Genomic DNA, 71848 nt, shown 5'->3' with positions numbered 1-71848 from the left:
AGAGGGTGAGAGAGAAGGACGGGTCACAGAGGAAAAATGAAATTAAGCGATTTGAGATAGCGAGAGTAAGAGGAAATAAATGAGCAAGAAAGAAAGAAAAGGAAAGAAAAAAGGGAAAGAGCGTTAGAAATATGCAAAAGAGAAAAAAGAGCAAGAGAAAAAGAGAAAGAGAGAGAGAGAGAGAGAGAGAGAGAGAGTGGTTAAGAAAGTCATCTGAATGCAGTGTCCGTGCTCTCCATTGATCCAAGCCCAGCCAGAGAAAGCAAAATGTTTGGCTTATTTTAGCCAATTAGCTGTGAGAGAGCCCATTGTGTGAGCACTATTGAGCGGTGCTCTGCTGAAAGTGCTTATTGTTGGCACGCTCAATGAAGGATCAATGGCATGCCTGTGATCAGATTAGCCAGGTAATCGATGCAGTGCACTAATATATTAACAGGGTAATTACCACTCTCTCTGAGGGAGAGGGACACACACCTCACACTTACTGTTACACTGTAGACAGTGCAATCAACACTCTCTGCTTAATGTCAGCACATCAGTATTACTGCTGCTGCTGGATAAATTCTACATGAAATCACGCTACCAGCACAACCCCCCACCAACTACCACCACCACCACCCCCAAACATACACACACACATACAATAGTTTCACTATACACATACTTACATAGACATAATCATAAATATAGGTAATTAACAATGCACCTAAACCTAACCTTAAACCCAGCAACCAAATTTGGTTTCACCAATTTCACCAAATCTCAACTGACCTGAGAACTGAGTGTGTTTTCTGGAATTCTGTCCTGACATACATAACATAATCATGCATGCACACACACACACACACACACACACGCACCATACACACCGTGAGGGGTGTTGCCTGTTTTTTGTCGCCATTTGCTACAGTATATTTTTAAGAAGATCAGCGATCAACTACAGGAGCTATAGTGTGGTCAGGTACTTGTGTTGCATGATTAGTTCTGAATCCCAATCGCTCTAAATCACTAAAACAATCTAATAAATATATCTGAACATCTGTCTATATTAAAGGAATACTGACTTGGGGCATATAGTGTATGTGGTAGCCATTTATGCCTTAAAAATTCAGCGTGACCAAAAATTAGCCTTGACTCATCTTCTGCCCTCTCTAAAATTCATAACATTTAAACAGTTAACAGCAAAAAAAACAGCTGGCTTTTGAATGCAGAAGTCAAATTCTGCCCAAACATAATTTAATTACCCAGCACATAGCATAATTCTGCATAGTCCATAGCATTTTTAGAGAGTATTCCAAGACCCTTGATGGCTGTGGAAAAAATCTCCTGAATGCACCTGTGAGCATGTGACACATTACTCATGACCTCTAAGAGGTGGCAAAAGTAAAATGTAAAAGTAAACATCAGGATTTCAAGATTGAATTCCACCTCAAACCAGCCTCACAGGCTCTGGGCAGAGATTTGTCACCTCCGCCTGTCAATCCCCCCTTTTCCTATATGTCACTGACATTCGTACACATTTTTGTTTGCTATTGATAATGTGGGCTTTCCCTGTTTAACAGGTTTCTTTCCTTTATGGATTTCTTTTACCAATGACAAAGCTGATTGTATGAAAACAGACAACCACATTGAACCAAGCAAAACAAACAAATTACAGTCACAAATTTAGATCATATATAATTATTTGGCACATCATGTCAATCTATATTTGGTTGATATTATAAGTGGAAATATGTTGATGTATCCTGTGTGAAATAGTGGGGTATTTTGTATTCATTTTGTAGGTTTCTTTCTAATATGTTTAACACAGGAATAAAGTGTGCAATGTATTTTGAATAAAACTGCATATTAAATGTTTCCTATACAACATAATCACCTATGTGAGATATTGTCATCATGATTTTACATACTACCCAGCAGGTTGGAATTCTTAAGGGTGAACTGAACTAAAACATAAAAGTCATTAACATAAAATCAGGAAATGTTTCTGAAATATAAAAAAGCCTATTTTAATCATAAAGTAATGGTATGTATTGATTATGAGGGGCTATACACACGCGAACATTTAAAATGATACACTAAACTGTCTAATCAATTTTCAGTTATTCCTCTTTTTATTATTCCTACTTATTTTATTTAATTAAAAATGATTTATATTAACATTAAAAATACTTAATAATAATGAGAGTTTTTAAAACTCTGTGTTTGTTAAGTGTTTGTTAAAGAATCCCAAAAAACATGTATAAGTATTAAATAAATAGTTATATTCCCTTTAATTTACATTTTAATTGTTGCTCTGTTTTGTGATATTTTGGCATGAAGAAGCAGAACTAACCTTGCATGGAATCTATCATGGATCTCATGTTTTCAGTTTTCACCAGTTCATTTAGATGGGATTCAACACTAAGAGGAACTGATTGAGCTCTTAGGCTTTTAGTGAAGCAAAGCATTCTCAAATACTATCACGTTTTAGAACTTCAGCACTTCTGTTAACTCTTTAAAGGGACTTTGCTCCTTTGAAGAGCTGTGTCTTTTCTGTGGGGGTGGAGACTAGCTTAGCTGAGCTGCTTTGTATTCGCTCTGGGCCTTGTGCCTTTGGCCACCATATGGGGGAGAAAAAACAGCCATATAAGTACTTAAGCAAAGTTTATATTTGTCCAGGAATTTTCAGGCTTTGCTTTACTTTAGTGGAAAAACAATAACCAAGCAGACGGGATGCTACCATTATAAGCACTTATGCAAAGTTCATATTAGCAATGGAAATTTTAACCTTGGCATGTCCACGAAGCTGTAGGCCTACATAATGCTTGATGGTTTAGAAATCAGCATTCCACCCTTGCATATACAGCACCCATCCACCCCCCTGCTTTGTGCTTCTGTGCTTCAACATTTGGAAACTTGTGTGATGCAGAGCTGGAGAAAATCTAAACCACAATGACTGTTTTCATCTATTCTCCAGGCTTTTCTTGGTTGCTACTTTTTTAAGTCCCAGTGAAAACCAGTCAACATTTTAGAGCATCTACAGTTGAAAAGAATAAAAATGTGGCCACCTCCTGTCAAATTACATATTCCTATACACATTCCTTAGATTATATATACACTTTAGCATATTTCAGTGCATGTAATCAGTTAATAGTCTGAAGTTATAATAATGGGAAAAAATATCAAATGTGTCCTGTGCAAAAGTTGTTTTTTTTCCCCCAAAATTTAAATTCAGGGCTATACTCCTTATGCTAAAAATTCTATATTAACTTCATGTCTCCTGACCAGGTGTATTCAGATATTTCCCTATAAAAAAAGAAATAAAAAAGCCACATATGAGTTTTCTTTTTTCTTTTTTTTAAATAAACTGATATTGATACAGCCCGTGAGTAGTGACTGTCATAGCCACTTATTCATTATCCATTGTTCAGGCAGTGGATCTGCGCTAAGCTAGTGTTCTGCTATGGATTTATTTGCAGAATGGCTCTGGTTTGTTTCTATCTCCACTTGGCACAACAACCACAAGAGCCGTTCAAAGCATAGTGGTAGAACTAAAGCGTTTGTCTTGATTTTGCATTTGGAGGAGAGCAGTATTCTCTGGTGGTTTTAATAATGAGGATGATACTGACAGTGATGATTGAATTCAGTGGTACACCACAGTGTTTGTCATGTTGTAATGCAGATGGTTGGCAGTATATAGCCACATTTTGGAAATATTATCTAATTCCAGCTTCACCAAAAGCAAATCTATATTCACAAAAACATCTCACATGGATCACTGCCAAACTCCAGTTCCTATTTTCATAAACACTCTTTATAATAAAAAAAACGATCCCTTAACTTTCAATTTTTGCTTAACACTAAAGCATTTTTTCTTGCTTGTTTTATTCTTCCTTTAATAGGTGACTGTGCAAAACAATAAAGCAGCTGCGAAAACTGTTTAAAAGAAATTATGACAGCAATAAGCATGTTTTTGCTTGTAAGATTAGCTAGTACTAGAATGTCTTGGTTTCAAAAACGGATAAGAAAGAAAAAAATGCTAAATATCAACGCTGAAGGAAGACAGGTTTGATTTTTGACTTCTCATTGATCTCAAGCTGCTGCACTTATTTATTTACTTCCATCACACTCACATACATAATATGCATACATTATTTCATTATATATATTTATTTTAATAAGTGTTATTAACCAGCAAAACAAAAAATGCTTGCTGACAAGATAAATGACATTCTGTGGGTTTCTTTTTCTCATTCTCATTGTTTGCACATTATTGAACTTTTTTAACTTTTTATTTTTTTTTTTTACAGAAAATTACATTTTAAAATCACATGACAGGGAATAATAGTTGACATACAAACAAAAAAACTAATAAAAAACATTTTATTTTAAATGGATATTTATTAATTGATAAATCTGTTTATTTAAAGATTAAGAAAGTGTTTCACTATTTACTGATATATTTATTTCTTCAGAACTGATTGATATCTGATGAAAATCTTTCTTTCTCTAATGAGAAAACTGTATGTCAAATTGTCTTAAAACAACAGTAAAATGCTACTTGTCATTTTTCAATGCAGTTCTTACATGGAATGCATGTAATACATAAGAATAAAGGGGAGTCACTCAGCATTTTGATCCTTATTCTCTCAAAGTATATGAATGTCTGTTCTGAATTAACAGGCACATCTTAATGTGTAATAAAGACATAATAGGTATGATTTCTGTGTTGTTGTATTTATTTATTTATGAACTTGATTTTTCCAAAACATTTGATCTTGGATCAGTGTGAGATTCTTTTTAATGATTCCCATTTTGATTCACTTAGATTGAATATTTTTAGTTCATTGAGGCTTAAACCAATTAGGCACCCACTTACATCATTATGTTGCTTTGATAAGGGTGCCAATGTAAACATGTGCTCTTTCTGAATCCCCAGATCTTATTTGAAAGCAGATATTTAAGACGGTTCAAAATTGACAATTGTTTGTGTAATTAATATGCCATCACATTTATTCATAAAAGGAGCATTAAAAATGATCTAATCTTTTTATCGTATCTTTTATGTATACGTTCATGGAAGTGGGCATCTGTCCGTGAGTCTCTGTGAGGGGCACCACAGCAGCATTAAGAGGGGGATCCTGCCTTTTCATGTCAGTGTGCAAATTCTCACAGACGTATTCCTTTCACACTACGATCGCCTAATTCTCTACTATTATGTTCTCCAACATTAATGAGAGAAAAAAGAGCACATTATGGGCATTGATGCTCTTCAAACGAATGCTTGTTTTCTGTGTTCTGAACCATCTGTCTGGCACCAGACACACAGAGCCATGGCCATGGCCACCCTCCTTTGCAGATCCATCTATTCATGGGGCTTAACCAGGCGTGTGATGGGCCCAGAATACCAACTACTGGGGGCTTCAGCGATCTTCCTGCAAAGCGAGGGTCCTGCGTGGCTCATCCTTACAAGCCTGCCCAGGGAGGGACACCGAAACACGTTGCCACGGCGACACAGGAGGTCAGAGGGCTCGCGTGAGAGGTGAATGGGACACAAAGGGACGAGTGAGGGTCCATCTGGACGAGTGACCTGACATAATTAGATATTAATCCTGCACCAAAGTGTTGCAGGGAGTTTGTGTGTAGGTGTGTGTGTGTGTGTGTGTGTGTGTGCGTTTGTGTGTGAGCATGAGTGTGTGAGCGTGAGTGTATGTGTGTGGTTTGATTGGGGGGGAGTGCTGGACGGATAGTGAGGGGGCTGGCTTAGAAAGAGAGAAAGAGAGAGTGTCAGCCCTAAACACTAAGCTGATTAGCCAGGCATGTGTTTGCTGTTGGGCTGAGGTGGGCTGAGGGCAGCGAGCCATTGGATGAGTGTGTGAAGTGTTGGGGGGGGCAGTGTCTTTGGTATCATCTGTCTACTTGTTTCAATTGACATTTGTTAAAGAGAAGGACTGAAGAGATGAACAAGGAAGAATAGAGGGATGGAGGGATGACAGAAAAAGGAGTGGCACTCTGAAATGCCAGGTCAGACAGATGGTGGTATGTAGCTGAGTGGTGGGATGCCAGCCTTGCACACAGCTGTCAATCAACCACACTGTCCTTTAAACAGGTACAAGTCTTAAGAGTAGCTGCTCTGCCTACCATCTGTGTCCCTCATTCTGTTCACTCATTTTGGTTATAATGCCTTAAACATTCACACTGAAAAAGTGCCTTGAATGTACATGATTTAAATCTGCCAAAGAATGTCATCATGAATATATAGTTATATCAACACAGGTCTGCAGATCATCATTGTGGCATCAAAGCCAAATGGGAACTTGTATTTTTAGGAGATATATTTTTTTCATCCCATTTTTCCATAACAATCATTAGATGTGGTCAATTCCCCCATTGATATTGTGTACTACCAGAAAACACACACAATGCTGCTAACCAGTGAGGGTAAGACAAGCAAATGCGTCCTCTAAGATATGTGAAGCCAGCCAAAGCCATGCCATTCATGCAACAAAACTCAGCAGCTCAAAGCACTAGAGGAGAACGTCAACTTCCCAGAGCATGCCATGTCAGTCATCAGACACACACACTTGCTAGTACTGCGCTTGTGTGACAAGTGATGAGGGAGCCATCCTGCCCACCCCACCCAGACCACAAAGCCAACTCAGCTCTGTTGGACGTCCGGCCTCAAATGGGTAAGGCAACAACACCAGAGATCAAACTTAGGACCATCTAATTATAAAACCAATGCTGATACCACTACTTAGACCACGTATTTTTAATTCATTATTTTTCTAAATACATGACCCCCCCCCTGCTCTGTAACCTCTCCCCTTTGCCACAGGTAGTTGTCTCTGAAGCAAGTTTACCTATACAATTACGCTGAGAACAAAGAACAGAGATGGAGTTGGGTTGTCTATTGTGAGCTATCATTGACACTGAGTTTATTAATGCCATGGCAACTCATTTCTAGAAGCTAACTACAATGAACTGCTTCTAGTCTCATCATCCAATTTGCTGAAGTAATGTTTGGCTAGAACATATGGTGCCTCTATGGCCACTAACTGTGATCAGTCAACTGAGTAAAGCTTCAATACTTAGAAACCATACTTATATATCGTTGCTGTCCAATTAAAAACATGCATCCCCAAAGTAACAACTTTACAGGAGAAGGAAGAAACCTTCTTAACTTTCAATGGAAGTCTATGTAAAAACATTTTATTCTGAGTAATTCTGGAGCATTTGTATTAGTAGTTTATAATATTGCGTAATTATAAAATTAACAACCATATCGCTGTACAATTAACAAAAACTGTCATGGTATATTTATGGTTATTCAAACTGAGAAAGTATTTTGAAAAGTAGTGAAAGTATGTTATTCTCCTTCAGAACTGTGACTAGAGGAAAACTACAATGTCAAATGCTGTTGATAAATTAAATATTAATCAGTTCCAAAATCAATAATACAATTATTAAAACCTATAAACAATATTTAATTTTTATGTAATGATAGTAGGAATCAATTATATGATTATATGAAATCAATGCATCAATACAATATCACACACACACACAAACACACACACTTTTAGAGCTATTTATATATTAAAAAATTTTAGAGCTATTTATATATTAAAAAAACTTTCAAACTCAGCTGTGACTGGTGGAAATAAAGATGTTTATATTTAAAATGATACTGTACCTTTCCTATAATTTGATTTATAAATACGATTACTAGGAGAGAACTAATCACCTATGAAGAAACATCTATGCACAAATAAATAAATAACTACATACATAGATACATACATTTTAGACATTTCTCGTTTATAAAGAAAAAACAGTCATGATACACTTATTTTCAGCTGGAGTTTTGAGTCAGAAATGTAGAATAAGAGGATGTCAAAGAGAGTTTTAGCACTAAATAAGGAGCCAAGCACGTGAAGAGACAGAGCTGGTTGTGGGGGTGTGGAGTGTGTGTGGGGGGGTGTGGGGGTCTTGTTTGCTGGTGTGCTTGCTGGTGCCTCATGTAGTGAAAAGAGGTTTAATTTTCATGAGGAAAACAGCCACAGGCATCAGTGGTGAACAATAGCGAGCTTGTGCAGAGAGCAAGAGTGGACTTAAGCACTCTCAGCTGTGCTCACAGTGTCAACCTGTTTACCTGCACATTCACACTCACAGCCAGAGTGCTAGGAGCCTCTGTGTATTTACCTTAGAGATAGGTGTGAAATTTCAGCCCTACTTGTAACTAAGTGTAAACGTTGTACTTATCAGAGACGTCGATTTTTAGGGGGTTGTTTTTCCTACAAATGAGGCTGAGTGGAGAGGTGAGCGATGATAGGTAGTGAAGCCTGTCTAAGCGAGTGTTGTGAGTTACTTAGAATGTGCATATTTAAGTCATACATAAGCAAGAGAGAACAATGACTTGTCGAATATCTGTTACATGCTGTGAAAAAAAACCCCAGAGCAAATTCAACTAGTTTCTCTACAAAAATTATACCTAATATTTTGTGGTTTGGAACAGCTGCCCGTGAGCTTAGGCTTGAAGTTGTTCAGCACTGAGATGTGCAGCAGTGAAACAGCATTATCTCGGATGAGAGCAACATTCAAGCCCTTTAGGATGAGCATTTGTGATTAACAACTAATCAACATCAGGACCTCACAAATATTCCTGTGTCAGAATGTAATCAAGTCTTCGCAGTAATGTTCCAACATTTACTCTAAAGCCTACTCCGGGGTGCATAAATGTTTTTTACAGCAAAGAGGCATCGACACACTACTAATTAACTAACTTTCAATTAAAGAGATATTTTGGATGAGCAGGTGTCCACTTACACCATGAGCCAAAATGTTACTAACAGAATTTAAGACACTATTAGCTAAGCACATTTTCAATACATGCAAAAGAACGAACGAACGAACACACACACACACACACACACACACACACACACAGACGTTCAAACAGTTGTCTCTATCATCAAGATTCAAGATAAAATAAATTATCAATGAACCCGCACAGAATGTAGAAAATAAATCACTAAGTACTGCATTAACTAAAACCAAGGCTATATTACAGTGAAGTTAATATGAAGTTGCTGAATTTGTTTTTATAAAAAGTCTATATGTTTACAATTTTAATAAGGAAGATATTTACAACACTCATGATGGTGGTTAACAATTGTTAAACGTAGAAAGATTTATAGTGCAAATTATCTGGGTTTTTTTTAAACAAAATTACTATATTATTATACTATCTTGTTTGTATAAACAAAGCACCAGATCACATAATGCAGCTTTAATCTAGTCTAAATCTAATCTAATCTAGAATGAGTAATCTCTACACATTAATACTTAAATGAATAAATTAATAAGCCAAAATGGAAACTGAATAAACTTTTGACAGTAATTGCATATTGTGAACTTACGGAATTCAAATATAACCTCACATTGCCCTACAGACCTATTGTTTTATTTTATCCTTACATTTCCACATGAGACTAAGCTGTGACTTACTGTAACTCCATGTTGATTACATTTGTAATGTGTATACATAATGTTAATTGTGTTGTAACTTGTTGTGATCAAACACACAAGCAAATTCCAATAAGTGCTAAAGAAAATGACAAACAAATGTGATTCTCATTAGATCCCTGTGTCAGCTGCGGGCTTTAATATAGTGCTACTGTTCCACAGAAGAGCTGGTGGAGGAGTTTGATTCTTTCGCAATAAAATGTGCCTACCAGCCGTACTCTCCACATTAACACTCAGCTTGGCTCCATGCCCTTCAGGCATAAATCTCAACCTTAGATCTGGCTCTACCTCACTGTCTAAAACAGCATACTTTCCTTTGTACTCACTGTGACAAATAAAAAAAATGCAAATATTCAATTGATAAACTTCTAAGTAAAAAGTTAAATGAGAAAATAAATGCAACTTGAATGAAAAGTACTATACCAAGAGTGAAACAAAATGTGAAACAATGTGTCCATTGGCTCAGTACATGCAAGCACTTCCAGCTGTGTGCATTTATTGCACTTAAATGCAAATGATTTACATCTCACCCCAAACGTCTGGGCAGACGACTACTCTGCGGTTTTAACTCCGCTCTGCTTCTTTAACATAAAAAAGATCCAATGGGAGTAATTTGGAGAAAGTGGGCACCTCAAATGATTAATCACATAATTAATTGAAGAGTACTCTTCTGTAGAAAAAAGAAGAACTTTGTTGCACATGTTCTTGCTCAGCTGAATGTAGCTAAGCTTCAATAGCTTGTTGGTTTGACTAAGGATTGACTTAGTGAAACATTCTTTAAACCTTACATAACTGACAGTGAAACAGAGTCTGCTAAAGCAGCCTGCAATAAGTCAGTTGCATTTATTATTTTCTTGTGAAAACCACAGTGCAATGAGCAAATTTTGCTCCACAACATTTGATAAATGTGACCGCTAACACAGAAAAAGTTAATTCCCCCATTTTTTGTAATAAAATTTGTTTCATGTAGAAGGTAAATTATGTTTAAAAAGTACTTATCCCCTCTCAGAAGACATATGGTTCATTTAAGTTAACAAAGCTAAAATAGTGCCCTAAGGAAAACATAATAATTTTGTGAGGACACATTAACAAAAGAATTAAGCAAATCCACCTGCAGTTCAACCTGCATGTTTCAGGATTGTTTATTTTCTGAGCAAGGCAGAGTATGCAGGAACTAATAAGAACTTATATAATTTATATACAGTCCTAAATACTCAGGGACAAAGATAGAACGGTTTACAGTTTATAGAGACTTTTTTTCTAAGGAACAAAGCACAGAAAAAAAACAGGGTTTGGGCTCTTTAACAAACATTCTAAGCAATATTTTACATAAATTCCTTATTTTGGAATTCCTATTTCCTATTCCAAATTATTGGTTATGTTTAATATGACACAATATACAACAGAAATGTTTTACTTAATATTGCCCGCTGTGTTTCAGTTATGTCATATTTGGCATAATTCAAATATTGTTGATATGTCTGTAGACATATACAAATTGCATTTGAATGGTCCATTATATAAGATTGGCATCAATCTGTTTTTACATAAAACAAAACAATAAAATTAGAGATCATATGGACAACACTGTTTGTTCATTTTTGCAAATGAAATTATTTTTTTTTAAAGATATTCCCATTTAATCTTCTCTTGGCCTCCTTCCTGAGCCACATGCTTACAACATGTACTCAAACACATGCAGCACTCAAAGTTTCCAGATGAGTTCATTGCTTTTCTTTCTTCTCTGTATGTTTTGAAATGCTAATTTTAAAACAACCAATGGGTCAAACAATTACAGTTAATGATTGTATACTTGTGTTTCATTAGCACACGCCAGATTGAGAGGTTTTTCTCCCTTGTATTTTTTTCGCCCTTGTATTGTTTGTGCCCAGAGTGGCATCACTCATTCTTAAAGGTAGGTTAATGAAGGAGCGTGTGAGAAGGATAATAGCATTAGCATGACTGAATATTAGGTCTTATGCTCTTGATTAGGCCTGCCAGCAGGCATGCACAACCCACTCTAAACAGCCGAGTTTGTCAACCTTGTCTAATTAGTACAAGAGTTGGATATTTAAGGAGGGTCATACTGTTTAACTAATGTTATTGTATACTATTTAATTTCAATAAAATTATACCCATTAAACACATATTTTCTTAAGAAAGTAGCACTAATACATCTGTCCAAGCAAACATGACACATTATAAAAGCCAATTAAGTCCTGCTGGTTGTGATATGGCTATGGGTTTGTGACTCCTTTGGTGTTTCGCTTCGTTAATTAAAACTATATTGCCTCAGGGTGCTTTTGGAAGACATTCACAGCATGAGCTTTTGAAGTTCAAAGAAAGTTTCTGTAAATAAAAACACATAATGCCAGTATTTTCTGAGGCAGCAGAGCTGCTTTTTTAATCTTCCCCAGGGGCCAATGTCAATCTGTTGTTTCAGAACACGTGTCTTAACCCTTTGCAGTACTCGGACACACATACACTTAAGAATCAAAGAAGACTAGGCCTCTATTGATCTCCCCTAACAACTAGCAGATCAGGCTGAGACCTAGACACTATACAGTCAACTTTTATTACGAGAAAATCACAACATATCCCACTACTAGTGTAGGCATAGTTTCACATCAAACCTTTATGAGTAAGAGCAGCATGAGATTTCTCAAGTGGAGGCCTAATTTTCATTGACATTATCCCCTGACACATACCTTGACTAAATTCTATGGCACACACTAAGCCTTTACCTACTAGATGAAAAAACAACATTGTCAGAATGTTGTCATAGGCTCTACTTGAGAAGGCACTAAATCTGCCATCAGAGAGTTTATGATATTACATGTGCAAACCACAGACTACAACTCACATTTAAATAATTCACAGCTTCTGTTTGTGGCAGCATTGTGATGATCACACAGCCTAAGTCTCTAAAGCTGAAAAACATAACACTTTTATGATTTAAGACAGGGAAATCAGTATAGTTTACAAAAAATTTTAGATTGATTTTGTTTTATTTTATTGCTGTATTTTATCATATAGAGCATGGACACAGAACACACTTTTGAATATTTAGGAATTCTAGATGACCTGTGGTGACCTACAGTTCCCAGAAATCATGTGGCTTCCTCTGAAGACCTAGAAAGGAGTCCCAATGTCTATTATTTAAGATAGGAATAGCATATTACATTATGTACAATCTCTTTTTCTCTATACTGCATTCCTTACTTCCATCTCCTCCACACACACACACACACACACACACACAAAAAGGAAATTAGCTACATCAGGGAAGGGATCAGCCGGTGGCAGAGGAGAGCGGAAGATTAAGGCAGTGAGTGACAGCTCTCATCTCTACAGAGCGCCAAGGGTGTAGCAGGGTTTACAGGGATTACAACAAAACATAATTATTTATTCAACCTATCCTTCCCCATTACACACTCAGTGTGTGTGTATGTCTGCATGTCTGTCTTGAGGGAAAAAAATATTTAGGTGTATATATCAGAAATAAACTTTTTTTTCTCTCTTTTTTTTAATATAAACATTAAAGTAAAGATTTGGGTGCTTTAATGTGATGTCAATGGCATGCCCTGTTAGGCAGATTATACGTATTTATTAAGCGGAAAATATGTGCTGTACATTGTTGGAACACATAAGATGGATATTCACATACTGTTTAAATGCTCCAACATTCTGTGACGGGCAGCAACAAATGGGCAACAACAATTTCCAGTACATGACAAGATGTGGTGAATAATGGTGGCAATGATCCTAATTCTGGGTAATTATTCATAGAGAAAGTATTTTAACTCGCATAGTTAGGGGATGCTGACAGCAGACTACACTCATTACTTCACAATCATTTCTGTGCTATTTAACATCCATTAATAATTTTGGGCTTCATTGAAGCAGTTATGTTGGCTAAAGCTCCAAGAGGCCAATACAGTATCCGTATGTTTTAATTTGTGCAATTTGCAGTATTATGCTGATTTATACCAAACTTTATGGACAAATATTTGCGACACACTCCTACTACCTGAATTCAGGTTTCTCATTCTGTCCCATTGCCACAGGAATATAAAATGCAGCCTGCCTTTCCAAATATTTGTGAAAGATTGGGTTGTTCTAAAGATCTCACTGAATTTGAGCATGGTACTTAATAGAATGCCACCATTGCAACAAGTCATTTCATGAAATTTATTCCCTCCAAGATATTCCAGGATAAGAAGCATTCAGGATGAGTTAACAAGCAGCTTGCCACCAGGCAGTAGCATGGAGGACATATTCCCTCTGTCGACATCAGCCACAGCTAGCAGCATTTATAGCAGCCTGATAGCCACTGATGAGGAAAACAGTCTCCGCTGCAGGCCCAACCATTAGTATAGGTGACAGCAGACAGCTAACCACCAACAAGTGACAAAGAAACCAGGGTCAGAATTCACAGCAGGCAGCATCACATGATTCAAACGCGTAGTACTTTTATATTTTTTTTAATATTTTCACAGATTTGTGGGAAAAGTTTAGGGAAGATCCTTTCAGTTTCTGGATGATGGTGCATGAACTCACAAAGCAAGGTCCATAAGAGCATTGTTTGGTGTTTAAGAACTTGACTGGCCCACAGAGCCCTGGCATCAGCCTAGTCAAGCATCCTCTTGCCCAACATCAGCGTCTGACATTTCTGGGTGGATATAAAATCTTGTAGCTAGCTTTCCCAAAATAGTGAAAGCCTCCTTAAAGGGAGGACCAAATATATATTAATGCCTACGGACTTGGAATGGGATGTCATGAAACGTCCTGTAGGTGTAATATGTACGTGTCCAAATACTTTGTTTATACAATGTATGTACATAGCTGTATTAATGTAAACAATCACAGCCTGCAGTTGCTTAAATACAAAAATATCTAGTTGTCATAGACATCGGAAGTCTTTCAGTAGCCTGTACCACATACAATAAATACTGGGCATAAGCAGATATTCTCTCTGAGAACATTCACCTCTAATAGCAGAATTATTTGTTGTAATTAAGAAACTGCAGCAGGTAGTGTCGCAGTCACACAGCTCCAGGGGCCTGTAGGTTGTGGGTTCGATTCCCGCTCTGGGTGACTGTCTGTGAGGAGTTGGTGTGTTCTCCCCGTGTCCGCGTGGGTTTCCTCCGGGTGCTCCGGTTTCCTCCCACAGTCCAAAAACACACGTTGGTAGGTGGATTGGCGACTCAAAAAAAGTGTCCGTAGGTGTGAGTGAATGTGTGTGTGTCTGTGTTGCCCCTTGAAGGACTGGCGCCCCTTCCAGGGTGTATTCCCGCCTTGCGCCCGATGATTCCAGGTAGGCTCTGGACCCACTGTGACCCTGAAGGATAAGCGCTTACAGATAATGAATGAATGAATGAATGAATTAAAAAACTCCAAACCAAATGCATTTTGTCTGTGAACATTTCCACCTGAACATCAGTGTAACCTCTGAATTGCAAGTGAATGCACCAGCACCAGCTACTGAGTAGTTACTACTGCCAAAGCATCTTAAATGTTTGACCAAATTTACTGGTTTACATGGAATATATATTGTTACTGTCAGCTGTTAACATTTACATACGATTGCGAGGAAAGCTACTTTTAACCATATTTTCTATGCTTTCGTGGTGGAACGGTATGTTATTTTTTTACGTGGTTGAAGTAAGGCTGTAAGTTTTTTCACTGTTTGAATTACCAAAGAAACTCATTTGTAAATTGAGTTGCTTAGATTTTTATCTTTATTTTTTTTTTTACATTTTTGGTCTGTGTTTCTACTTTCTTGCAGTCAGCACTCTTTCAATTTTAGATTAAGTTTAATTTACAGCACAATAGTTACATTTTACCCACCTATGGAACGTAGGAATATCTTCATCTCTGTTCATGCTTTTCAAGGTTTGGGGGGCTCTTTTTTGTCTAAAAACCTCCAAAATGCAATTTTTCTGCTGTGCAGACAAAAAGGGAGTCTAGTATAAGGACTGAGATAGTTTGTTCTTATAACCATACAGACACTGGGGCTTTGAAATTAGACAAGTTTTGAGCATGCAAATAGACTGGAGAGCTAGCAAACACTGAGGAAACATTCTCTGAATTTTATAAACATGTTTTTTGATTCACATCGCCTTTAAGCCCCCAACCACATAATTCAATGAATGCAGTGAGATTGATCAGCATTCAGATATTTTTGTTTACCACAGGGTGTGATGTTATAGAAGCTGCATTTATATTCCCTCATAGATAAAATGAGATTTTCCTCTATAGTACATATGGCAGCATGCAGCCTTGGATGCAATATAAAACATCACACATTCTATCAGCATTTACAGCACTTGTGTAACACACTACAAAGATTGGCTACTGTGTAACAGAATTAATTAAATCAGAGAATAAATCATACACAAAAAATACTTTCGGCAGGTGTTTTAATCTTTCATTTACGCAAGTGTTGGGTTGTACACTGTACGTTTTTAGGACTAACACAAGTACACACAAGTACTTTCTTTAGAAGAGTACTAAATTCTACCACATCAAATCACCAGTATTTCTCACATCTGTCATCAAGTGTGGAGAACATCAGCACAACACAATTTGACCATGAGACAGACAATGGTTCCTGTCATATATTGATTACTTTCAAATATCATTCCTTGGACAGAATCAGACACCATCAAAAAAAATACAGCCAAGAGCAAAGGTGCACAGTGAGAGCTGAGGGACAAAATCATTGACCAGGTCATTGATCTCTCTTTTTTTCTCCTCCCTGAACCTTAGGTCACAAGTCAAACGTGATTTATTGAGTTCTGACCTACTGAGCTGAGGGGTCTTCTACGCCCTTTTGGACTGAAACCACCCGTTTCAAAGGGCCTGTGCAGCCACGGCAGAGACACTGGCCTGGACGGCATGGTCACTCAGGACAAGGTGAATAGGTCAAAGTAGAGGCCAATGAAACGTAGGCTACTGGTGAGAGAGGCTGGAAAAAAAATCCCTTTGTCAGTTTCCTTCAGACTGATCACATGACTTACATAAATAAACCATTATACTGATAGATGGTAAGGTAAGTGTCAAGTATGTGTAAACATATGTTTACACCTGTAGATTTACATTGACTGTAGTGTCAATGAAATTAAACCTTATTAAAGTTAAATAAAACATTGAGTAGTATTTTGTAGTTTTAATCAAAAGAATTAATCTTTAGTGTTTAAGGGTCTAATGTCCACCCCCCGAAAGAATAAATTGGACAAAGACTGGTGGCAGCAGCCAGCCATGTTATACATTTGATTTTCTCAGCGCTGTTACCATGGAGACTGTCTATGCTTGGACACATAGTAGACTGAAGGCACATGTAGCAAATGGTGAAGTATAAGGTAGTGAGCACTGACATATTACATTTAACAGGTTTTAAAATCTTTTGAAAGACTTTTGAATCTGTTAGCAAACAACAGAGAAAACACTGACACCACTCCCCAGTTGAAGGATTTCATTTCAAAAGGCATTAAACCTCACATCTATGTTTTGGTGTTTTTCTCATGATATATATTCCTTTTCTTACTAAAATAGGCTGCCATTCCCCCAAACTTCTTACAAAGAAAAAACTAACATTACCATTACATCTTAAAATGTGTAAAATAATTATCACATGATATTCCATTATACTTGTGTGGAATCTACTCAGGAAACCCCTAAGATGTGTGTAGCCATGGAGTATCCTCCTGATTTCTTGAATCAATAAAGCATCTAGATTAAGAGAGGATCTGGTCAGGCCTTTCTAGATCTATACTTTTTTAGTAAGTGCATATGTTAGTGTGTACGTTTCATGTTTTCAAGCCTGCCCCGTGGCCCTATTGGGGCAGAAAAGCAAGGGACAGTGGTGTTTATGAGGAAAAAAAAAAAAAAAATAAAAAAATAAAAAAAAAGCTCTGAGCTGTCCAGCACCATGCTAAATGAGACGCGTGACTCATCAGATGAAACAGGGGATTAGGTGGTAATGATCTGGCAAATGGTTTTGAAATTGTAATTATCTACCCTGTGCTGTTGTGCTCAGATTTAGTCTGTGTGTGTGTGTGTGTGTGTGTGTGTTGAGGGGGGGGGGGGTCATATGTGTGTCTGAGAGAGAGAGAAAGGCAGAAAGAATAGGAAGGTAACATTGTAAAGCATTTTATCCAAACAAGTGCTTCTTATCCTCCAGAAAAGCATTAAAGTTCCCACTATGGAGTGGTGCCATCAGTATTGTCAGAATGAATACAGCAGGTTTCATCACTGATCCATTGATCTTTGACTAAGTATAGACAAAGATGATGCTGAGCAAAGACTGCTCTCACTCTGCTCTCTCCAGCGCAAACACTTGACCTCTCCAATCACACAGTTACCTGTGCTGCTCCCCTCAGTGGTGCTTGAGCACTTTAGAATGTGCTAAAGGACAGCCTCCAAAAGCCCTATAAAGCCCCCAGGGTGTGTTACATTTCAAATATAACTGAAAATGTCATGAATATTCACCAGATCTTGGGCTGTATGGTCCAGGTAAAGATTCTAACCAGCATACATACATAAACAAATAAAATATTAAATGTTACTAATGTAAGTCTATTAGATTTTTTCAGAGAACATAAATGTAGCTTTTTGCCTCTTATTTCACACATTTGCCTGGTGCTTCTTCTCATCCTCAGCAGTGTGCCACGGTTAAGTCAACAGAGCACAGATCCCAGAAATCCTTTCTCAAAGCAATAGAAAATCTCACATTCTTCAGAACAATGATTCGCAAAACGGGATGGCTAAGAAGAGGATTTCAAAATCAACTCAACCATGAAATGAAGTGTTTCTTTATTGCAATGGTTGACTGCCACCGCATGCATACATTGGAATAGCCTGCTTTCTGGAAATTAAAAGACTACTGCCATCTGGTGGATGTCTGAGAAAAATCACCTGTTCTGTTGGATGAATGGATGGATATTCATTATAACTTTCTAATTTATATCTATGCTGGTCCATTTCATCAGGTATAACTACCGTAGGTTCTTAAAAATTAAAATACCAAAAGGGGTAATGTGCCATAGAAGAACTATCTTTGGAAAGCCAATGCTTTTATGAGATATGAATGTGAGGCCCTTTTTTGACCGCGGAGCCTACCCGAGATCACTGGCGCAAGGCAAGAAAACACCCTGGAGGGGGAGCCAGTCCTTCACAGAGTAACACACATTTAATTTTGGAATTAGGCAGACAATCAGTAAATAAATAAATAAATAAATAAATAGTACTGAATTTATCTTACTGGGTCAGACATTTAAATATTTCTGTCTCAAGAGATTTTCAAATGAATGCCAGAACAAGCATTAGTGTTTAAGCTGCATTAACGTTTGCCGTGTATGAGCTGTTACCTGAGTTAGCTATGCTAGCTGGGTAACCCTGGTTAGCTGTGTAAGCTAGCTAGCTAATTAAGCTGCGACTGTTATCTGTGTAAACTCTGTTCACGTTGTTTACACTAGGTTAACTTTGAAAAAACCTTGTTTATCTTCTGTAATGACTCAAATAGTGAAATGAAAACGCACAAACCATTTACACCAGAAGCTCCACTTCAGCCCCCTGATCCTCTTTACCATTGACTCTTTCTGCTGATCACCATTGAGGAACAAGGTCATAAACTGCAGCAACAGCTTATTTTCAATTGTCTTATACAACAGTTTATACCTTTGGTCAAATTATATTGTGTGGATTTTAGTTTGCCACTACATACATAAACAGAAAACGCTTAGATGTCTAATGACTTCATTATTTACCATATTTGGATAAAGGAAGCATAAAAAGTGGAAAGTTATGGCACATTTTAAAATTCATTTATCTAAAATTTTACTAAATAAATACAATACAGCACTAGAAGACAAAATGCAACATCTACGGTTTTGCCTTTGGAGAATTTCACAAATAAATTGTATGGTATATGATGTAAGTACATGTATAAAAGATTTTTACTTAATATAGGACATGATCTGTATTTTCAAAAAGTTTTTTTAATTTCATTTCATGTATCTCTTTGGTTGCAGCAATGTTTGCTTGTGTGTGTGTGTGTGTGTGTGCGTGCGTGTGAATTTAGTCTTCCTCACAGTTAACAGGTGCTTCTCTCATCAGCAGACGGTCCTCTTCATTACCGTCCAGCACAGCGTTCATGAAATCTTACAGGCATTTACTTATACTTGCTTAAGGTAAAATAATCCTGTTTTTTTTTTTTTTGGAAATTATGTAAAGAAATAAAAAACTGTGGAGAGCAAATCAAATGCTAAAATTACAGTAGAAAACCACTGTCATATTTTATTTCCACAAATGAACAGATACGAGACACTGTGTGTGAGGTATTCATAATAAATATATGAGCTGTTATCTGAGTTAGTTTGCTGCGTGAGCCGTGTAAGCTAGCTAGCTAACTAAGCTGCGCAAGCGGTTTTAAACTGTTACCTGTGTAGACTCTGTTAACTTTTTTTATGGTAGGTTAACTTTGTATGGTATTTGAAAGTAAATGTATGTTCGGAGGGCATTGTCAGATTTCTTCCTAACCATAACCTCCCACTTGCCGATATCTGCCTATTTACTGATCTCTGGCCTGGCGGTGAAACCATCCAATCAAAAATGACCTTTGTCGTTTGTCGTTTTTGATTGGCTGAAACTGAGGCACTTTGTAATTGCTGTAAGTGTGGAGCAGGACAGGAGAGCAAGCTATGTAGGTTGTATTGTGTTTTCAGGAAATCGTGTTCGCTTGAAATACCCGCGCAAGTGTAGCAGGTACTAGTGTCACAGTCACACAGCTCCAGTGACCTGTGAGTTCGAATCTCGCTCCGGGTGACTGTCTGTTTGGTGTGATCTCTCCGTGTCCGCGTGGGTTTCCTCCGGGTGCTCCGGTTTCCTCCCATGGTCCAAAAAGACACGTTGATTGGCGACTCAAAAATGAGTGCGTGTGTCGCCATGTGAAGGACGGGCGCCCCCTCCAGGGTGTGTTCCAGCCTTGGGCCAAGTGATTCCGGGTAGGCCCTGAATTGGATAAGCAGTTTCATCCATCCATCCATTATCTGTAACCGCTTATCCAATTTAGGGTCGCTGGGGAAACCTGGAATCATCGGCGCAAGGCGGGAATACACCCTGGCGACACCCTTCACATGGCGACACAGACACACACACTCACAGCTTACTCTTTCGAGTCGCCAATCCACCTGCAACGTGTGGGAGGAAACCGGAGCACCCGGAGGAAACCCACGCGGACACGGGGAGAACACACCAACTCCTCACAGACAGTCACCCGGAGCGGGAATCGAACCCACAACCTCCAGGCCCCTGGAGCTGTGTGACTGCGACACTACCTGCTGCGCCACCGCACAAAGCATTCAGACAATGCTTTGTGACAACACATTTAAGGGACAAAAATGATATATAACCATTTTGCCCCATTCTCATAGAATTAATCATAATTTTTCATATATTTTGTTAATATTAAATTTAGAATGCAGTTGCAGCAATAGAATGAAGTACTGTACCAAATTCTTTTGATTGTATTTAACTTTCATTTCATTTAACTTTAATTTAACAGAATTTACATTGGGTTTACAGCATTTTAATCAGTTGCAACAATGACATTTATAAGATGCAGTAATATAACTTTATTTTTGTGTGTCATTACTGAATTTATACCCCAGTTGCGACAATTAAATATATGTAATGAGGACTTTTATTCTGAAGGTCCTCAGGGGTTTATTGTAAGCTGATTAGGACTGGAGTACCGAGATCTGCAGGTATTTGCAGGAAAGTACACTGATTTTTCATTAGAATTAGACCCTTTTCTCAAAATATAAATGAATTATAATTTAATAAGAAGGAATAACCACAGACTGGTGAACTAAATACAAACAGAGACACTGTTTGACTGAACTGTAAAATCAATGATCAGAGTAATACACTGACCTGTGATACTCTGATTGATCAAGGCCTGTAAACAGAATGGTACAAGAAGGAAAGGAAGGTGATTATGATGATGATGATGACGACGACAATGATGAAGATGAGGAAGAATATGAAGAGGAAGAAAGAGGGATCATGTCAATTTTATTGTCTTTCATTTCTCTTACAATGTCAGGTGATTTTTTTTACTTTTCTTTTATATATTTTACACAGCAAATAGAAATATTACATCCTCCTACACAAACTATTTGCTATAAATTAGCCTATATTCAGCAAATGTGATCACTAAGACTCAGAAATCTCAGAAATATATCTATGAATTTATTTATAAATGGTTTCTGAACTCTGAACATTTTAGCATATTAAACGTTAAGGAAATCTAGGGGAAAGGCCGGGCTAGATTTGATAAACTAAAAGGAAACATTCACATAGAAACATAAAAATGTTTGTATACAGATCAGAAAGGTAAACTGATAATCCCATATGGAGGCAAAGCACCTGTAGGGCCCTTATCTTAGGGGTTGGGGGGTGGTGCCTTCTACCCACCCAGAATGCCAGATGTACTCCCTGCAATATGATAATGTAGCATAGTGAAATTTTTAAAACACATGCACTGGACTGATCTGAACCTTTGGCCACACCAATCACATGTATTCTAGGTATTGTGTATGGTGAACTAAAAAAGTGTATGCTGATTATCTTCATTTGTAACCTCACATGTTCTGTTCTGCCTTGTTGTATTTGGAGAGCATATTTTCTTCATCTTTGTACTATACTACTGCTTTTCTCCTTCACACACTTAATCGATCAAGTTGAATGATTCTGATCAAGTAAATCCTCTCACTTCAAAGCTGTAATAACATATTTCAGGTTGCATATGGGTGCTTGAGACCATGTCTTTGTCAACTGACATGAATGAAGTGTGTTTCCAGCATAGAGGCCAAAATAACAAGGGCAATTTATGGTCAATGTCATGAGTATGGCTTCACTGTCTGACTCATCTGCTGTTCAGTCATCACAGATGGTCTCCACCTGTGCTCAAATGAAACTGTTGCAAATTATTTTAGAGATGCCCCACTATATGATCACTCAAGCACCCACACGCACAATGTGATATGTGACACACATAACCTATTCAAGAACTAAATATAGTGTGATAAGAATAAAAAATCTACAGAATTTCTGATTGGACATTTATTTTGCCTCACCAGACAGTAACATAAAATCCCACACAATGAGAGGTATAAACATAGGTTTATACTATAGGTTTTATTTACTCATATTTGACAGAAGAATTACTGTTAATGAGCTAACCCTATAGGCTAATTTTAATCTCTTGTCCCTTTACATGTATAACTTATTTTTTTCCATTTTAAATTACAAGTCTATTCACTTGGTTTGTCATTATATGTACATATGGGGAGATGGTATAAGGAAACACATTTGGGCTACTTCCCTTGTGTATAGACTATAAAACAAGGAGAGTAGTAATGTACACATGGAACAATAGATAGTGGATAGTGGAAACAGGCAACAAATACAAAACAGGCATTGAAACAGACCATATGCACAAATTATACTGACGTTACCTAGACAGTAGATACAAAAGATTCAGATCTACCATATTGTTTAGGTATTTTATTAAGAATTTATATGTATTTATTTTACCCTGGGCCCTTTACAAACATTGCACATTTGTAAACATTTACACGAGACCAAGTATGTGAATAAGTGGTGGGAACAATGTAGTTTATGAGAATTAATTAATTCCCAAATTATCATGCCTTATTTTTAATTTGAAGGAAATACTGCAGCAGGGCTCTATAGTGATATGGACATTAATGGGGTGACATCTTGTTTCTGCACTTACTGCCTATGTTCTCAGATTTACTGAACATACAGGAGCTCACTGTATCTCTACAGTTACAACCTGTAGCCATCTGTTACTCTGCATATGTTGTTTCTCCCTTTTCTCTTTGTCAGCAGTCAGGACTCCAACAAAGTAAGATTTATTGAATCAGGGACATTGATGTGGTGATGTCATGTTAATGTGTGCTGCGCTGGTATGGGTGGATCAGACACAGCAGTGACTCTGGAGTTTTTAAACACCTCAGGGTCACCATGGGAACCCCTGTAAAGGACTAGAGTATAAAAAACACAAACTGTGTAACAACAGATGAGCTACTGTCCCTATGAGTTTACATCTACAAGGTGGACGAATGGCGTAGGTGTGTCTAATAGAGTGGACAATGAGTGGAATCTGCTTAAAAACTCCAACAGTTCTGCTGTGTCTGATTCACGTGTACCAAAGTAGCAAACTCTAACACAACGCCACAACGTCAGTGTTACTGCAGCACTGAGGACACTCCAAAATCACAGTAATGTGTTCTGTGGGGGTTTCAGGGTGAAAGAGGACAAGCAAATTATGTAGTTGTACAATATAATGTAATTGTAGAACTACAACGTGCTCCTGTGTTGTCAGGAGAACTAAGAGAATGGACAGAGTGTAGATACAAGGAGGTGGTCATAATGTTATGGCGGATTTGTATAATTGTAGTGTTAATACTTAGGCCGGACACTAGGTGGAGTGCTGGTTTGTCGTCATATCTGAGCGACTTTTATTTCAGCAGTCTTGTAGCTTTAGCTGTGGGGGCAGTGAGCACAGCTTAATTTCAGTTTTTTGTAGTTTTGTGGAATTTAAAAGAGTACAGTGGGTTGTTAGAGCACTGTTTATTTTAGACAGACATGTAGCCGTAGTGCCTGTTGGTTTAAATACTTGGTTCTCATAGTTTTTATAACTGTGATGATCAAGAACATATTGAGAACGATAAAAATATAAAAGTCTGTCGTATTCTGACTTCTGCTTTTGAGGAGGCAGTGTGTTGTCAGTCTCGATATGGCTGTTCCGGAGTGAACGTATTAGGCCGAAAGTCGAAGTAGTAGTAGGTGTTGACAGAAAGTTTTCTCTGAAGGTTTTCTCCGGTCTCTGGTTTGCTTCGGGAGAAGAGGAGGAGAGATGTTGAATATTCCGCAGTCATTCCCCGCGGTGAGCTCTCAGCAGCGCGTCTCTCCGGCGGGACAACCGAGGAACAAGGTCTTTACCAACTCTTCACACACAGTTCAGGGCTTTTTTAGCTGGTCTCTTCTGTGAGGAAGGAATGTATCTGACTCACTGTTATGTAACACCTTTGTCTGAAGGTATTTTACAGTCACTAGATCTACATCTGAATTAATAGTGCACACAAGAAAGCACGATGATCTTACAAAGTGACCTTATTTGTTTTCGTACTCATTGTCCTTTTTATCAGCTCCAAGTAGAATTCACTGTATGTTGAACAGTTGACGACTGTAGTCTATCTTTTGCTCTGCAGCCTTTGTTAGCCCCCTTTCTATCTGTTCTTTAATGGTCAGAGCCACCACACAGCAGATGTTATTTGGTCTGGTAGAACATTCTCAGCACTGTTGTGACACTGGCGTGTTAGTGTGTGCGGAACAAGACAGGAGTAGACACAGCAGAGCTGCTGGACTTTTTACATGCCTCAGTGTCACTGCTGGACTGAGAAAAGTTTAACAAACAAAAACAGACAGCATTGTCCAGCAGTGGGGTGTCTGATTAACTGGTGCCAGCGCAACACTGGATAACAACCCACTACTGCTTCAGTGTCACTGCAGTGCTGTGAAAGATTCACCACCAACAATTCCTGCTCTGTGGTTGTCCAGAATATTAAAGAGCAGGCTTAAAAGGTGGCTAACAAAATACGCAGAATACAGATGGAATAAAATTGTGAATGGAGATGAGAAAATGGACAATCATTGTAGAAACAAGCAGGTAATTTTAATGTTATGGTTGAGCGAGAGATACAATAATAATAATACGTTTATGTTATGTAGCATCTTTCTCAAACTCAGAGACACTTTCCATAGAATCACAGGAGGGAAAAAAACATGATATCTTTAAAGACAAATGCAGGACAGCGGATTAGTCAAGGTAACAAAGAATGAAAATGTTGAGAGAAAAGGTTTTACGTTTGGAGGATAGTGAGACATAAAGACTGTGGCAAGTTATTCCACAATGTTGGGGCTGAAATGCTAAAGGATCTACCCCCTACTGAGACCAATTTAAATTTAGGAATGGACAAAGGCCAACATTAGAAGACCTAAATGAGCATATAGGAGAATATGTATGAGGGAGTTCAGTTAAGTATGAGTGTGTAAGACCGTGCAGCGATTTGTAGGAGAGTAATAGATGTTTGAACTGTATAGAAAGTGAGACAAGTAGCCAGTGCAGCTGGTATAGTATAGCATTAATGTGGGCAGATTTCTTAGCGTAGGAATTCTGGCAGCAGAGTTTTGAACATATTGAAGTTGACAAATCATTTTGTTGGGAATACCCATAAGGAGGGAGTTGCAATAATCAAGCCAAGATGAAATGAAAGCATGTATCAGGATTTCTGCGTCTTGGTTGGTAAACATAGGCCGAACACAGGCAATGTTACATAAGTGGCAAAAGGACTATTTGACAATAGTCAAAAAGTACACAGAGGTTACAAACCATAGATGAGGGTGAAACATACACACCATAAAGACTGAGAGTAAAGACAGTTAACTTTGAGATGGTGTGTTTAGGGCCGGTAAGAAAAACTTCAGTTATAGTACTTAGCATTTTCTCTCAGTGCCACTCGTTTATCACTAGAACCCCCAAAAAGAAACAAACCTTAAAAGCAGGTGTTTTTAGCTTTGATTTTTGGGATTTTTTAGCAAAAAATATTATTTGAGCAGCATTGTTGCAAGGCATTTATACTTTTTTTTGCATTATTAAGTTTTGAATGAATTGTTCATTTCCGCTACAAAGGACCATTAACAGCCCAGAACAGCTCATTTGTTCCCCCTGAGCTAAGGACCACCGGAGAATGCTTTGTGGTCTGCGCCCGGTGGTTTAGTAACCCTTTTATGCTAAAATTCATCCATCCATCCATCCATTATCTGTAACCGCTTATCCAATTTAGGGTCGCGGGGGTCCAGAGCCTACCTGGAATCATCGGGTGCAAGGCGGGAACACACCCTGGAGGGGACGCCAGTCCTTCACAGGGCAACACAGACACACACACATTCACTCACACCTACGGACACTTTCGAGTCGCCAATCCACCTGCAACATGTGTTTTTGGACTGTGGGAGGAAATCGGAGCACCCGGAGGAAACCCACGCGGACACGGGGAGAACACACCAACTCCTCACAGACAGTCACCCGGAGCTGGAATCGAACCCACAACCTCCAGGCCCCTGGAGCTGTGTGACTGCGACACTACCTGCTGCGCCACCGTGCCGCCCTATGCTAAAATTACTCTAAATAATTCTATTGAGGCACTGATATGGGAACAGTGAGTCTGTGTCGCCTTTCCCTATTTTATTTGTCACCGTTGACAAGGTTTTTTATACCCTCATGTAGGTGGCACTGAAGCCAGGCCATAGTCTTATGGATTGGATAAGGCTTACCAAAAGTGGACGTGATTTGACTGGACTGAAAGGGCAACTGATTGACGTAACAGAGGAGGAACTAAAAAAACACAATACAAGAAATGACTGCTGGACATGTATAAGAGGTAATTCCTTTATTTAGAACAACTATAATATGCTGTAAAGACCATTTGTTGTGTTTAATGTTAAGATAATTTAATTAAAAATCACAATGTAATATGAAAGAATTTATTAGCTGTAATTAGAGCTGGACGATATGCCAAAATTTATATCACAATATATTTCTTAACTTCAGTCATTACGATATCAATATGAACAATAAAAATGCCACAGAAAAACTGCCAAGTAGTGACAGCATCACCATTAAACAAAATCTTGGCTTTGTCAGTATTAATATTTTTAAAATAACTTTTAAAATTGAGTGTAATGAACTGATGGCATGGTGCCCTGTAGTGATTGGCAGTCAATGAAAGGTGCTGTAAATAATATATACTGAAATAAATAAAATTTGTTTCAAAATCATATAATTGTTATTGAAACATTATATATTGCGATATATATTGACATTTAATTATTGTCCCTCCCTAGCTGTATTCACATGAAATAAGATCACTCTAAATTCTGTTTATTTAAGCCTAGGGGAAAGGTACATGTAAAAAATAAAATCTATCTAGAATGATGCATCAGGTCTGATTTAATCATGAGAGTAGCAGTCACAGCTTAACGCTTTTAGTCAATAATCATTATTTCTAGCATAATGTTCCTTTATTATCATATACAGAGTTAAAAACAAAAAGCATAGAAGCTGCAAATGAGAGTTTGAATTCCCATTTATTTTGAAAAGATATCAACATTTAGATATCTGCAATACTAAATGCTTCATGCATGTCATGCTTCATGCTTCAATATTTTTGTTAGCACTACAATCATAACATAATATTGGCATAGTAATAGTGATGTCATGGTTTGTTTTGAACACAACCACTTGATATTTTGCAGGTTTGTGATGTTCACTGAAGCAGATGAAATACCATAGCTTGTGTGTGTGTGTGCGTGTGTATATTCATGTTGCAGGTATGGTGTATAATATAAGTGCCTATATGGATTTCCACCCTGGTGGAGAAGAGGAGCTTATGAAGGCAGCTGGCATAGATGGTACTGACTTGTTTGACCAGGTAAACAAGAAATAACCATTTCGAAATTTAAGAGCATGTGATTAACTATAGTAAAATATATCAATACACAGGTACAACTATTTATTAATTAAATTATTATCAATAAAGTAAAATGTAAGATTAGTGAGACATTGTAAAGAGGCAATTAATAATTAAGTATTATTTTGTCTGTAAAATTGTTAATATCCATTGACAGGTACACAGGTGGGTAAACTATGAATCCATGCTGAAAGAGTGCCTGGTGGGGAGGATGGTGGTGAAGGCCAGTACAATCATTAAAGGTATAAATAGACTAATTTAAATGGATTGTCTGTGCATTATTTACAGAAGAATAGTTGTTGTTTTTTTTGTTCCTTTTCTCTTGTGCCCGGTAATTCATTTCAGTTAGGAAAGGGTTATCTAATGTTGTATTGAAACATTTTTGAGACAGTTATTTAATTTGCAAATAAGTACAGTATATGAATAGAAGTAATGTACATTGTATTGTTACTTTGGTTAGACAAATTAATAACAAGGTCTTGCACACTGAATGAGGTTGTGCTCACTTGGAATCAACTCTTTGTGAACATACCATTAAAGGAAGTGATTGCTATAACTATAAATAGAAAACACATAATCACACAGAAAACACAGTTCAACCTCCTGTTGAATGTTACTATGCCCATTACTATACTATGTGAATGTCGGTGTGGCATTTTAGTGTGTGTTACGCAGATATTAGTGGGCCACACACAACAGTGCTTCTGGTGACCTTAAATCCCTGCTGGACTGAGAATAGTCCTCTAACCAAAAATATATGAATGAATAAGGCTATTGTCTATTGATCATAAAAATAGTGATGTTATTATGGACCATATAATTATGTTGTAATATATTATGAGACAAGCACAAACGGGTTCATTACAGTCATTACACAAGATTAAATATGATGTATCAGTAATTCACTAGTTGCTTTCATGCTCCTGCAGCTCAACCAATGAAAAAGGAGAGCTCCCGTGTGAATGGTAAGACAACTGTTAATTTAATGAGCATGTGCATATATATGTAATTATCAGTTATGAGAGCAAGCTAGATAAATGATTATCAACTATTAATGGCATTTACATTTTTAAAAGGAGTTCCTCAAAGCAAAAAATTAAATATTTTATCCAGATGCTGCTTAATAAGATCTAATACTCCATCTTCTAGGTCTCGTTCCTCCTTCTCCTCCAGGGATGCCCGCGCCAACAGCATCCACGCTTTCATCTAAAGATCATCGTCCTCGGTACCTCTCACCCCTGTTCATCAGGACTAACAGAAATAGCTTTATTTATAATTCTTGTACTTACTGTAATTACAATCTCTGTAATAGATATAATGTTGATCCCGTAAGCATTGCTACGTTGCAGAGCTACATGTCTTTATAACCCTTTTAAATTAGTAGTCACTGACTAATCATGTTTTACATTTGTGTTATGTATCTAATCCCTGTTCCTTTTTTTGTAGATATGACTGGTTCCAAACAGATGAAACCGTTACTATAGTTGTTTATACCAAGCGGAAGGTAAGTGTTTGTATTTGGACTGTTGCTTGTATTAGTTCTTTCTTCATGTCTTTCACTTAGTTTATTTTTCTTGCTTCTCTCTATTTCTGTCAGATACCCATTTCTGGTTGTTCAGTAGTGGACCTTCAAGGCAACGTACTACGAATAGAGATACTCTTAGGAAGTTGGTCTTATCTACTTCACTGGAGTTAGTTTTGTGAATATTTGTCAAAATTTCTTAGGATTTTTAGCATGTTTACATTTGTCCAGTATAACAAATCTTGAATATGTCTCTTTTTAGATCTGTCTCATGAAGTAGAAGAAACTGTTGCCAGTAAGTGTTTTTTTTCAGTTATCACTATTGAAATGTGGGTATTCAAATCAGTAGAGTTAAATCAGAAAGAAAACAAGAGAAAAAAAAAAGTTTGGTGGAAGAATTAGAAAAGTTGATTGTCCTATCTTCAGGAGACCTTTAAAAAGAAAAGCGAACCTTTGTTTCAGTCTTTGGAATCTCTTTTAAGAATAAAGTAGGTATGGAGAATGAAAAATAGTTGAATAGAGTCTTTGGCTTGAAAACTCATATCCATGTTGGTAAAACCTACATTCCTTTAACTGTCATATTTATTCAAGAGATAGGGTTTTGAATGAGATAGAAATGTGTTTGCAGATGTACCAGTATTTTCAAAACAGAATAACCAAAGCTTGGGTCTGATGCTTTCTCTCTTTCCTGTTATGATATCAGCTCAGACGGTCAGTTCTGTTGGAAAGGTTCAGGTATGCCTGCGCAAAGTGATCAATGCCAAGTGGACACAAGTGGGCCAAGCTCTAGAATCCCATGATTCATTTATTCGGAGTAAAGATCGGGGTGAGTTAACTGCCCGCTGCTGTTTCCAAGTAGCGGTAGCAGTATTAGTTACTAATACCACTGAGTACAAATAAGTAGACATATGAGCAAAGCTGTATTTTGTTATCTAAATCCAGGGCTGTTCTACAGAGACTGTGTGTTGGTGTCAAAAAAACAAGTTACACATGATACTCAGCTCTTCTGTTTCCGTCTACCTCCTGGAACACAAATGCACATTCCTGTGGGGAGACACATCTACCTCAAAGCCTCTGTTCAGGGTAATGCCTCACCATTTGTTGGAGTCATACACCAAACAAAACATCCTTTCTCCTACAGATTCCCCCAAATGTAGGAAAGTGTTGTCTTAATAAAGCATACTGGAATGTGATATTTAATTTGATTGTATTTTGATTGTTTTCTTTTAAATAGGTAGCGATATGATTAAGCCCTACACACCAGTAGATGAAGTGCTTATGCCACAGAAGAAGACAATTAGCTCTGATGTATATCTCATGATTAAGGTCTATCCTGATGGAATGTTCACCCCACATCTTGAGAGCCTTGATATAGGTGAGCCACTAGAGTGTGTGTGTACAAATGCAATACAGCAAAAATAACAATGTTGATTAGCAGTTGTGTATTCAGGCTTAGCCTGGTTGCTCTGTACCATGCCAGAGAATGCTTTGTTCAATAAGTTTTTTTTTAATGAATTTTTCTCTTAAAAATTGTAATTCATACAAGAGTTTTGAAGCAAATTATGTACATGTCTGTTGGGCACTCTTATTCTCACCAGCAACAGGGGGCACTGCAGAAACAATTGGAGAACCATTGTCTTAGAGTTATCAAATTTTTGTTGGTATCGAACAATCACACTAGTGAAACGAACCAGAATGTAGGTGTCAAGGGTGCTCACCTTGACTATGAATTATCTAGAGTGAGTACACCATTAGTTTAAAATCTATTTTACATCTTAAGTTTTAAATCTGAGAGAGCTTGATGTTAATTCTAGTCTTACTGGTGTATGTGTTTAATCACGTGTCAGAGCTGGGTGTATTGGTTGTTTACAAAATTAAACCTTAATGAAAAAAATAATAATCTGCAGTAAATAAAAACATTTGAGTATAGTCCGAAATGCAGTCTCTTGCTCAGGTGAATAGCTGTGTTGTTAACTCTAACATTCATTTTCATCCAACTGCAATGCTTTTTTGTCAGGAGCCTCTTTGTCCATCAGCACTCCAGATGGTCCCTTTACGCTGCATAGTCTGCGTGATGTCACTCATTTGTACCTTTTAGCTGCTGGCACTGGATTCACACCTATGGCTCGCCTCCTTTGTCTGGCTCTACAAGACTTGAAATCTATACGGTTAGAAGTTTTCTGAATTTCATCCGTAACTGCAAAGTAGTCACTAACATCTGAGATCTCAACTCTGTCCTGTCATAAAATGTGCAAACCTACAGTAAAAGTCTACCCATATTTGTCTTTCTGAAGAAATAGACTTATAAACATGCATGATTTTGTTGCCCTCTTAGAAAAACCAAGCTCATGTTCTTCAACCGTCAAGAGAGGGACATACTGTGGTCCTCTGAGCTCGAGCAGCTGTGTACAGAGGAGGAAAGGTAAAGTTTTCTAACAGTAAACAACAGTAAATGATTCATTGCATTTTGAATGTATTTACTACATATAGGAACTGCTAGTGTTCATTAGGTTCCAAAAAGCCTTTTTTAGTCTTTATAACTCCAAAATCACTGAATGTGGCCCTCCATTTTTGTCAGATTTCAGGTTGAATACGTCCTCTCTGAGCCTTCAGGGTCCTGGAGGGGCAGAAGAGGACATATAGAGACTAACATGCTACATGATTTCTTGGAAAAACCTGTAGATTCCAAATGCTTAGTCTGTGTGTGCGGGCCCAGTGGTTTCACAGATTTAGCAGTGCAGTAAGTATTTCGGTGCAAAATCATTTTTGCTCTTTCAGTTACTCAAAAAGTTACAATCACTTCTAATATTGATTGTATGCAGATTTCCCCCTGAACTTTGTTTTTCTATTCAGATATTGCTGTGCCTCACTTAAACATTACTTTTACTCTGTAATGTATAGTGCTGTGGTAAACCTTTATACAATTAATAATAATTTGCGTAAGTGTGTGAGTGAATGAAGAATAATGAGTAATTTCTAATACTGTCTGAATGATGGGTCATCAGTAAACCCTATTTGACTCAATATAGCAATAGTACTCAAATATTGCTATGCCTTACCTTAACTTTTGCCTGGGGAAGAACAAGTTTTCTACTAAATGTCACAAGAATATAAAAATATCGGTTTCTTCATATTTTTCTGAAGTAGTTTTAAAATACATGCTTTGTGTAGTTCCTAAACACTTTTAAGCCTCTACATACATTCCTGTGTTCATATCCCTTTGTGTGCTATCCTCTTACAGACTGGTCAGGCAGCAGGGATTCAGTGAAGAGGAGATTCATGCTTTCCAGGGTTGATTCCTGTGTTCAAGTGTGCAGCGGCTTTGTTGTAGTGCTGGCCATTTCTATGCATATCAGGCTGAAAAGTACTTGTATATCTCACAATGACTGATATGAGGTTATCAGTGAGTAGCAACAAACCTACTCTGACAAATGCATGGATCTCTTGAAGTTCTGTGCGTCTAGCGATGGTAAACATGAGACATTTAGGGTGCTCTCATTAATTCTTCCATCACGTATTTTAAATATATTTAAACTTTAAGCAATTAACTTTTGAAAAATGTTCGATATGGCACTGGTTTATAATTTTTTTTCTGTCAAAGGCATTTTTGTAATGTTCAGATGAAATCACACTTTTCCTCTTTGAAACAGTTTTTGATTAAAGTACACATTCAAACATCAAATACTAATTAAAAAGAATACCTGAATGCAGCCCATTCAAATGCTGAGACTTGGTAGGCATGTGGGGCTTATTCTGGAATCAAAACAAGGAGGCTGTTGAGAAAAACTTGCTCTTGCAAAATACAAGAAATTGTTGAATTTAATAACAAATTTCCATGATTATTTGTTATAAACATGCACTTTAAAGTATGACATTAGCAGTCATTGGTAGTGATGCAGGGTAAGAACTTAAATATTAATTGATTCATGGTGGTGATGTTCAGCTTCACTGAATTTACACACTGTAGCGTTGTGGAATGTCCTCCTGCTACACTGTGGCTCCCAGATGACACAATGTACTCTATACAGAACTGTACTATGTATATTCATCTTGTTAGGACTGGCATTTTAGTGTGCCTCAGTAATATATCTGGGCATTACCCATTGCTGTAAGAAGTCTTCAATTTTCTTTTTTTCTATTTATAATAAACTATTGAATGTAGCAACTAAATGCTACAAATGTCTGTATTATAAACACCTTTTTTCTGTTTTATGTAAATGCACTGTTTGCTGCTAAATTATTTACTTGTGTGGATTCCTGGGGTTAGGCAAATAAAAGTCGAATGATTTTAAATTTTGCCATTATGTTTTTAGTTTGAGGAAGTTTCAGTTGAACTTCACCCAATATTAGGAAAGTAATTTTGTGAATCTTTAGGAACATGTTTGCGCTATTTTAACATCAATTAAATATTTAACACTTTTTAACACATTTAATTCTTATTTATTAAGTACTTAACAGTTTAGAAATGCATTCTTGCTGTATGATTATCTGGGCATTAGGCACTTAAATGTACAACTTTGAATTTAATATTTGAATTTAAAAGGTTTTACTTGAGGGAAAAAATGGCACCCTCTACTGACAATAATAGATCAGACCTTAATTAAATGATATTTAAGTTTGCTGGAGATTTATTTAAAAATTGTTTATAACTAAAAAGTCTTATTAAAAAGAAAAGTGAATTATTGAATTATAACGTTGATGCCAAGTGTATAATACTTTTTATTTGTTTATATATTTTTGAAAATTGAATTGTTTAAATTGAATTGTGCCAGAACAAATAATTCAGAAGTGTCATATGTTGACTAATATTATAAAAACACAATAACAGTTGAAATTTTCAAGAAACTAGAATGTCAATTCCACATTACAATAGAAGCGACCCAGTATAAAAACAGACATGGCTTAATGGTGCTGATCAAATGCGCATACACATTTTATATTATTTATTTATAATTAAATCGGGGAAAGAAAATATAAAATAAGTAATAGATTTTTATATGATTAAACAGACTGCAAAACAAATTTGATAAACATTAAGTCAAATTCCAATTAAACAAAACCAAGGATTTTGTAAATAGTTTTCATGTCTTTTTTTATTGTCTTGTATGTAAATAAAGACTAAATTAAGGAGTTTAAACATGTATCAACGAGAAATGAAGCCTGAAACAGCACTAAATCCATGGCTGTGTAATAGTTGCTCTCAGTTTTGTCAAAACCCGCTTTCTTCCACAGTCTACTGCTGCAGCAGATTTCCATTAATAAAATCTACATCTCACTGGATAACAACCGTAAAACACTTGACGAACAACTTGCACAATTCCGTTGTAATTTACATCATTTTGTATTTAAACACAAGATTTATTTCTAATCTGTGGCGGCACTTCGCGGACTCCACGTCTCCACAAGACTGGGCCTTTCTCAATCCTCTCAGTAGAGGGCGGTGTGTGTGGTGCTTGGTTTACGGTGAAAGCTGCAGAAGCAGACTGACTGTGGACTAAGATCATAGACTGAATTTCGAGTGTCTCCTTGCTCCCTACATAGGGCAATGTAAAAAGCCTCTAAACTATTACTTTTATATTTTAATTTCATATTTGGTGTTAAAGGACAATCTTATATCTTATGGTTAAATATATTCGGCTTTCTATTCAACATAAAATACTTAACTTGAGTGTGGAATCATTATTTCGTTACCTACATAGTGTATTATACGGGGAGCAGGTCGCCGTTTGGGACACGACCTGATTCGCCGCGGTACTGTTAGCTGTAGCAGGTTAGCTCAGTTTAAAGGGGAGACGAAAGGACAGAAGAGAGGGTACCTCCACACATTTATCACGGAGTTAGCTGATCGTCTTTAAATGATGTTCTTTTTAAACACATCATTTCAGCCCCAGGTAACGTTAATTTTGTATCTAATGCTATATGTATGCCTGAAGTGTGACACTATAATGTTAATCTCAGCTGACGTAATGTTACAATGTTAGCAGCAAATTATTGTTTTCAGTTTAACCGGTCCATTGTGCGTTTACTCCAAAGATACTGATCAGTCAGTCTACATACTTTACCAACACTACATCCCAGTTTCTAAAAAAAGCCAATCTGTGGGGTATTTTGTGATTAAGACGTTTACTCGTAGCTGGAGATGCTAACCGGTAACCGTTAACATTAGAGACCATAGTTATGCAACGTGTATCGCCGCATATCTTACTCTGTAATTGTGTACAACTCATAACGGTGTAACGTTGCTTATTAATATACAGTTCGAACAGAGTCATACATAGCGGTTAATGAAGTATGAACAGCCATACAAATTTGTGTAAGGTTGTTTTAGTAAATGACCCCCCCCCCTCCCCGCCGACACACACACACACACACACACACACACACACACACACACACAACGCTAGCTATCAGTTTCCTGTCAGTTCAGTGAAAGACTTAATCACTGGTTACAGCGACTGAGACCGAGCATTGGGACTGATTAGGTGTAATAGTGTATTATCGTATTGAAATCCCCGTTTGTTGCGTTGGAAAGGCATTCACTCTACAGAGGTTTTATAAAAAAGTATACAGATTTGGTTTAGACATTTATTGAAAAATAATCCAATTTACGATTGTGATCTTATAACATATTTACAACAAGAAACGGGCCAGAACTAGCTTTGCTGAAAGACTTATGCACCTTAAAGTTAACTTTTGACACCTTAGATCCTTGTCTTGGAATATGACCAGCGTGAGCATTTTAGTTACTTGCTCCCTCAGGATGATCCACGTTTCAAAGTATCTGTACAGGATCATACGATATCATTTTAATTTCTCTCTGCTCTGATTTATGATCCAATGCATTTACAGCATATGTACTTTGCCCCTAAGGTAACTGTGCCATTGACCCACATCATTAATGCCCTGCACTCATTGAAATCCTCGGCCAGCACAGCTGCTACTGCTTCAGTTCAGAGTCTACAAAGAGACATTTCACCAGACTATGATATTCTTCTGAACAAGACTGAATTACAGGTAAGTTTCAGTAAAATATAATGTTTGTGATGAAAAAACCACACCCTCAGAGCAAAAAATTCAGGGTGGCACTGTGGCTTGGTAGTTAGTACGTTCACCTCCCAGCGCTGGTATCTTGGGGTCATGTCTCACCTGGGAGGAGTTTCCATGTTTTCTCTGTGCCTGCCTGGGTTTCCTCCTGGGTCTCCGTTTTCCTCTGACAGTCCAAAAATATGGAGGTTAAGTAAATAAGATACAACCTGGCACATATGGCCTGGCGCTCTATCCTGCATTAACCCCCTAGTGCCCCAGGTGGACAGTTGTTCCTGGCTAAGAATACACTGTGCGGATTTGGCTGCTGCTTCTCACCAGTGTGTGTGGATTGAACATTGAGTAGAATGGTGTCCTGTGCATTGTTGATTGTAAAGCATCCTTGGGTATCTAGAAAGGCACTATATAAGTGTAACTATAAATAAAAATGTTTTCTTGCAGCCTAAAGTAAACCTTAAGGAACTGGGCCTGTCAGAGCTGAGACTGAGTGGAGTCAAGGAGCTGTTGAACAGACTGCTGCCCACATTACCTCCAGAGGAAAGCTTAGAACCTACAGTTTGCCATCCTTCTTCCAGATGGAGAACATCATACATCTCTACAAATTCCTTCTTTTACAACAAGCATGGTAGGAATTGGAGCTTGTGTACACATGGACATGTCATAATTCTCAAACTTCTGTTTACATAACTACATCAGTGCATTTCAGTAGGACAGATTTTCACATAGTTCTCTTCTGAAATCTGCTATTGGCCCTACAGATAAATTGTTCATTATGGAGAAATGTTTTGAGAGTTCAATTTGCATGATTACCACTGGATAATTAAGTAGTTTTGTGGAGAGGTGTCAGTGCAGGTTAGATAATGGCAGGCATTTTCACTGAATGTTATTTTCATATGCATTCAAATGTTTATGTAGCCTCCTGTCTGCACTTCATAATACTACCACTACCACTTGAATGATTAGATAGCAATCTGTGCCTTTTGCTTGGGTTTTTTTATTATCAGTTTTCCTGTTAGCCCCAGACTTATGTTAAAACAGCCACTATAAACCCTTATGTCTTATTCTGGTTGGTGTTCTGTAATGGTGAATGTGCAGACAGCTTTTTCTATTGTTTCTAGAAACTCACCAAGCCCTGACACATTTTACACAGACCTCTCTGAGGAGAAACATAATGTATTCTTGTGCTCTGTTCCACCAATTGTTGGTATATAATATAATATTTAAATATTATATTTTTATATATAACATTTTTAGGGGGGGGGCTGTGTATTGTAGCAGTGTTCAGGGTTATGATTCATTATTATTGTTTTATTATTTTTATATGTTGCAATGTAAATAATAATGATTAAAAAATTGTGTGTTTTACCAGGCTTCTCTCACAGAAGACCAGGACTCTTTTGTTCTCCACTTTTTCATAGACAAACCTCTAGTCCTCTTCAGACAGTTTGTGCAGATCTTCAGCATCTACAAGGTATTGCACAGAACAGAGGTTCATTCATATTGCATAGCCCTGGAACAATTACACTATACCATTTTGCTCTTTAGGTCAGGCATTTGTCCCTCTGGCTCTAATGTTCAAATATCATAAAATATATGTATTAACTTTATCACCTTTATTAGACTAGGTATAAAACCTAACTCTAACCCCTGTCTCAATTCCTGCCCTTAGGCTATTCTGGAAGTGTTCATTTTGGGGAAATTTGGTGACATTTTTGAAGGGTTAGAGCAAAAGGGTTCAAGGGGTCACAGCATTAAGAACTGAATGGGACACTCTTGCCCTCCAGGTGTTGACAAACCTACTTCCTCTTAAACCCGAGCTTATATTTACAGTGTTTTATTAGATGCTTAAACATAAATATGTTGAGATAATTTATTGTAATATCTCATGTTTATTTGGAGACTGTGACCCAAAAGCTTGTAACTCTCTGGTCTTTTACAAAACAAAATCATTTTGTTTCTCTATAATCCTGACTAATACACTGGACACACCTGTTAATGCCTTTCTGACGGATTATTCACATCCTTCCTGTTAAATTTACGCAAAATCTTCAGAGTTTAACACCACAACCTCCAGAGACAGAATTGCTTAGTATGTTTTTTAAACAACCCTGTGACCTCCATTAGACAGATCACCATTTATCAATCAGACTTTTTCATAGAAATATAAATATTTATTTAAATATCTGGTTACTAGCAATGTAAAAAACAATGCTGTTAAAATGTAGACCTCCTGTTCCTGTCATGATCAGTTTGGGTCTGTCCTGAACTGCCTAGCATTTATATATATCACTACATGTAAACAGGGCTTTTTCCCTAACTTAAGCATTTTTAAAAACATGTCAAAACACATGTCATAATAAAGATAAACGATACTAGTTACACTTGGAGTGAATGTGTCTCAGTCTTGTAATTGTTTTCTGGGAGAAACGTCACAGATTTAGAATTCACAAAAAGGTCGTTTGATGCTGATTTATGAGAGGTGTGCATAGGGGGCAAACGTGAGCACCTTTGTTTAGAAAATAATAAAAGAATTAGAATACCCAAAAACCTTGCACATTTAGGCAAAACAAGGGACATGTGGGTGCAAGTGCAAGTACTGAGACAGGGTAAAGCAGGTGAGAGGTGTGTTCAAAGAGTTCACACTTTCGACACTGAAAAGACTGACACTGAAAAACAGCATTTATTTTGTTAACCAACAGATGGGTTGTATGGAAGATATGCTATTTTTATTAAGCAGCAAGTGGTTATTAAGTGGCAGTATGTAACATGTATAAATGTTCTTCCCTATCCTATCAAGTATGTGTCCAGCGCAGAGGTTTTAAAACTCTGCGGTCCAAGACTAGGCGGCTGCAGTCTAACTATGAGAGTCTCCCAGAACCAGAGGGCTACACGCCAGCATTTATGAAGGTGAGTGAGCTGTCCTTCTGTGGTGTAAGATATGGAGCTTTTGGTTCTTACCATTTGTTTAATAATTATTTAAATGGCTACATCACAAATTCACATGAATATCAGTTTCTCATTTTGTTACTCAATGTGATTTGATCCAAATACAGAATGAATTGCACAGACTGCAGTAGGGCTATGAGAATCACTGAATAATTTTGAGGTTAACCTGATTTCAGATTTTTGTTACTGACCACACAGATGTTACAGCACTGACTGTTGCCAGGGACATCATGGAGCAGACCAGTCACATGTTGACAAAGGAATGGGAATTTTCATAATGCTATGATTTCTGCTTATTGATTATAAGGGCCAATCAGGAAATTCCCTTTCTTGTTTGCAGGAGGAAAAATAGGGGAAAAAGTTGTTTAGTATATTTTTGTTTGATTTAGAAATATTCTAATGAAATTGACTGGGTTTGTTTGTTTGTTTGATTCTCAGGATCTCCTCAGGAGGGATAAAGCTGAAGCAGAAAGCCTCGACCAATTAATGAAGCAGAAAAATCTTCCTGAAAATCAACAAGATGCCTTTAAGACAGGTTTCACAGAGGGCTTTATGAAATCACAAGCCTTAATGCAGAGGACACAAGGTATGGCAATTTAATCTAAAGCTCTCCTTTAATACAATGACTTTGATTTTATATTTGAAAAGAAGTTATATACTTTTATTTAATTGGAAGGTAATTTTTTGTGTTTTTTGACAGATTCACTTAAGAGGACCCGTCTGATTTTGCTGGTGCTTTTACTTGTTGGCATCTATGGTCTGTCAAGAACCCCCTTTCTCTCTGGTAAAGGCTCCTTACCAGTTTGTTTCTTGATATATTTATATAATAACAAGCCATACCATGCTACAAAGTACCTTAAATTTTTAACCTACCTGCTGGCATGTTGTGGAATATTTTGGTGCAGTATTAGTGCTCAGAAAATTATGACAGCACATGTATTAGATATATTAATTTTAATTGTCTTCATTTTCAAATCATGTGATTCTGCTGAATTGTATAATACAATATTATGCATATACACATTTTTAAATTCAATTTATTGCTTGGGTTATAAGTATCAGTAAGTCAAACTTTTAAGTGGACCTTTTTTTATTAAAAGTTTGTCAATATTTTGTGCATTTAACAGTTCGCTTCCGTACTACATCTGGCCTTGATACTGCTCTGGATCCAGTACAAATGAAGAATGTGACATTTGAGCATGTGAAAGGTGTGGAAGAAGCAAAGAGTGAACTTCAAGACATTGTTGAGTTCCTGAGGAATCCCCAGAAATTCACTGTACTTGGTGGAAAGCTACCAAAAGGTATAGCTGGAAATAGATTTTATGTTTCTTAAATGATGACATTATCTATTGCATTTTTAAGCAGAAATATACATGCATTTAAAAGTTGTCTTTGCAAACTTATTTATAGGTGTCCTTCTTGTGGGTCCCCCTGGTACTGGAAAGACTCTGCTTGCAAGAGCAGTTGCAGGAGAAGCAGATGTGCCATTCTACTATGCATCGGGATCAGAATTTGATGAGATGTTTGTTGGTGTTGGAGCAAGTCGCATCAGGAATCTCTTCAGTGAGTTTGAAGAGTTTGCATTTTTCAGGCTTATAGCTTAATCCTGTGACTGTCTTAATGACTTTTAAAGGGTACATACATTACTTTTCTGCTCTCAAGTTCACCATATTTAATCAGTGTGTCTATTCCTCTAAGCTTGCTCTGATTGTTTGCCATTTCTTTGTGTTCTTACGTAAACTTCCACAACACTGAATTGCCTGCTCTCTACCTAATATGCCGTATAAAATTAAAATAAATTCTTTTAGCAGGTTTTATCCCAAGTTGGCCCAGTCAAAACACAGTGACTGGATTGGGTTATTAAAAAAAAGGGCAACTGTTAGAAGGTCCAGATCCCCAAATATGACCTCTCTCCATCTTGCCCAATTGTGTTACTTTAATGAATTATTATTTTCTTGTAGAAGAGGCAAAGGCTAATGCACCTTGTGTAATCTTCATTGATGAGTTGGACAGTGTGGGTGGAAAAAGAATAGAGTCACCTATGCACCCATATTCACGACAGACAATTAACCAGCTTCTTGCAGAAATGGATGGGTAAGAAGTGTGAATTATTCAAAAGTATTTTAATTGTACAATACATTTTAAGCTTTTTTTATTATTAAATAATATTTAATATTTCCATTTAATTTTATTTTCCATTTTTAAATGTCATTTCAGGTTTAAACCAAATGAAGGTGTCATTGTTATTGGTGCAACAAACTTTGCTGAAGCTTTGGACAAGTATGCATTATTTTAAAAATAAATCTCAAAACAAAATAAAATGTTTGCTCTAATGTCATTAAAAAAAAAAAAAGAAGCTGTCAGATTAAACCCAAATATACCAAAAGATTAAACTACCTCATAAACTAAACTTTTAGAGTATAATTACACCTTAGCCTGTGGCATATAGATATATATAGATAGATAGATATAGATTTTTAGTTTATAGCTACTGTAATTGCTTATGTGCATGCTTCAATTCTAGTGCATTGGTGAGGCCTGGGAGGTTTGACATGCAAGTCACAGTCCCAAGGCCTGATGTGAAAGGACGTAAGGAGATCCTGAATTGGTACTTGAATAAAATCAAAGTGGATTCTGGTAAGAGACCGTGTAGTCTGACTAAAGACTTAGTACAAATGTGTATTGTATTGATTAATAAAATTGTGTTTTTGCATTTTTAGTAGATGTGAATGCAGAAATTATTGCCAGGGGAACAGTGGGTTTTTCTGGTGCAGAACTGGAGAACTTGGTCAACCAGGCAGCACTCAAGGCTGCCGTAGATGGAAAGGAAAAAGTAACAATGAGAGATCTGGAGTTTGCTAAGGACAAGATCCTAATGGGTAAGAAGCCTTGTTATTCTTACACATATGAAAGGGATTGCTAAGTGGGGGCTCCACTGCAAAGAGATGAACATTTTCTCCCAAGCTCATTATTGTCATGTTTTTCTCTCCAGGCCCAGAGCGCAGGAGTGTGGAGATAGACAAGAAAAACAAGACCATCACAGCCTATCATGAATCTGGTCATGCAATTGTGGCTTACTACACAAAAGACGCAATGCCCATTAACAAAGCTACCATCATGCCACGAGGCCCCTCTCTTGGTCATGTAATTATCAGTCAAATCTCACACTATTTGAACTGCAGTTTGTATTATATCAACACAAAAAAAATCACAGTTCATTCTTCTGACTCAGTTTTAATAATTTTATTGATTTTATGTACGTTTCCCTGTTCCTTCAGGTGTCCATGCTCCCTGAAAATGATCGGTGGAGCGAGACTCGTGCTCAGCTGCTGGCTCAGATGGATGTCAGCATGGGTGGCAGAGTAGCAGAAGAGCTCATCTTTGGGGGTGAAAATATCACTACAGGTGAGCTTTATCTGTAAAAAGCTAAGTTCACGTTACCAAGCTGAAATGTCTCAAATCAGTTTTTATTATTTTCAATGTTTTGTTGTTTTCCATGACATGTTGTATGTGGTCCTACATTGGAAACATATCCAGTTTGTGGGCACATGAATGTGAAGGGTGCAATCGGATTTTAGCAATCTTTTTGCCTATAAGTATTCACTTAGTGGTGTCGTCATTCAGGCAGATGGCTATGTGCTTCCTAGTGCAAGTATATTGTGCTGGTGATGAAACTATGGCTTCTGCACCAAAATAATCTGCTTATTATTTAAAAAAAAGCAAAGAAGCCATACATGTGATAGCTAAATATAAATGGAAATTGTACAGTGTTTGGATGCAGGATCCATTATTAAAAAACTACATCATGTACAACACAGGGCTTAGGGACCCATTTGGGATGGAGCTGCATAAATGTATTGATGTGCATGTGTGTTCTGTTTTAGGGACAGTCTTGTTCACGTTACAGTCAGAAACAGGTCATTTACATTGAATGTGAACCATCAAGATAGTCAAATCCCATTCTGGGCATAAATCAGAATTGAGAGCAGTGTACTGTGAACTTGTCCTTACATTGCTTAACAAATTAATTTTTGTTGAGATTATTGTATTATTAATGACCATTATTCACAGGAGCATCAAGTGACTTTGATGGAGCTACTAAGATTGCAAAGATGATGGTTACCCAATTTGGAATGAGTGACAAGGTAAGATTATGGTGTAAATGCATTAGGATATTTTTTTTTATTTTTTTTATTAGCTTGCAACATTGATACTTCCAACAGTTTCTGTACAATGGCATTAAATCTTTATTAAATCATTATTTTTGGTATTACACATTTTGATTAAATTAAAAGAATTCCTCTTTAGTAGAAGCACTTTAAGCCCATGTAAATTTTCAAAGCAGTGTCCTGGGTGCTGACTTATCCTTCACCCTAATCCTTCCCCATGTTTTTGGAGTGTGGGTGGCGCTCTGTGTTCTGAAGCTTTTTCCTTCTTCTGAGATGGCATTGTAAAATCTGTATTGCCTAAATGTGAACCTGCTATTTTCTCTCCATGTTTCAGCTGGGAGTAATGACCTACTCTGACCTATCCAAACAAAGCCCAGAGACACAAGCTGCTGTTGAGCAGGAAGTCCGTGTGCTGCTACAGGTACCAGGAGCCTTTAGAGCTTTAACTCTGTCATGTGTCTTAGTTTGCTTGTTCATTATCTTTAAGAGTACAAATGTTCATAATGTTCCTTTTCTGTTCTTGTCATTGTTTTAAAACAGGACTCATATGAGCGGGCTAAGAAACTTCTTAAGACATACAGCAAGGAGCATAAAAAACTGGCAGATGCTCTGCTTACTTATGAAACTCTGGATGCAAAGGAAATTCAGATGGTTCTGGAGGGCAAATCTCTGGACCCTAGATGATAATATTTCCAAAAACATTTAGAGACCTTATTTGTCATAATGTGATGTAGTGGAATGAGTAAGATATTTGACACAATCGTTTGTCTGTCAATCAACAGAAATGGCACTTTTTTTTATTTTTTTATAATTGATTTCAATATTGTTTTTGCCTTATTACACATTTTGCCACAAAACTCACTCATGAAATTATTTGGGATTCTATTTTCATTTCTGTGGTAAATTCTAAATGCATTTGAAATCTTGATCAGTTAAATATTTTTTTCCATACTTTAATCACTGAGTACTTTTCAGTGCCCAGTGTGTACAGGAGAAGGGCCACCTCTGTTTTATAAGATCTGTGAGAGAGAGAGAATGTGACTGAACTATGAGTGGTTCAAGTGGGACTCAAAAGCCCTGTTTAGTGATACATGTAGATCAGTGTGTTTCATTGTAGGCGTTCTGTCTAATTGCAGTACACAGCACCATGTGACTGTGAAGTCGGCAATTTGTGGATGAAGATTAACAATGAGCCATCATCAGGATTTCAGTATTTTATATATATAAAAAATGCAAGGAAGTGAGAGTTACAAATATTACAAATTTTTACAGGTTTAATATTTTTCCCCATCCACAGAATAGTATGGTTAATAAGATGCTGATTTATTTATTTGTCTAATATATGTTGTGTTGCTGATTTTCAAAACCGTTTATTTGCCCCTGTTGCTATGGCAGTTCCTGTGGTGGCAGCCCTGTATATAAATGTTTATAAAGTTGTTTTTGAACTATTCTATGAAACATTCTGAAGTGAGACTTGTTTGCCCAACTAAAGTTGGACTGTTGACTAATAAAATGTACCGAAAAATCTGCCATCTTGAATTGTGGCTAATTTTGCCAGATATTGGAAAACTCTAGAATGTTGATACATTATTACAATGTAGCCTTTAAAAATTTTGCATTGCTTTAGTGATCACATACTGGGATAATTGCCAGTGTTTTAATAAAATTACTCTTAAATGATCTTTATCTTTGTCCCTTTTAATGAAAAGTCTTGAGTTCTCATGTTTTTTTTTTGAGCACATAATCCTCATTTAAAGACAAAGCTTTAGGGTTTTCCACTATGTTGCTATTTTCTCATGAATAGGACAAGTTTATGTCAAAGCTCTTTGAACAGAGCCAGGGAGTAATGAGATGATAATTCTAGGCCATGGTTTGAGTTTGGAGAAAATGGCCCTATTATCTGTACTTAGGAAGCATCCAATAGCTGCATTATTCTTCTTTGTCCAGCCATGCAATTTCTGGCTTTTGTTTTAAATCACTTTAATTGCAGGTTGCATCAAGAGAAACAAAATACTCCTTTCTTGAAAGAGACTTCTATTCAAACTATTCTTCCTGGCTTGACAAGCTTTATAAAAGCTCTTGGATGTCTGTTGCCATGTCTGTGTTGGAGGAGAGACATGGAAAGGGTTGTTTGCTACAGGAAATTTGAGGGAGCTTACATTTTAGAGCTCTTTAAACCAGTGGCCTCGCTGATTATATTGTCTTTGGCTGAGTGAAATAACAAAATGGATGAAGACATAGCTGTGGTTGGGATTGGATGCACCTTCCCAGGAGGTAAGTAGGGTGTACCAGTGCTGTGTCATGAGTGTGGTTGATGTAGCATAGTGTGCAGTACAAATTTATCCTATATAGAAGACTAGGGTGCAGTGCTCTGCCTAGGTAAGTTTGGCAACACAAATAAGTCATGGGAAAGACTTTTGAATTTGGGTACATCCCTAAGTATGTTGCTCTGAATAAGAGTAAACATCAAATGGCATACATATAAATGTGGCAGGTCAGCATGTATAATGTAAGTGATATGCTCACAGGTGAGGGCCCTGAAAACTTCTGGAAAGTACTTGTTAATGGAAGAAATTGTGCTGTTGAGATACCTCAGGAGAGGTTTAATTTAACACACTGGTATGATCCTGATGACAGCATTCCTGGAAAAACACAGTCCACTAAAGCTGCCTTCATAGATGGGTATGTGCTTTTTTTATCTTCTCAAGTTTTGATAGAACCACTGTATTTTAAAATATTCATTTCACATTTTGATCATGAATCATACAATATACTAAAATATAGTTAATCAGTTTACATTTAAGACCCTGCTATCTGATTCCTAGGCATGTCAGCTAACCAATTAAATGGTTGTTTGGAATGTCAGCTATAGTTCGAACACAACTGCATATATCCCTTTTTTGAAAACCGTGTAGTTTCTAAAGAAGTTGTAGGATTATACTTAACAGTATTGGTCCCTTTTTCAAAAAAAGTGTTTGAAATAAACTGTACAAATGTTCACAACCTCATAATAAAACAACATTGTTATATATGTACAACATTCTACAGCTAATGGCTGTGTTTGTTGTCCATTGGAACTGAGCTGATAAGATTTTGTTTACATTCCTACTGCTGCTAAATAATTTTAATGAACTGACATAGGAAGACTGTTTACAACAGGGCTGCAATTTATAAAATTATTATTTTATGGGCACGTGTCCAGTAAAACCCATTAGTCTGTATTTTAGTTTTATATTCACTGTTCTATTTTAAATCCAGTGCCAATATCAATAGCAATTTATATAAAATGTATAATGAAATAATAATCATTAGACAAGTATGAGACAGAATTGCAAAGTATTATGATGATAATTAAAGCCTCTCTTTTTTTTTTTTTTCCTCCACCAGTATCAATGAATTTGACCACAAGTTTTTTGGCATCTCTGAGGATGAGGCTAATTTTATGGACCCCCAGCAGAAGCTCCTTCTTGAATGTTCCTATAGAGCACTGGAGGATTCTGGGATTCCTATAGAAAAAGTCAGTGGCTCCAGAACTGGCGTTTATATAGGTAATAAAGCTATCATATGTTTCTTTAGCTCCCCGTGTCCGTGTGAGCTCCCTCTAGGTGCTCTGGTTTCCTCCCACATGTTGGTAGGTGGACTGGCGACTTAAAATTGTCCATAGGTGTGAGTGAATGTGTGTGTTGCCCTGTGAAGGACTGGTGTTCCTGCCTTGCGCCCAATGATTACAGGTAGGACCCACCGTGACCTTGAACTGAATAAGCAGTTTCAGATAATGAATGAATTAATGTTTCTTTATGTCTTTTTCTGTGTAAGACAATAAAGTATTAGAGGTTTAACTCATGAACTGTATCTATGATGCTTATTTTTCAGGTCTTATGAATCGAGACTATGAAACACTACTGAATAACAGTCCTAGCACAATAACCCATTTTAACGGTACAGGGACAGCTATGAGCATAGCTGCCAACAGGATCTCCTACACCTTCAACCTCACTGGACCTTCATTTGCCATCGACAGTGCCTGCTCTTCCTCCTTAGTAGCTCTGCATTCTGCATGTCAGGCAATCAGACAAGGTAAAGACTTTTTCATCATACTACTGTAAAATGTATTAGGCATGTTATAGATACATTGCACAGCTGTAGGACGCTGCAAAATTTAACATGTACAATACAAGCCAATACTTGGTTTCAAACATAAAATCAAGTTGTTGCTAACCTCCTATTAGTATAACAACTTCTGTCAGCCAGATATGTAGCAAACATATTTGTATTATCTGACTACTTGCATGGCAATCCAGCTAGGCAGATAATCTTAGGTAAAATGTAGTTGGTATAATATAGGGGGGGGGGGTCTCGCCCCTCGCTGCCGTTGTATGCTTAGCTGAACCTATGTGTGCTTTTATGTCCTTTACACCTTTATTTGCTGCACAAAACATGGGAATTTCTTTTTTAATTAATCTGAGAACTTACATTTACGTTTCGGCATGGCTGCTCCAGATGAGGGTGGGTACATGAGCTTTGCCTGAGGTAAACAAGGACTACTGACGTGCAGACTGACCAATTAAATGTTTACAGAGAAGGTTATCGACCAATAACGGTAGCGCTACAGTCAGACCGTCCAATCAGAAGATTTTAGGCTACTTCACCACGCCCCCTTCTCACTCAAGCGAACCAATCGGAGTAGGGGAGAGCAGGACTAGTTTGTGAACGAAGCGCTTCTCGAAGTTCTATGTAAGCTCTAGAAAAACAAAATCACGGACGTTTGTGAAATTCCGCCCGGCCATTTTTTTATGTCTAAAAAAGAGGACATGTCCGGGTAAAAGAGAACGTCTGGTCACCCTAGTATAATACCTTACAAGTTAACAATTTATTTCTCCCCCGAAAGGTAAAAGGTTCTGTGGTGATAAATTTGCCTTTAATTTTAAGAGGCGGATGATGTAATACATTTAAGGAGGTTCTTGCAAGAAATTGGGCCAATAACCATTTTGAACTGGCTGTGTACCTAAATTAAACATGTTATTTATTTTATTTCTCTTAGGTGATTGTGAAATGGCTTTGTGTGGAGGTGTCAGCTGTATCCTTGAGCCACGGGTCTTTGTAGCTCTGAGCAAAGCGAAAATGATCTCACCTGGGGGCATAAGTAGACCATTTTCTAGCAAGGCAGATGGATATGGAAGAGGGGAAGGCTGTGGTATAGTTCTGCTTAAGCCTTTGAAAAAAGCAAGTATAATATATTTAATGGCATTATTCGATGTTCCCTGAGCGTATTTACCAGTTACAAACTGCAAACCATTCATTAATTAATTTCACTAATGTTTGTTTCTTAATTTTTCTCCTTTCAGGCTCTTCAAGACTTTGACCATATATGGGGCATTGTTTGCAAAACTGCAGTGAACCAGGATGGCCACACTGTCACTCCAATGACCAAGCCATCGATGGTCCAGCAGGAGGAACTGTTGAACAGAATCTACTCTACAGAGACCTTCTTGTCTGATGTGCAGTATATAGAGGCTCATGGGACAGGAACTCCGGTGGGAGATCCAGTAGAAGCAGGTAGCATTTCTAAAGTCATTGCAAAGGTCAGACCTGCAGGATTAGGGCCACTGTGCATCGGCTCTGTTAAGAGTAACATTGGACACACAGAATCTGCAGCAGGAGTGGCAGGACTCATTAAAGTTCTCCTAATGATGAAACATGAAACTATAGTTCCTTCAGTGAACTACTCAGAGAAAAGCTCAAGCATAGATACTGAAACTTTGAATTTAATAATCCCCACCAAAGCTGAGAAATGGCATTGTATTGGCTCCATGGGAAAAATAGCTGGAATAAATAGTTTCGGATTTGGTGGCACTAATGCACATGCAGTTGTTAGGGAATATGCAAATGCTACAACCACTTGTGCAAGTTCTCAGGGTTCAAGAAAATTATTTCCATTGTCTGCTGCCACAAGCAAGTCCCTTAATATGTGTTTTACAGATACATATCAAAGAATAGGCACAGACAAAATAAATGATATACAAACTCTTTTGTATACAGCAGCATGCAGAAGAAGTCACACAAAATTTAAATACAGGAAGGTATTTATGGTCACATCTATTTCAGATTTAGAGGAACAGCTCAGATCTAGCTTAAACAAAAAGATGGCTCCTGTGAAACCAGACTTGAAGGTAGTGTTTGTGTTCTGTGGTAATGGTGTTACCTACAGAGACATGTGCAAACAGCTGACGAAAGAAGAGCCTATTTTCAGAGAAAAACTCAGAGAGGTGGAAAACTACTTTCAGAAATACAGAAGCACATGTGCTTTACCAAAGATCAGCAGCTTTGACAATGATGATTTCTCAAAACCAGACATTGTACAGCCCCTTCTTTTTGCCACTCAAGTTGCTACTGCTAACTTGCTAAAACATTGGGGCATCAAGCCTGCTGCTGTTGTTGGACATTCTGTTGGGGAGGTTGCTGCTGCCCATTGCTCTGGGCTGTTGTCTCTTGAGGATGCAGTGAAAGTTATGTATTACCGAAGTGCTTTGCAGAGCAAAGTCACTGGAGGGAAAATGCTTGTTGTTGGCAACATAGCTGTGTCAGATATAATGAATATTCTTCCAGCATACACAGGAAAGATTTGTCTAGCAGCTTTGAACAGTCCAGTATCATGTGTGTTATCAGGTGATGAAGATGCTATAGATAGTGTGCACCAAATGTTGAAGACATCTTTTAAGGAGAAGAACTTGTTCCTACATTTCTTGGAGGTTCCTGCTGCCTACCATAGTCATATGATGGATCCAATACTGAATCAAATTAAAGACAGTATAGGATCTTTAAAGCAGCATGAAATGGAGTGTGAGCTGTTTTCCACAGTGACAGGAAAGGCTAGTTGTTCAGGGGATTTTGTAACTGGAGATTACTGGGCCCAAAATATCCGGAACCCAGTTACATTTGAACAAACTATGAAAGCAGTGGCCTCCAAAAACAAGAATGTAGTCTATATTGAGATTGGCCCAAAAAAAGCTCTGCAGAGGAACATTGTGGAAACTCTAGGAAATGACACAGTGGTACTTTCCTCAGTCCAACCAGACAAAGATCTTGAGACGATGTTTACTGTTGTGTCCAGACTTTTTGAACTGGGAGTCAGTGTAGACTGGGAGCAGTTCTACAGTGGGTTTGAATCACCACCAGCTTCTTACCCCAGATATCAATTTGATTACATTAAGAAAGAGATCTATTTTGAGGAGGTCAGACAAGGCAATGAGGTGGTAGCTCGCTCATGTCATCCACTAATTATTCCCAAAAAAAGTGACAACAAAATGCTCAAGTGTAATCTGTCTGCAGAAACCACTCCATACATTTGGGAGCACAAGAGCAATGGCATAGTCATTACTCCAGGTGCTTTGTATGTTGAACTGGCGTTTGCTTCTGTCATAGAATCTGTTGTCCCAAAGAAGCCTCTCTCATCACTTCAACTTGCTATCAACTTTCAGACCCTGCTTGTTCTTAGTAAGAGATCCCATTTTTTGAAAATTCAGCTTGAGCTTTCTGAGGACAAAGCTGTTTTTCAGATAAAGTCCTCTGCTGCGGTACATGCTTCTGGCACCATTATATATACAACTGGACCAGCTGTGACAGCACACCAAGAAATTCACTTAGACACAGTTTTAAAGAGATGTTCATTAGTCATATCAGAAGACCAGGTCTATTCTACTCTCAAACAGGCAGGATTTGAATATGGGCCCACCTTTCGACAACTTGGTGACATTCAATATGGAGAGGAGTTCAGAGAAGCAGTAACAACTGTTAAACTTCCAAATGAATTGCTTAATCAGCTTTATGATTACTGCTTACATCCAGTGGTGTTGGATTGTTTTCTTCAGATGACCTCTGTTTTAGGCTTAAGTAACAGTTCTATCAGGCATGGATTTCCTTCTGCAATTGGCAGCATAGTAATATCTGCACCACTGTGTAAGGAAGTGGTCATATACATGCAGGTTTCCCAGGAGATGCCAGAATATTTTGAGGTGTGTGGATGTTTCACAGACAAAAGAGGACACATTTTGATTGAACTGAAACATGTCAGAATTACATTTCTTTTAGAAAGTACAAAAATGATCAATTCTTATTTCTTTCATAATGAAAGACACAATGTCCAAGTAAGTACCAACATTTACAGCAAACCAAATGCTGTTGTCTTTCAGGATACTTTAGGTATCGCTAGTGCTTTGAAGCCATATCTGCATCCTTCATCAGTGTTCCTCCCTCTTGCTGATTTAAATACTCATGACTCACCAGGAGAGCAATTGCCAGAGTTACTTTTGCAGTTTGACCAGAGTGCACCAGAGAAAATTTTGTTTTTCTGGGGCATCCAAAATCTCTGCTATCTTAAACCCCAGGCAGTTCTAGAGCAATTGGCGCACATCTCTGAGTTGTTCTCTCAAATAGTTTTGACTCTGAGGAAATGCAAACATTTAAGTACTATTCATATTGTAACTTACAGGTCATCTGAGAGCACTGTTGATCACATCAGCCCTGGATTTGTGCTTTCTGGGTTGACAAGGGCATGTGCTGCTGAGTTGTCAGAAATCTCCTTTCAATTAATAGACCTTGCCACAGTGTCAAATGAGGACATAGAGGCATTAGTTTATTTGATAAGCTCCTATAAAAGCCACAAGTACCCGGAGGTATTGATAAGGAAAGGCCAGGTTCATTCGACAGTGATAACACGTACACCCATTAATGCAATCCCAGAAGGCAAGGGCTCTTTAGTGTCTGGTTGTCTCACCCTAGAGACAGCCAACCCATATAAAATGGCATGTTTGTCAGCCATACCCAGTACTAGTGTAGTTAATGTTGCAGAAGGAAAAAATGTGGAGGTCCAGCTATGCAAAATCTGTGTGCATTCCTCAGACTACTTTCCAGTTAGCATATCTGACCTTACATTTGGTCAGACAATATACTGGCACAATCACATTTCTCAGAACCACAAACTTTTAGCTCTAGACTTCAGTGGCGTTGTCACTGCTGTAGGGAAGGATGTTAGAAAACTCAAAGTTGGAGACCATGTTGTTTCTTGTTACCCCACAGTAGCAAGGTCCAAAATTGTTCTTCCTGAAAATGTTTGCTACAAAACAAAGAGACTTCAATTTTTGAATGCCATTCCATGTGTCTCTTATGTCATTCTTGTTTGGGAGATCTTGAACAGTGCTTTAACTAAGGTACAGCCAAAGAAGACATTGGGCATTTTCTCCAGTGTTCCAGATTCGGTTCTTATGAAAGTGTTTGCTTTCACAGCAAACAAATCAGGATGGAATGTTGTCATAGAAAGGGAACCCACTGGGTTCACCCAAAATTTACACCAGTGTCCTGTTTTTGTCCTCATACCTCCTTATGAAAAGTGTTGTTTGGCACAGTTAGAGAGTGTTGCCTATGCAAAACATATTTTTCTTGTTTGTGACAATAACACATCATTAAGCCTTATTCAGAGTGGTAGTGAGGATGTGTGCTTCCACTTTTTTAAGTTGCATAACATTTTCCAGAAATCTCATCTCAAGACACAGAATGCACACATAGACAGGTGGCTAAAAATGATGAATATAGGTAAGGCATACTTGCCTTTGCATAGTAGCATATATCAGATGACCCAAGCTGAAAACACAAATCACCAGACTACAGATGTAGGGTCATATTTTAGTGTCAAAACTGTTTCATTGATTGTCTTGGGTAACAGTGGGTCCATGGCTGGTGTTTCTCATATCAACTTCCAACCCAAACCAAAAGAGCTTTTCACAAGGACTGGTGTGTACATAGTTTCAGGTGGTCTGTCAGGTTTGGGACTTGAAACTGTCAAGTTAATTTCACATTGGGGTGGGAGGTGCATTGCTACACTCTCACGGAGTGCTCCATCTGAAGAAACGCAGCTGCAGATCTGCAATATCAAGAAAAGGTATGGAGTAAAAATCATCACCCTTCAGTGTGATGTGTCTGTGTCAGACCAGGTATTGGAAGCAATAAGTGTCATTGGAGAAGAGTTTCCATCTTGTCCTATTAAAGGAGTGTTCCATAGTGCTGCTGTGCTGCACGATGGGAGACTTGAAACACTTGATAGGTCTCTCTTTGAAAAGGTCTTGAGACCTAAAGTCAGTGGTGCACTAAACCTTCACTATGCTACTCTCAACTGCAAAGTTGATTACTTTGTCTGCTACTCATCCATCTCTTCTTTCATTGGCAATTCTTCTCAGGCTAACTATGCAGCTGCCAACTCCTTTCTAGACACTCTGTGTCATTACCGGCATAACATCGGACTTGCTGGACAGTCCATCAACTGGGGGCCTCTTAAACTGGGACTTCTGCTAAACAAAAATGATTTTCAAACATTCCTTGAGTCCAAAGGCCTGATGATCATGGAAGTGCCAGAGATCCATGAAGCATTAAAGACCTGCTTATTGGTAGGAAATCCCCAACAAGTTGTTTGCAAATTCAACTTCAGAAACTTGAGGAACAATGTTCTTTCTCAAAATGCCTCTCTGAAAGCTAGACTGACTGCTTTAGTTGAGAGAGAGCTGGAAAATGAAATAGTAGATAAGCCTAGGAAAGAAATACAGTCTTCTTTTGATGCCTATGTAAGACACATTTTAGGTAACATTTGCAATGTTGATGCAGATGAGCTTCAAGATGGCACTGTCCTTGCTACAGTGGGTATTGATTCGATGTTGGCCATGACAATACAGAATACAATTTTTCAGGATATTGGAGTTAACATTTCACTTGTTACTTTACTTGACCCTAAAAACACAGTGTCTTCACTGATCACACTTCTTGAAGAAAGTGATTCTCACTATAAAAATGATGTGTATCTCTAACAGCTTATTTAATTTGTACTAGTGTCTTATGCTATTCATATGTATAACAACATGTATATGGCTGTATATTGATAAGATCATAAATGTATGAATACTTTTCTGAATGATGAGCTTGTGTCTTTATGTAGTGAAAATGTTCTGTAGTTTCACTGTTGTTAAAAATGCTGAATATATACTACCAAAAATGCATTTGTGTCAGCTGTAATAAAATAGCACTAATAAAACTGGAATATGGTAAGTTTCTTTGAACAATGAGGGGTAAAAGTACATTCATTGTTCTGTACGTATCCTGGATGCTGTTGCCGGATTTGGCCAAATCCTTATACATATGAGACATGTGCAGCAGAAGACTGTCAGTAGCAATCTGACAATCCTTACTCAGACTGTTCTTTTGAAGTAAAACCTTTAGGCTTTCCAGAACCAGAAATGTACTGGAACATAATTTTCTGAAAAGGGAGTGATAAAACACAAGAGGAGTTTGTAAGATGTAAATATATGAACTTTCCTGTAAATATGTCAAAGTAAAGTTTTCAGTTGATACTGAGTTTATGCAGGAGAATGTCACTCCCTATTGACAACACCGCATGGTTATAGATTTGCATTTATAGAATTCCTCATCAATTCAGAAAAGGACATAACAAACAGGCTTATTATATAGTAATAAAATTAAGACAATTACATATATCTTTTATAAATATACACTTGCAGAACTATGTATGTAATTAAATATAGTGGTTTAGATTTATATTTAAATCTTATATACATTTATATATAAATGTTTTTCAAAACAAAATACAAACAAGTACAAACAAAAAACAGAAGTAATAACACTCTTCCCACTACATCAGCTGGTCCAGCTAATTCAGAAAAAAAAAATACAACTCAATTCTGGCCATCACATCCCTGTTTTGATGAGGAATTGATATTATCACAAGTTTTGTACATGTGAACAGCATAGGGCTGAACAGTCAAATGGTGCTGGTTGTGTACGTCTGGTTATTTTGGGAATTCAGATTATTTCCAGTTAGACTCTAATCAAGTCCACTGAATGAAAGGATGCAAAAAAACAAAAACAAACAAAAAATTAAACAGGCTTGCAATATATACAGACTTGTAGGTTTACAAAATATGTTTGTTAGCAAAGGAAAGAAGTGCAGAGAGTAAGCAGCACACACAACACCCAACTGCAAAAAAATAGAATATTTGCCTAATTACTTTTTGATTATTTCTCATTGCAAATCAAAATAATAATTTAATTTAGTTCATTCATTCATTCATTCATTCATTCATTGTCTGTAACCGCTTATCCAATTCAGGGTCGCAGTGGGTCTAGAGCCTACCTGGAATCACTGGGCACAAGGCAGGAACACACACTGGAGGGGCACCAGTCCTTCACAGGGCACCACATACACACATTCACTCACACTCGCACCTATGGACACTTTTTTGATTCACCAATCCACCTACCAATATGTGTTTTTGGACAGTGGGTGGAAAACTGAGCACCTGAAGGAAACCCACGGGGAGAACACAATTTAATTCAAATAGCTAAAAAAACACTTTAATAATATTTCAGAAAAGTGTTGTACATACATTAAGCAAGAAATGACAGAAAATATAATGGCAATAAAATATAATAGAGAACAAAGCATGACATTTTTTGTGTTTGCCTCAAATTCCACCTGCATTGACAGAGATGTGATGTGGAGTAGGTGACCTGTGAGTACAGAATAGTATTTTACTGTTAAACATCTGATCTTCAGGCGGGACTGTAATAAAAATCATTTGTTTTCTGCAATCTGATATATATTTACTGTACATAAAATGTCCAGGGTGTGTGGTAATCGATTAAGGAAACAGGCTAGATTGAAGCACCAGCAAGTGCCCAGTCAGGAGTAGAACTATATGGACAAAATATTATTGTTCAATATTAAAAATAAATAGTGTTGCAATGGCCAATTGTTTTTATGGCTGTCTTTTAATAACTCACTGATTGCACTCACACACTCATCGTTCACTTACAAGAGCCGGCTCTTTGAACCGGTTCGTTCGCGACCGACACATCACTTATTGCCAGGTCTACAAATATTACTGTAGCCATGAAATGACCAAGTGAACAGAGTTAATGCTATATTTTACTGGACCCAAAAGCCTTACTGCCCTTCTAAAAATCTCCATGACCAGAGACGGAGTAAAATGAGAGGAAATATTGGCCTTGTGTTTAAGCAGTTTACAAGCAGCAACACAGTACAGAGCCAGAGCTGGCTCATTTTCTCCTGCACATAATTTCTGACAACAAATGTTTAAGAGTACAGACTCCTATGTATAGATTAAAAACAGTAAATGCCATATGTTGTGTGTTTTTTATATATAACGAAAGTGAGACATAGCGACGTTTGAAAGGTGTTAGAACTGTGTTTTGTGTGTTTTATGAGAAGATTAATAACAAGATTGAAAGGTGTAAATATCTTAATTTGTGTAAAAATGTCTAAATACCTTGTTTGTTTTAATGAAATTGTGGCAGATTTTCTCAGTGGTGTGTTTGTGTTTTAAAGAAAGGAGTAAGAATTTTGTTTGAAAAGCCTCCCATATTCACCTATTTAAGGTGGAACGTAGAAATCAAGCTTATAATACACATCAAATATAAGCATTTCACTAGTATGTAGATGTTTTAATGACATGATGAGGTTGTGTGTTTTTTAAATGGATAAAATGGGAAATAAGAAGTGTTTCAACATGAGAGTTGTTAATAAAACCTAGCGCTAGCTTTAGCTTCGCATTGCAATTTAAGTTGGAAATTAGTATTCAGTAAGAACCTGAATGCAAATAAGACTCTTATTTAAGGTGGAACTCCATTTAAAGGTGGAACGAAATGCTTGAATATAAAAATTGTGAATATGAAGTAATGATCTGCTGATCAATGGGGATAAAGTTCTATGACATTTATGGTTAAAGGGAAAATTACACCAGCCTTGTCTAACCTAAAAGATTAATGTGGTTTAGGTAGATGGTTTAGATACTTACATGTTGAGGCCTTTTTGTTTTTGGTGCAGAACCTACATACTTGAAGAAATATGACACAATTATCAGATTCATTAATGAGGAAGAAAGCTCCATTCAATGTGCACTTTATTGAGAATAATGTAGTAGTCCATAGATCTTACTTTTAAACTGACAACAAATAAGTGACAAATTAAAGTGGAGTGAAAATTTAACTGAAAATAAGCAATATCTTCTATAAGTCTATAAGTCTGCTGAGCTTAAGACATTTCTGCACATTTTAAATCATGAGTTTCATTAAGAATCTTTATTCGCTAAATTAAACACGTAGAAAAAAATAACAAAATTGAGAAAATGCAAGAAAATGATAAAAAATATTTGCATAAGTAAATGACACATTCATTTTTTCCCCCCAATAATAAAATTGTCATACTGACTGAAAATGAGCATATCTGACTATGGAGAATTCATTGTTTTCACTTTTTCAGCAATAATCAAAACATAATTTTCCCGGAATAACCTGCAAATTTTAACATATTTTACATATTTAACAATAACTTAATATTTTACACATACCTTTATCGTACAGATACACCCATGTAGTAAAAAAACATCTGAAAAGTCCAGAATAATCTTGAAATCTTCAAATAATACAATAGATTGTGCAGTATAAATCTGTATTTAAAGGATTGATTGAGTTTCTATATTAAGAATATTCATATAGTGTATGGACTTTTTTCATGTAAAGAAATCAATGTACAATGTCAGGCATGTTCCAAAATAGAATGCAAAAATAATATATATATAACTGATGAAACAGAAAATTTCCCAAACATGTATTTTTTATAAATAACTTTATGGACAAATGGCACGGTTGGAAACTAAAAACCAACTACGATATGAACGACCAGGAAAACTCCTTAAATAAGGAAAAAACAATATTTAAAATCTTGTCACCTCCAATATGTTTTGTTCAATTAAGTTATTCTCATCTTGGTAATTCTCTTCATTTCCCAATATTTTTGCTAAGTCTGACACTCTGCTTTCTGAATCAAGGAGTGTTACAAGGGGTATATTCACCCCTTTCTCCTGGAACATAAGATTCTGCAGCGTCATGGCTAACATAGAATCAATTCCCAGTGTTGACAGTGGAGTATCATCACTCAGCTCATCTTGTTCAACACCAAGAGTTTCACTGATGACTGATTTGACGTATTTGATCGGTGAAGAGCCTGTATTGGTTGGCTCATTTCTGAAGTCAATCATGTTGGTCTTTTTGAAGTCCTCTTCCACCAGTGCTGACAACCGCATGGTGAGAGATTTGTTTTGAGAGAGAACATTATATCTTATGTTTTTAAAGTTGAATCTACACACAGCCTGTTGTGGTCTGTTGATGAGAAGACACTGCTCAAGACTTTCATGAATTTCTGTCACTTGCAGGACCATCATTCCTTTAGCTTCGAGAAATCTTTGGAAATGCTCTTTGTTCAGCAAAAGACCCAGATTTAAAGCTCCCCAGTTAATTGACTGTCCAGGAAGACCAATGTTCCTGCGGAACTGACAGAACGTGTCCATGAAAGTGTTGGCTGAGGCATAGTTGGTCTGTGAAGCATTGCCAAGAAAGGCTGAGATGGAAGAGTAACAAACAAAATAATCCAGTTTGCAGTTCTTAGTGGCATGATGAAGATTGATCACACCATTCACTTTTGGCCTCATAACCTTCTCATATAAGGATTTGTTCAAGCTTTCAATGAGCCCATCATGGAGGACAACTGCACTATGGAACACCCCTTTAACTGGGTTTGAAGGGAACCGTTTTTTGATCTGAGAAACTGTCTGGTAAACCTGCTCTGATACTGATACATCACATTGTAGACATGTGATTACTGACTGACACTGATTTTCAACATTTTTTATTTCCTGTTCCATTAGCTGGCTTGGACTGCTTCTAGAAAAGATAACAATGTTCCCTCCACCTCTCTGAGCAATGAATTTCACTGTCTCGAAACCTAACCCAGAGAGTCCACCAGTCACTATATAGACTGAATTCTTCTCAAAGAGTTTCTGAGTTTTTGCTATCAGTGGAATGTCAGAGAGCTCAGACTTCCTGGCATGGCTCAGAACCACTACAGGCATAATCTGGCATCTGAAGTATGATTCTGATTCTTCTAAAGGCAAGCAATCAATGGTTTCATTTGCTAATCTTTGAACAGTTGCTTTCTGAAAAAGAACAGATTTTCTATCCAAATGCATGTTCTTCAGCCACTTGTAAATTAGTGGTTTCCGTGCTGTTATTGATTGCCTCTGCATTATGATTGACATAAAAAGCACTTTCACATGAACCCCATCGTTCTGACTTCTGAAAGGAAGCTGACGCACAGAGGTTGTCATGTGGTTGTCAGCGACAAGTACAATGTTTCTCTCACCCATGATATCACTGGCCTCTGCAATGATAGAGTCATCATAGGGAGGAAGGAAGACAATTTCTCTGAAATCATGAAGCAATTGATCGACCTTGTTGACCACTTTGACAGTCCAGCCTGATTTGACTGCTGTGAGGCTCAGCACCTTCACCAGAATAGAGTCTGGAGCAGTGGAGAAAATGCCTAACTTCATCTGTTGTTTTACCTTTGGCAATGCACAGTGCAAGATCTCCCAGGAAAGAATAAAGTAAGAGACACAAGGCGAATCCTTTAAAAAAGGAAGTCTCTTTGTTTTGTAGCAAGCAGCTTCTGGAACACGAACTTTGCTAGAAGCTGTAACAGGGTAACAAGTGACAATATTATCTCCTATTTTTAGTTTCGTAACATCCTTCCCCACAGATGTTATAGTACCACTAAAATCAAGCGCTAGACATTTGTGGTTCTGAGATGTGTGCTTATTCCAGTATATTGTCTGACCAAAATTAAGTTCAGAGACACTGACTGGGAAGTAGTCTGACGTGTGCACACATATATTAGACAGCTGGACCTCCACATATTTGTCTGGAATGGATTCAACAGGGTTATCAGAAGCAACAGCTGACAATCTTGTGACTCTGAATGGATCACAGGTTTGCAAGATAAAACTTTCACATGAGTATAAGCTTTGGTAAGAGTTATCAGTTGTTATAGTCTGTGTGTGGCTAATCTGTGGTTTAAAAATCTGACCGTCTTTTATGACAAGCTCAGGGTATTTGCTGCATGGGAATGATCTGAGGATGTGGGCCAAGGCTTTGATATCATCAGAAGACACTGAGCTGATATCTATCAGCTGAAAGGACAGATCTGGTAGCTCCGCTGCACATGCTCTTGTCATCCCAGACAGTACAAAACCAGGACTAATGTGATCAACTGTGTCTTCTGATGAGTGATACGTTACTACCCTGATGGAGTTTTGGAAATGTATTGCCTTGAGGCCTGCTACAATTGTTCTGAAAATCTCACAACAAGCTGTCATGCATTCTAACACATTCTCTGTTTTGTATGTGGTTAAATCATCATTGCCCCACATGAATAAAACTTCCTGGAAATTTGTGATCTTAACATTTGGGACTTGCATTTCAGAAAGGAACTCCTCAAATCCATGTTCTAGCAGTGCATTTTTGTGTGTAGAAGATATATATTTTGATGATGGATCCAAGTGTTTTTGCAGGCCTCTAGAAATGCCTAGATGATCTGCAAAGACCAGTGATTTTCGTGCGGAGGAGACACTGGCATGCTCAAAAGCAATGCTGTAGCTGTTATGGTAAAAATAGTCCTCTACCACACGAGGGCGTCTTCCGAGGTATGTGATTGTCACATGCTTAAGTTCCACCAAAACCCGGCCTTGTGTGTCAGCAAAACAACCACAGACTTTAAGCTCCTCTGTTCCCATACAAATTGCTCTCAAATACACAACCATCTCTTTTTGCAATGGTTCAAACACAGTTAAGCTGCCTATTTCAGAGGGAAATCCAGGTCTCCCCAGAAACTGTTGTGTTCCTGTTACAGGAAGAAGCTGCATGAGATAGTCTAAGATCACAGGATGAAGGTAGTAGTCATGTAACTGAGCCAACATCTCATCAGGGACAGTCACAAGTGAATAGGTTTCTCTAAGCTCCTCCCCATAAAAAACATCCCCCTTGTTTTTGAAAATAGAACTGTACTGAAATCCTCCCAAAGAAAGATACTTGTAGAACTCTTCAGAACGTATGACTGACTGACATCGTTTGTAGACAGAGTCTAGTGAAATGTATTGCTCTTCAGGCAACCTTTTTTGTGTTGACTCTACTATGCCTGATGCATAGTTTGTTGACAAAGAATGCACTTTAAACTGAAAACTTCTTCTGTCTGTATTTCTACTTGGATCCAACTGCACATTTATATCGGGTGTATTGTGTGACAAAACACATGGAGTATGGAATCTAACGCTGATCTGCAAAGAGCTCAGAGGCACCTTGGGTTTTGCGCTTGCCATGAAAGCTGCTAAGCCCAATTCAACATAAAACGCCCCAGGTATAATAGCAACACCCTGGTGTTTATGGTCCTGCAGGTAGGACAGTGAACCAGATGAGAGGTTACAGCTGAAAATTGAGCCATCTTTACTCTTCTGTGTAATTGCAGGGTGGGTGCTACTGGTATCAGAGCATGTTGCTTCAATAAGTACATCTCTCCTTACATTGTCAAACTGATACCTTGGGAAAGGAAGTGGTTCCATCTCACAACCTTTGTAGAACTGATCCCAATCTACACTGACACCCATTTCAAATATTTTGGACACAACTGTGAGCATTGACTCGAGATCTTTATGTGGCTGCACTGAGGACAGCACCACTGTGTTATTTCCTAAGGTCTCCATGATATTTCTCTGCAAAGCCCTTCTTGGGCCAATTTCAACAAAGATGGCATTCTTTGTCTGTTTTGCAGATTTTATGGCTTGTTCAAATGCGACCGGCTCTCTAATATTTCTTGCCCAGTATTTCCCATGAACAAAATCTGTGGGAAGGGCCTTATTTCCTGACACTGTTGAGAATAATTCTGCCACCAGGTCTTGTGCCTCTAATGATCCTATTTCATTCTCCACATCTGCCAGAATAGGATCCATCATATGGCTATGATAAGCTGCAGGCACATCTAAAACATGCAGGAACAGATTTTTGCCCTCACTTGAGTTACTTAAACTCTTGTGCAAACTAGCAATGGCCTCTGCATCTCCAGAAAGAGTGCATGACTGAGGGCTGTTTTGAGCAGCCAGACAAATCCTCCCAGAATAGGAAGGAAGCATTTTCAACACATTTGGTACAGCTAAGTTACTTACAACAAGCATTTTTCCACCAGTTACTCTGCCTTGGGCACTACTCCGATAGTAGATCACCTTTACAGCATCCTCAAGTGACAACAGACCAGAGCAATGAGCTGCAGCAACCTCTCCAACTGAATGTCCAAGAACCGCATCTGGCCTAATTCCCCAGTGCATTAGCTGGTCAGCAATGGCAACTTGAATGGCAAAGAGGAGAGGCTGGACAATTTCTACGTCTGTGAAATCATCATCCTTTTCTGACTCACACTCTAGCTTCTCTAAGAGACTTATGTTTTTGTATCTTTGGAACAAACTCTCAATCTCTTTCACTTTCGCCCTGAAAACAGATTCTTCCTTTAGAAGTTGTTTGCACATGCCTCTGTAAGTAACACCATTCCCACAGAAAACAAAAACTACTCTTGGATCCTGCTTTGCCGGTACAGTTGTTTTTTCTAGAGCATGCTTAAGTTTCTCTTTCAGGTCAGTCAAAGAAAATGTAAGAAACGCTTTTCTATATTTGTGTTTTAAATGACTCCTTCTACATGCAGAGGTATACACCAGGCTTTGTAGATCTGTTATATTTTCTGCTTTTATATTTTGCACAGTGTCTTCTATTGTTGTTCTATATGATTTTTCTGTTGCTGCAGAAACTACAAAAAACTGATGTACAGGTTCGCCATGTTTTGTAGGTTTTGTCTGTACATATTCTCTTACAACTGCATGTGCATTTGTCCCACCAAATCCAAAGTTATTTATCCCAGCAACTCTGACTGAGCTGGTGACCCATTTCTCAGCTTTGGTGGGAATTTTTAAATTCAAAGTTTCAGCATCTATGCTAGAGCTTTTCTCTGAATAGTACACTGAAGGAACTATAGTTTCATGTTTCATCATTAGGAGAACTTTAATGAGTCCTGCCACTCCTGCTGCAGATTCCGTGTGTCCAATGTTACTCTTAACAGAGCCGATGCACAGTGGCCCTAATCCTGCAGGTCTGACCTTTGCAATGACTTTAGAAATGCTACCTGCTTCTACTGGATCTCCCACCGGAGTTCCTGTCCCATGAGCCTCTATATACTGCACATCAGACAAGAAGGTCCCTGTAGAGTAGATTCTGTTCAACAGCTCCTCCTGCTGGACCATCGATGGCTTGGTCATTGGAGTGACAGTGTGTCCATCCTGGTTCACTGCAGTTTTGCATATAATTCCCCAGATGTGGTCATGATCTTCTAGAGCCTGTCAGATAATTTAGAGATATTTGTTAACCACAGTGTCATCCTTTCAACATACAGTTTTATTTTAATATAAAAAACTAATATAAAATTCCAGAAAGTTTGGGACACTTTCGGAAAATGCAATCAAATCTTTCAATCACTTGAATATTTATATAACTGATGAATTTACATAGAAAATATTTTCAGTGTTTTTACTGACCAAACCAACTGTATTTTATAAATATAAAAAAATACAATGTGACACTTGCAGCACACTCAAGAAAAAAAAAAGAACACGAGACAAAAAAACACACGAGACAAAAGTAATATAAGTTATACATGTAACCCACTTTTGGAAGGTTCCACAATTAGCAGTTTAACTGGTGATTAAGACTGATTAAACTGAGTACAGTATTGTGAGGTATTATAACTGAGGTATTATGGTGTCTGAGAAATTAGTAAATACTTTTTTCAGAGATTTCAGGAGAATGACTCCACAGCCTTCCCCTCTCCCATAGCCATTTGCTGTGTTTGAGAATGGTTTGCTGGTTCCATCAGGTGAGATCATCTTTGCCTTGCTCAAAGCCACAAACACTCTTGGCTGAAAAATGCAGCTGACACCACCACATACAGCCATTTCACAGTCTCCTGTTAAATATAATACAGTCAAATTTTAGGGCAAGATGGTTCTAAAATTGCTTAGAAAAAAGTCTTCATGTATTATTCTATTATAACTACAAATATTCGTTTCAACAGCAACAAAATTATATGATATCAACAATGCAGCTTATTTTGTGTCAGTGACCATTGACCCTTGTATGTGGATTTATGCAAGTATCTTTTAATATTGTTACCTTACCTTCTCTGATGGCTTGGCAAGCCAAATGAAGGGCAACAAGAGATGAGGAGCATGCACAGTCAATAGACATAGACGGCCCAGTGAAATTAAAGCTGTAGGAGACTCTGTTGGCAGCTATGCTCATGGCTAATCCGGTACCAGTGCAGTGGTTAATGATGACTGGGTTCACACTTGCCATGGTGAGTTCATAGTCTCGGTTCATTAAGCCTAAAACAACATGCATATTCATTTTTTTTTAGATTATGATTCTTTTATCAAAAAAATCTTTGTAATATTTTATCAGCATTAATGTTTGGCTTTAGCATTATTATTGCTCTTCTATGTTCACACATTTGGTCCTCCGTTACCTATAAAAACTGCTGTTTTACTCCCACTAGCCTTTTCCATAGGTATGCCTGCATTCTCTAGTGCCCTATAGGTACACTGCAGAAGAATCTTGTGCTGAGGATCCATTTGTTCCACCTCGGCTTCAGTAATGCCAAAGAACTTGTGATCAAACTCATTGAACCTACAGAAAAACAAGACCAAAGATAGGTTTATATTTACAGAAACAAATTTTAAAGCCTTCAAAATGGAATAAAATGCAAGTACAGGGTTTTGTCGCTATGGGAAGTCTTCACTGAATTAAATATCATGCAGCTTGAAAAGCAAGGTTTATGAACATCTTATTGAAAGATGGACTAATATAGACAGGCATTGATGTAAATTATAAAAAATCATAATTAAAATATGAAAACATAATTATATTCTAGATACTTATTTATTACTACTCTGTAGTACTGAATGCATGTGATCCTTTTTTTTTTAGGAGTAAAGGCTCACCCTTCAGCAAGAGCTGCTTTTTCTGTTCGTGACTTCCCTGGTTTAGTCTCATCTTGATCATACCATTCTGCTCGGTCAAACCTGTCAGCTGGAATATGGACAGCACAGTTCTTTCCCTCCAAAAGAACCTTCCAGAAATTATCAAGTCCTTCACCTAGACCATCAGTGCAATCGGTACACAAATAACAATGCATGAACAGAAACTCTCTGGGTATGAAGTAGGCTAAGTGAATATTATGAGTATTTATCTTACCTCCTGGGAAATTACATCCAATGCCAACAACAGCAATCTCTTGATCATCACCCTTCATGGTGAAAGTGATTTGAAATAAGGCATGGAAAATTAAAATTTACAGATGATTGTAATACAGAAGTTTGCAATTTGAAAAAAAAAGAAGAAACATCAGTGAGCTATTGTTTGAAAGCAGTGCACAACACCAGCATATGAAGGAGAATGGAAAAAAGCTTTCTTATATAGCCATGTCTTATCATAAAATGAACAGAAACAGAAGGTCATCTCTTTTATAATCATCTGTAATTGGAAAACAGCTAATTATTGACCAAGACAAGGACTAGGAACAAAGAAACTTTTCTTTTAAGAAAAAAAGTGATCTCTTGGTTAATGTTTAGGTCAAGGAAGCGTGTGGTGCATAATATCTACTGAAGGGGAAATAGAAAAACCTCGATAAAGTTCAAGGTCCTAAATATGTGATAAAGAACAAATGTAGGTGATGCTGTGTACAGTGGTCAGTATTCCAGAGAAGCACAGTACTGAGGCCAGTAGAGGGAGGAATTAACTCAGATGACTGTGATAAAGCGGATATTATATAGGTGTATACTCAATAGCTTCTATGTGCCATTGGTTTCTTAGATAAGATAACATATAGTCAGATAAGATATATTAATATATAAAAATATATCTTTTATCATCTCTCATTGGTACTTTTTATTACCATTAAATAATAAAGGTTAAAGAGTCCATTTTCCATACAGAAGAACTATGTGGTTCTACAGTTAAAGCCTGTTGCTCTGCATACTTTTTTTGCTCAATTCCACTCTGTGCTTCAATAATTATAAACCCCACAGGACCACTACAGAGCAGGTATCGGGTGAATTTGTTAACAGCACATATTATCAGTGACACTGATGTTGTTGTGCTGGTACAAGTGGATCAGACTCTAGAAACTTAAAGTATAGATATCCTTATGGTGTGAGATAAAAAAAAAACAAGAAACTAAACAAAATATAATTCATGGTTTGATAGTCTTAGGCATCTGTAACTGGCACCTTTAAGGGTTTATATATTACCAAATGCATCAGAGAAGTCAAGGAACCAAATTTGTGGCTAAATTCTCGAATGACAGGCAGTTCCAGAACAGTCATAATACATTTCGAGGAAAGCTTCCAGCCCAGCAATTACTGAACACACAGTGCAGGGGAGCGGTCAGGGATTAGACATATGAGGGTGGTTTATTACCACAAAATACCAAACCAGAGTATTCATATACAAAACAAATATAAAAACACAACTAAAACAACGTACATCTACACATTTCTTAACAACACTCATGCTACTCCCCACCTTTTAATGATAGTAACTTCACATGTCTTGCAAATATCATTTAGCAATAAAAGAACCTCCTACCTTATTAAGTAAACTTAAGTAAAGTTCAAGTATATTTCCCAAGTATACTTATTGAACAATTTATATTATATGTCTCTGATGAAAGACCCTGTCTGCTTTCATCATGTCTGTTTTTTTTCTGTATATTCATTTCTAACCGTCAACAGATCTCTAACAGAACAGAAACTAAGTGTATGTCAGGTCAGTGCTTTATCAGAATAAAACATTTTGTCCTTCATCTTGTATATCAACCTGGGATGTCTCTAAGGAAACTAAGCTTGCAGAAACTTTTTTTGTGTAAGAGTGATTATCTTATGCTTATGACGTATAAACTACCTATATAAACTCTCTGTGAAAACATATTCTTTGTCCTCATTCACATAGTGCTTTGTGCTATTGTGTGTTGACCACCTTAAGGTTAATAAACTAATTTCTGATTGCAAATGCTCTGTTAGATTTCAATTCTTAATACTTGTATTTATTTTCTCCACCACAGTTGGAACGAAGACATCACTTTCTCGTGGATCAAATTTCTCAGTTCATATTAATGGTGTTGATATTAAGCCAGCCCGTTCCGTTAAGAACCTTGGCTGCCTCTTAGATTCGAGTCTCTCTCTTGACTCTCATGTTAATGTAGTCACTAAAACTGCATTTTATCATCTGAGGAATATTGCACGCTTGCATCCCATGCTTAGTGACAATAATGCTAAAATACTGGTGAATGCTTAGATTTTTTCTTGTGTTGATTATTGCAAGTCAATGTTCTACAAACTTCCAGTCAAACTGTTAAACCGTCTTCAATACATCCAGAATTGCAGCTAGGATCCTTACTTCCACAAAGCGCACATATCACACCTGTTCTCCAGCAACTGTATTGGCTTCGTGTTGATCTTAGATTATATCACCTTCCAGGCTCTACATGGTCTGGCACCTTCATATCTGTCTGAACAAAATTCTTTGTATTGTCCTTCCCACTGTCACCGTTCCTCAACCTCTGCGTCTGCTTACTGCCCCTCAACTAAACGTTCTATCCTGGGTGGCAGATCTTTCAGTGCAGCTGCCCTTAAACTTGGAACTCTCTTCCTCCTCTTCTTTGCAGCTGTTCAACTTTATCTTCCTTCAAATCACTGCTAAAAACATTTATTTTTTCCACATTTTACTCCCAGTAACTTATTCTTTGGGACTTTTTTTCTTCCCCTAAAGCATCCTTGGGTTTGGGAAAGGCACTATATAAGCTGAACTTATTATTATTATTATTATTATTATGTAAGTATATGAATATCCACATACTAGTAGTAAAGTTGTAAGTGTACTATTTTGTGGACTAAATTGACCCACTCTTTAGTTTATAAAAGTATACTTTTAAATATACATTAGGTGTAAATGTAGTAAACTTTAAGTACACAACTAGTGTACTTATAGATATACTGTTAGTTTATTTGTTATACCCACAAATCGTTTGAAGTATACTCTCAGTAAATTAAACTGTAAAAAAGGGTCTGTTGAATTTACATGAAAATAAAGTATATCAGTTGCACATATTGTTTACACAAAATTCTATTTTCATGTTTTACACGCTCAAATATTATTTGCTAAGACAACAGAAATTTTTCATTTTGACTAGAGAAGTGGAATATCACTTGGCAAGAATTGTGGGCAAAGGAAGCAAGTCGTATAAAGTTTTTGTTTAGAGCAACTTATGATATCCTTCCAACTCCACAAAATCTTGGACAGTAGGTAGGTGAAGACCCTAGCTGTAGATTATGTACAGGGGCATTCTATTCCATCAGCTAGGTTAGTTTGTCATAGGGGAGGTATACATGGAGATATAATCAGGTGCTAAGGGTTTTAGCATGTTTGTTGGACAGCAAACACTTAGAGGTAAACACATTTACGAGTGGTTGTAGTAATAAAGTAATAAGGTTTGTGCATGAGGGTGAACATATTCGAGAGTGTGCCCAGGCTATAAATATTGGTAGATGGGGCAAAGCAGGAGATTGTAAATTGCTGGTGGACATAGGTTAAAAACTGCAGGTCCCAGAGTGCATTGCATTAACTACACTTAGGCCAGATATGGTGCAGTACTCTGAAAGTATATGTATAGTTTATTCCATAGAGTTAACTGTTCCATTTGAGGATGCAGTAGACAGAGCAATCAAAAGGAAGAAACTGAAGTACACTGTGGCTGAGGTGGGGGAATGTGGGTGGCAGGCACATGTAAGACCTGTGAAGATAGGTGTTGGGGAATTTGTAGCCAAGTCTGCCACATCTCTGCTTGTGCAGTTCGGCATCAGGGGCCGGAAATTAAGGGTAGCTGTGAAGGAGTTATCAGAAACAGCTGAAAGGTCTAGTCAGTGGTTGTGGATAAGGAGAACATAGAATAGCTGGGGAGAGGTGCTGTTGTGGTGGTTGGTGATGTAACACATGAAAATCACATGGAACTGGTGGCACTGAGTATGGATTAACGGTGCCAGTGGGGCTAGGTACAGCCTTAGTCACCAGGGAGTCCAGTGTGGATTTACGGTTGTTGATACTTAAGGGTAAGGTAGGACTGTAAAGCTAGCTTGAAGGGGCTGGGGCTGGGATGTCAGACTTCACTGTTGAGCCTTCTGGAGGTGTTGAGGGCTTAATTCAGCAAAACACTGATGAGGGGAGGTGCCTACCTGATGACACCTGTGAAGAGCTAGTGATGCAGTGAGTGATTTGGGTACTTGTGTGATGGGTTCAATGAGTAACCAGAGATGTTAAGGTTAACTGGTTGCTGATCAGATCATAAATGGCCACAGCAAACGGCCATCAACAATTGTCTCTTAAACCCACATGTTAAAGATAAACATTATTAGGTTAAATCAACATTATTATTTTAATGATAATCAATTATTTGTTTTAAATTTTACAATTATTTGAAACAGACATTTTCAGACATTTTCAAATAATTACATTGCAAATTTTTCTGCTAAAGATGATAATTTATGTTAAATATGACTTTCCAACCAACATGAAGGTTTCTTGTTAATTATGTTAAATCAACATGACTTTAAATATAGTCAGTTATTAAGAATGGAGAAATGAGAAAAACAAAAACAAAAGGATTACTGCCTATATGACAAAGTCTGTTTTGTAGCAGTACAGTCTGCATTTATTAACAATATGCATTTAAAAAACACTGCATCAAAACATCAAGAAAGTGTAGAGTATTCATATCAGCTTCATGCTGATAACTATTTTGTAGTTATCTTTAAAAGTGGAGACAGATACCAGTTCTCCAATTATAGACCTGTTTCTTTGCTATCACAATTCTCAAAAATCTTAGAAAAATTGTTTGTTCAAAGGCTAGATACATTCATAGAAAACATACATTACTGGGTGATCAACAGTATGCATTCAGAGAAAATAGGTCCACTTCGATGGCTGTGATGCAACTGGTAGTAGAGATATCTACTGCAATAGACAATAAGGAATATACTGTGGGGGTGTTTATAGACTTAAAAAAAGCTTTTGATACAATTGATCACAACCTATTAATGAAAAAACTGCAGAGATATGGTATTAGAGGAGTAGCATATTCAAAAGTTATCTTTCTGACTTATATGATTTATCATTAACATGTACAAAACAAAAACATGAAATCAAAACTTCTTAAGGTCACTTGTGGAATTCCACAAGGTTCAGTGATAGGACCTAAATTATTTCTATTATATATAAATTATATCTGTAAAGTGTCTAATTTGTTAGAGGTTGTTTTATTTGCTGGTGACACAAATTTATATTGCTCTGGAAAAAGTTTGGAACAGCTTCTGAAGGCAGTGAAAAGGGAATTAGAAGTGTTAAAAAATGGTTTCATATTAACAAGTTATCTCTGAATTTAAATGTATTATATTCGGAACTACTCCCCGTGTCCACGTGGGTTTCCTCCGGGTGCTCCGGTTTCCTCCCACAGTCCAAAAACACACGTTGCTAGGTGGATTGGCGACTCAAAATTGTCCGTAGATGTGAGTGTGAGAGTGAATGTGTGTGTGTCTGTGTTGCCCTGTGAAGGACTGGCGTCCCCTCCAGGGTCCCCTCCCCCCGCAACCCTAAATTGGATAAGCGGTTACAGATAATGGATGGATGGATGGATATTCGGAACTAGATAAATCAAGAATGAAGTCAAACTTATGTTCAATAATGTGGAAATAGAAAGAGTATGAAAAAAAAAATATGGATGTGATAATTGATCATAAATTAGGTTGAAAACGTAATATAAACCACATATAAATTATGTAAAAAAAATCTCTAAAATAATTGCAGTGTTATATCAAATTAAAAATATCCTGAATGAGAAATCACTTTATATACTGTACTGTTCTTTCATAGTTCCATACATGACACCTACTGGGTGGAGGTATGGGGAAACACATATAAAA

At 37.4% G+C, this 71848-nt stretch overlaps 4 protein-coding genes across 7 annotated transcripts; 3 read left to right on the top strand and 1 right to left on the bottom strand.

Moving 5' to 3' along the window:
* The first annotated feature begins 19104 nt into the window (after positions 1-19104).
* Positions 19105-33930, top strand: cyb5r4 (cytochrome b5 reductase 4). Of its 3 annotated transcripts, none has more exons than XM_066684156.1 (19): positions 19105-19137; positions 19633-19703; positions 21471-21619; positions 24417-24538; positions 26894-27047; positions 27997-28097; positions 28294-28378; positions 29066-29101; positions 29286-29361; positions 29583-29640; positions 29734-29827; positions 29921-29953; positions 30362-30484; positions 30601-30741; positions 30893-31033; positions 31676-31826; positions 31994-32080; positions 32237-32398; positions 32900-33930. In XM_066684156.1, the coding sequence occupies exons 3-19, from the start codon at positions 21484-21486 to the stop codon at positions 32952-32954; spliced, it is 1755 nt and encodes a 584-aa protein (XP_066540253.1). In that variant the 5' UTR covers positions 19105-19137; positions 19633-19703; positions 21471-21483; the 3' UTR covers positions 32955-33930. The 3 variants fall into 3 exon arrangements, with proteins under 3 accessions (XP_066540253.1, XP_066540252.1, XP_066540254.1); XM_066684155.1 differs by lacking the exon at positions 19105-19137 and adding an exon at positions 21226-21278 and having other exon boundaries at positions 19571-19703; XM_066684157.1 differs by lacking the exon at positions 19105-19137 and having other exon boundaries at positions 19615-19703.
* Positions 33931-35398: 1468 nt separating this feature from the next.
* On the top strand, positions 35399-45485 carry yme1l1a (YME1-like 1a). Of its 2 annotated transcripts, none has more exons than XM_066682775.1 (18): positions 35399-35549; positions 36529-36672; positions 37144-37327; positions 38072-38173; positions 39500-39609; positions 40087-40234; positions 40349-40432; positions 40776-40949; positions 41059-41211; positions 41610-41742; positions 41866-41928; positions 42173-42285; positions 42372-42527; positions 42641-42792; positions 42927-43053; positions 43720-43793; positions 44152-44238; positions 44358-45485. In XM_066682775.1, the coding sequence occupies exons 1-18, from the start codon at positions 35514-35516 to the stop codon at positions 44499-44501; spliced, it is 2184 nt and encodes a 727-aa protein (XP_066538872.1). In that variant the 5' UTR covers positions 35399-35513; the 3' UTR covers positions 44502-45485. The 2 variants fall into 2 exon arrangements, with proteins under 2 accessions (XP_066538872.1, XP_066538871.1); XM_066682774.1 differs by having other exon boundaries at positions 42369-42527.
* Positions 45486-46042: 557 nt separating this feature from the next.
* On the top strand, positions 46043-54667 carry pks1 (polyketide synthase 1). The gene is made up of 6 exons (XM_066682292.1): positions 46043-46091; positions 46346-46499; positions 47205-47365; positions 47691-47894; positions 48859-49040; positions 49163-54667. The coding sequence occupies exons 1-6, from the start codon at positions 46043-46045 to the stop codon at positions 54665-54667; spliced, it is 6255 nt and encodes a 2084-aa protein (XP_066538389.1).
* Positions 54668-58609: 3942 nt separating this feature from the next.
* LOC136708001 (phthioceranic/hydroxyphthioceranic acid synthase-like) lies at positions 58610-66129 on the bottom strand. The gene is made up of 6 exons (XM_066682251.1): positions 66072-66129; positions 65819-65972; positions 65344-65504; positions 64997-65203; positions 64604-64785; positions 58610-64159 (listed from the first exon to the last, which is right to left on the bottom strand). The coding sequence occupies exons 1-6, from the start codon at positions 66127-66129 to the stop codon at positions 58610-58612; spliced, it is 6312 nt and encodes a 2103-aa protein (XP_066538348.1).
* Between the last annotated feature and the right edge of the window lie 5719 nt (positions 66130-71848).

The sequence above is a fragment of the Hoplias malabaricus genome, chromosome 10 (assembly GCF_029633855.1).
Source record: "Hoplias malabaricus isolate fHopMal1 chromosome 10, fHopMal1.hap1, whole genome shotgun sequence".
Lineage (NCBI taxonomy): Eukaryota > Metazoa > Chordata > Actinopteri > Characiformes > Erythrinidae > Hoplias > Hoplias malabaricus.
The sequence above is the reverse complement of the archived record's forward strand: the minus strand, read 5'-3'. Positions and strand labels throughout refer to the sequence as shown.

Coding starts and splice junctions, on each gene's coding strand:
- cyb5r4 (XM_066684156.1), top strand. CDS start 21,484: ATGGTACAAGAAGGAAAGGAAGGTGATTATGATGATGATGATGACGAC. Junction 29,641..29,733: donor TTGTTTATACCAAGCGGAAG/GTAAGTGTTTGT, acceptor TATTTCTGTCAG/ATACCCATTTCTGGTTGTTC. Junction 32,399..32,899: donor TTCACAGATTTAGCAGTGCA/GTAAGTATTTCG, acceptor ATCCTCTTACAG/ACTGGTCAGGCAGCAGGGAT.
- yme1l1a (XM_066682774.1), top strand. CDS start 35,514: ATGATGTTCTTTTTAAACACATCATTTCAGCCCCAG. Junction 41,743..41,865: donor CTTCTTGCAGAAATGGATGG/GTAAGAAGTGTG, acceptor ATGTCATTTCAG/GTTTAAACCAAATGAAGGTG. Junction 42,528..42,640: donor TAAGGACAAGATCCTAATGG/GTAAGAAGCCTT, acceptor TTTTCTCTCCAG/GCCCAGAGCGCAGGAGTGTG.
- pks1 (XM_066682292.1), top strand. CDS start 46,043: ATGGATGAAGACATAGCTGTGGTTGGGATTGGATGCACCTTCCCAGGA. Junction 46,500..47,204: donor AAAGCTGCCTTCATAGATGG/GTATGTGCTTTT, acceptor TTCCTCCACCAG/TATCAATGAATTTGACCACA. Junction 47,366..47,690: donor CAGAACTGGCGTTTATATAG/GTAATAAAGCTA, acceptor CTTATTTTTCAG/GTCTTATGAATCGAGACTAT.
- LOC136708001 (XM_066682251.1), bottom strand. CDS start 66,129: ATGAAGGGTGATGATCAAGAGATTGCTGTTGTTGGCATTGGATGTAAT. Junction 65,204..65,343: donor TAAAACAGCAGTTTTTATAG/GTAACGGAGGAC, acceptor ATGTTGTTTTAG/GCTTAATGAACCGAGACTAT. Junction 64,786..64,996: donor TTGCCAAGCCATCAGAGAAG/GTAAGGTAACAA, acceptor TATATTTAACAG/GAGACTGTGAAATGGCTGTA.